The following is a 68,828-nucleotide window of genomic DNA, read 5'->3' on the forward strand; positions in this document are numbered from 1 at the left end:
ACCATTGGGGCACACCAGGCTGTTGGCATAATCAAGACAATCTCTGAGACAATCTGCTCCATTCTCTTTAACTCAGTATGAAGTAATGGGATAGGAATCCTGTAAAGTGAATGCACACTATATGGTTTAGTATTGTCTCTTACAGTTATTTGTACTGGATCTCCTTTCAAAAGTCCAGTATCACTATTCCATTGAGTTCTTCCTCCTTTCTCACTAGGCCCATCATGGCTGCGACACTGTGGCTGAGAAATTGTCTGTGGTTCTTTGTTCACAAACGTTCTGAATGCACAGCTTTTGTTTTTGTAAGTTGTTTCGGTGGTGAACTGGCCTATGCAGTTCAGAATACCTCTAGTTAGAGCTGTGTCAGGTGACTTCAGCTCTGAAAGGGATTGAAGGTGACTGTAAGTTCCTTATGAAATGACCGTGACATCAGGTCCTGAGTCAATTTTTAAAGTCAATAGTCTTGCCATGAATATTCAGTTTCACTCTCCAGGAAGCCTCTATGTCATCAACAGTAATAGACCCCAGAAAATCCAGTTCTTGATTGTGTGTAATGTGTCAACTTGCTGAATGATTTGGTGGGGCAAACAGCAGCAAAATATCCATATGGCATGCATTTATTACAGTGTGCGCCTTTGGCTGGACAGGCATCATCTCTTTGTATATGACTTTTTTCCACACCTTGTGCATGTAGGCTGGAATGTGTCCCTCTTCACCTGGGAGCTCTCTCTCCTTGCCTTAGGGGTTTTATTATAATGACTTTTAATGTTCACGGGTCTGTTTACAATTTCTAAGATAATTTCAAATTTTTCAAGTTTGTCAGATTGCTCTAGATTTTGTTATTTTACCATCTCCAACTACTTTGCTCTGTGTATAGCTATTGCTGGGGTTAAATCTCTCTGCAGGTGTAGCTGCTGTGAAAGGTTTTTTATCTGTTAACCTATTGATCAGTCTGTCTCTGATACTTATGTTTTGCATTCCCCAGATCACAGTTGTCAACCAATTATGCAAAGCTCATAGAAAACATTCAACGTTTTCCCCTGGTTCTTGAATTCTCTAGTGGGAACATACTCTTGCACAAATCACTTTTCTCTGAGGTACAAACTATGTATCAAACATAGCAAGATCTCTTGCATAGTCATCTTTGTGACTGTCTTCAGTGAAGTCAAAGGATTTATAGATATGTTCTGCCTGTTTCCCCATAGCATACATTTAAAAAGATACCTGTATAGCTCCAGTTCTTTTTTGGAGGACAGTGGCAATGCGAAATCTTGTTTCCAATCTGTCCATTCTGAAGGCTTGTCAAAGCTGAAGTTCTCTCAAGCATTTAAGAGTGGCATGTTGATGAGATCCTGCAAGCTTTGTTGCTTTGTTCCTTCCTTCTGTTTCTGTTCTTAGTTTACTTCTGATACCATGCCACGTACTTCTGTATCAGATATGGACTGGCTACAGAGCTTGCTTATACACACCAAATGTGTTCATCATAAAATCCTTTAATGCTCTGCCAGGTACATTTAGGATTAGCTTTAGATAGGTGTTTTACACACAGTGCCACCAAGTGGCTGACTAGTTTAATTCAGTTTAGCATTCCATTACACAGGATAACTATTGAGCCAAGAGGGGGTGAGGTAATATTTTCTTTTTTTGGACCAACTTCTGTTGGTGAGATGGACAAGCTTTTTAGCTTAGGCAGAGCTCTTCTTCAAGTGTGGAAGAGTTCTGTGTAAGCTCAAAAGCTTGTCTCTTTTGAGACAAGCTCCACCCATGCTCATCCAGCAGGAGGATCACTAGAGATTCTGTCTCTGCTCTTCCTTCCTTTCCCCAAAATAACTCCATCTCTAGCATCTCTATTAGAAAATCATCCACTTCTGATTTAAAAATTGCTAGTGATGGAGAATCCACCCAGGACCCTTAGTAAATTGTTCCCATGGTTAATTACCCTCATTTTAAAAAATGTGTGCCTTATTTCCAGTCTGAATTTGAGTAGCTTCAACTTCCAGCCATTGGATGGTGTTTATACCTTCCCCTGCTAGATTGAAGAGCACATAATCAAATATTTGTTCCTCATGTAGGTATTTACAGACATAATGAAGTCACCTCCTAACCTTCTCTTTGTTAAACTAAATAGATTGAGCTCCTTGAGTCTATCACAATAAGGCATGTTTTTCAACCCTTTAATCATTCTCATGTTGAATTTTTATTTTTAATTTGGACAGATAATATCAATGTTTGTTTTTAAGCATTTTTTCAGGGTTTTTTTAAAATCAATTTTACATTTTCATAGTTGTGGGAAATTATGGGGGGATCAGACAATGTGAGGGGGCAGAAATATTTATGTAATAACAGATACATGGAGATATAACAAGTTGAAGCTTTGCAACCTTTAAAACACAAACTACAAATGTCATGTGTAAAAATATTTACAAAGTAAATATCCTTAAATTAAATTCTAATAAGTTCTCAAGCAGCATTTTTCTTACTTTGCCTCTCTGTCAATGTTGATTATTATCAATGGAAATATTTTTTGTTGAATTGTGTGTGTACGGTGAAATAAACATTTACTGACATTCCTTCCAATTTTAACTATAAGGCATGTTTTCTAATGCTTTAATCATTCTCATGGCTCTTCTCTGAACTTTCTCCAATTTATCAATATTCTTCTTGAATATGTGAACAGAACTGGACATAGCATTCCAGAAACAGCTGCACCATTGCCAAATGCAAAGGAAAAATAACCTCTCTACTCCTACTCAAGATCCCAAAGTTGATGCATTTCAGGATCACGTTAGCCCCCGAGGCCACAGCATTGCCCTGGGAGCTTGTGTTGAGCTGATTATCCACCATGACCCCAAAATCTTTTTCAGAGTCAGAATAAAGTACCCCATCCTGTAAGTATGGCCTCCATTCCTTGTTCCTAAATTTATACATTTACATTTAGCCTTGTTAAAATACATATTGTTTGCTTGCACCCAGCTTACCATGCAATCCCGATTGCTCTGAATCAGTGATCTGTCCTCTTCATTATTTACCACTCCCCCAATGTTTGTGTTTAGTTAGGTTTTAAAACCTATCAGTAAGACAGTTTTAATCCATTTAAAGTGTGTCTTGTACTAATAATCTTTTTGTTCTAGCTTTTTAATCAAAATGCCATGCAAATGTCAAACGCCTTATAAAAGTCTAAATATAGAACATCAACCCTATTACCTTTATCAACCAAACTTGCAATCTCATCAAAAAATGAAATTAAGTTAGTTTGATAAGATGCATTTTTGATAAATCCATGTTTATTTGCATTAATTACATAATCTTCCTTTATTTTTTTAGTAATTGAGTCCCATATAAGCTATTGCATGGTCTTGCTCAGAATCAACCCAGGCAATCCCATTTATGCTTTTTAAAAAGCACAGGAGTAGAGAGTTTATTTTACCTCTATACTTTGCACTGGGATGGCCACTGCTGGAATACTGTGTCCACTTCTGGTACCCAAATTCAGAAGGATGTTGATAAATTGGAGAGGGTTCAGAGAAAAACTGAGACTTACAATTAAATTGTAACTGCAAAAGTTGGTAACACTGATTTTAGTCATTGAGCCATTTTCTTACATTTGAATTCATCACCACGGGTCAGATGACAGCTGGCCCTCCAGGATTATGCAAGCCAGTGAGTGAGTGGAAGAAGCTTACTCACCCTTGCATCCCTGTGCCAGGGCAGTCACAATCACATTTCTTGTGCTCTCTAAATGCAAGGGCCAAAGATATTTAATCACAGCTAGCACCACTAGACACCCTCAAGAGGGAAAGGCAGAGTCATGACTCCTTCCATTTCCTTCCTGCCTTGGCAGAGTGCAAGCAGCACGGTTGAGGATAGGCTATACCTTCAAAATGGAAGAGGAGGAGCTTGTTTTGAACATGCACACTATGATGGTGGTCTGCCTGCCTGCCTGCCTATGTGTTCCACTGTGTGTTGTGCTTTACCTGTAAACATGTTCCCTTTGAAGTCTGCTTCTTATAAAGGCACAAAAAAGCTGCAAGTTAAAATTAATTCACAATCTCACTATCTCCTCTCCTTCTTATGGCTACTGATTTCTTACGGCTTATCTACACAGAAATTCATTGGCATATCCATACCAGTATGTATGTTTTTAAAAATCCCGCTAGGCACCTATATGCATCTTTAGGGGCCTAGATACCTTTGAAAATCTGGTCCCTAACTTCATATTTAGGCACCTATATTCAAGTTGCCCAGTTTTCATAGCTGTTGAACAGTAGGAGCTATGAGTTTTCAACATCTCTGAAAATCAGACCACTTATTTAGGTACTTAAATTAATGCACCCAGGTTATATCTACTTTATACACACACACATGCTCATTAGGGAGCACGCTTTTAACTGTTTAGAGTATACCTACTGTACCATATCATTATGTTATGTAAGGCCACTTCACCAGCCTGCCCACAAACAAAGTCTATAATGATTATATGGATTTCTTCTGCCTTGCACAACCATGGCATACTGAATGAAATGGTAGAGCATATTAAAAGTGAAAACAAATTACAGCAATATTGTTAAAGTCACACTAAGCTTTTACTGCTATGATTAAACTCTCCTTGGAACATGTCTGCTCCTAAATATTTATGGGATTTATTCTCCCCAGGAGTGCACAACATGTGAATGTCCTCCCACATTAGCTCTTGGGGATGTGATGTCCTCCCACATTAGCTCTTAGGGAAGCACTCTGCCATCTCAATGAGATGTTGCTGAAGTGTGGCAGGAGTTACCCTTGCTGCACATGTTTAAAACTAAGATCTCTACAGAGTCCTTTCTCTGATTCACTCTGACAGACAAGTTCGGTTGCTTGTAGGTGGTGGGTCTTTAGTTTCTATAAGAATGCTATCCTGGGGTTGACCAAACCATCCATGGTATAATAGATTCAATTAACTTAGATTAGAGTTATCAAAAAGAAGCAGGTATAGCACTGACTGAAGGATCCATCTTTAAAGCCTAGCCCCGAAGGTTTTTATACAAATTATGAAAGAAGAAGGAATTGAGCTTTTGTCATGAAGGCTTTTGTAAACTGGTAGAAATAAAAGGGCAGATAATGAAAAATTGCATTGACCAGCAGTTACAGGATAAAAGTTGAGGAAGGGGAAAAGGCACTGAAATTTGATTACCATTATTAGTTAAGGATATGAAATGACTATGCTGTTGTTTGACCTGTAGATGACATAAGGAATTGAAGTAAGAGCAATTTGACAGTTGCCCTTCCCATCAGGTACCTTCAGCTAGAATGTAAACACAGAGTTCCCGCATGACTACTCTTATTAATATTTACAAACTAGGTAAGTGTTAGGACTTTGTTTTCTCTTTGGGTTTCACATTTACATTTCTAAGGAATCTGCCTATCTGAAGGGGTAGCTGCCATTTTGTGAGACAGAATTAGTGCCGCAAATTGCACAGAAGACACTCACTAGTCTCTCTCAGGGAGATACTACTAGAAACTGTTTTGTTGGGGGTTTTTTTTTGGGGGGGGGGTGGAGAGGGGGGTTCGTTTTGTTTGTTTTGCTTTTACTCCAGTGTTCTGCTGATTTACACGAGCTGAGGTTCTGGCTTAAAGTACATGGTTATTCCTTGTATTGAAAAAACATCCACCCACACAGTTAAAAACTCTCAACCAGGCTCTCCTCGTCTCAGTTTTGCAACATCCTCTTCCCTCACCTTGACAAATGCAAGCTTGCTCTGCTCATATCTATTCAGAATGCTGCTGCAAAGGTCATTTTCCTACCCTGTCGCTTTGACCTCTGAGTCCTTCCACTGGCTCCCCCTTCTCTATTGCATCAAACATAGGTTACTTGTCTTCAGTTTAAAGGTTCTTCATGGCCTCACCTCACCTTACCTATTCTCTCTCATTCACTGTTGAGATGTCCAATCAGCCCATGATGTCAGACTCCATCATCCACTTGTTAAATTTTCAAACAAGCACCTTTGTGCTTTCTCCCAGGCTGCTCCTTGCATGAGGTGGAGCTCCCCAAAAATGTCTGCAAAGGTATCTCATTATCCCCCTCCAAATCCCTCCAACAAAAACAAAAACTTGACAGCGGTTAGGTCGCTGGTGTGTCAATACCACATTCTATCATCATCGATGCTCTCTAATTATTTCCTGTCTGTATCCATCTGTTGCCTCTTTTCTAATACTTTGATTGTGATCTCCTGGGGAAGGGAATGTCTTTTTGTTAAATGTGCAAAATGTGCACCTCTCCAGTAGCGTAAGAGAAACACAAATTAAGGACATTGGGTACCGTGATATTGTACATTTAGATTTTATAGACCATATTGTGCCTATGTACGTCCACATTGGAAGTGATAGCGAGGTTTTTATTTTGTTTTGTTTTTTGTCCTAACAGGAGCTCTAAAATACATTGAACTAAAATGCTTGAGTGTATAGGACAGCACACCTGTTGCACAGTGCATCATGTGTCTAGTGTGGGAGAGGTGTAATTGCTATGTCCCTCCTTTCTCCCCTTTGGAGCTGTTAGCACCCTAAGACATGCTAGCAAGGAATCGTTCCTGTATTCAGGAAAGCATAGTGACTGAAACTGTACCGAGTCCTGGGGCAGAGGTATAATTGGGGGAGGCCTTCAACCTGTATAAATGTCAGGCACAATTGAGCCCTATGAAAAGATGTATCCCATGCTCACACCTGAGGTATTTGAGAATACAACTGTGTAATGTAATGTAAGTGTGCTGTTAGCAGAATTTGTCCCTTATTTTACAGTTTCCCGTTCCTCCCAGGTACAGGACAGACAGCTAAATTACAGTAATAATAAATAACTGTCCTAGCTAAAGGGTAACTATGCTTAACGCCCTCACTCATGGGAGTAAAGGCCTTGTACGTTATGCAGAAAATACTACCTCTCTCACCCTTCTACCTTTTTGGTTTTTCGAAGGTTGAAATTAAAAAGTAATGCTATCGCCCTCTTCTTCCAGGAGGTGTTTCACCAACATCACACTCCTAAAGTCAAGCTGCTGCCCTCAAACAAGTGTCAGATATCCACTTCACAAGTCAGTGTAATTTAATTATTTATTCTCTGTTTGTTGTTTTTATTATTGTCATCCTTGCAGGGAATGGCTTAGTGCTATGAGCTTCAGATTTGAAATAGCTTGACACTCTGGAACTACAGTTTCCACAAATAATGGCATTGTTGATTCAGTCCTTCACCCTTCATGTTAGATAAGCTGAATATCATGCATTTTACAGTTAAGTACTGGGATATACAGGAGAGGTGGCCGTGTATCTCCTGATATGGGCAGTGGCGTTGGAACCATTTTTATAGTGGGGGTGCTGAAAGCCAATGAACAGAACTGTATATGACGGAAACCACTTCAAGCCAGCGGGTGCTGCTGTACCCCCAGCATCCCGAATTCCAGCACCCCTGGAGATGGGTCACATTTGTGCTATTTCTAATTACGTTCAGCGGTGCCTTGGAGAACCAAATTAATTTCACATTCAGGACAAGGCTCTGGTGCAGCTTCTGCAGTCCCTGCACAGTTGCAATTTCTTATCCCTGTACAAAAAACAGTTGACTGCCCACAGTAAATTAAAAACAAAAAAAGTGTGTCAAGCCTTAAGGTCTACACACATCACAACTGCAAAATGCACAGTGATGCAAGTGACCCTCATTCCCAGTTATGTTTCCATACACAAAATACAAGGTCTCATTCTCCACCAACTTAGGCCAGTGTAAACCAAAAGTAAATCCATTTACATCCATTGGTCTTCACTGGTGTAAGTGAGAGGATAATTAGACCTTTCCAGAATAAATAAAATTTTTATTTTTAAATTTAAAAAAAAATAAGAAAGAACAAAAATAAAGTTTCATGAGCCAGCACAGGAGGCTAGATCCTTAGCTGGTGTAAACTGGAGTAGCTTCATTGAAGTCTATTGGAACTATAGTAACTTACACCCTTTGTACTGTCTCATGTCTTATTCAGTGGATCCACACTCATTTACACCAGTTAAGGTTCTGGTTCTGAGGTTATGTCCTCCGTAGCAAGCAAGAACAAGTTTGAGAATAAAATAGTTGCTGTCTTTGTAGAATTGTAAAATGTAGTATTTCCTTTGGCACTGGAATAGCTGTGAACTGACTTTACACAATGTGTCAATAGTCAATCAGCAGGGGAAGTTTGGGGACTTAGTGTCATTAATCAATACATGTTAATTATTTGGGGGGTGGTTAGGGATATACACAGCTTCATTAATTATCAGTTATAATTTTGGGGTGATTAGGCTAAGGAATTTATATCACTGAGTCATTAATGCTTTATTATGTGGGGACAACTCAGGGGAGCTTCTGGTGGGTTGTAGTCCGCTTTCCTTTACACCAGTTAGGGTGATCATAGTCCCGATATTAAATGCTTTGTTTTATATATGCAACTGTACCCTCCTGGAAAAAAAAGGGTTTTCCTATTTTTCACAATTGCTCTCTGATTACCCTAACATCAGTATAAAGCCTGCGTGACCCTAAGTCACTTCAGAGTTACAGGAGAGTAACATGGTGCTAAATCTGGCCGGGGTCCTTCCTAATGAACTGCTAACTAGTTGCGGGGTAGCTGGGATCAAGAATGACTTATTTGGGGCTAGCTGGCTGGCTGGCTTATAGTGTTCTCCTCACTGGGCTGTCTGAGTTATCTGCAGCAACATGGGCCCAGCCAGAGAAACTGGGGCCCCTCATGTTCGCCGGGGACCCCCCCTCTCCCATTTCACTTTATTTACACACAGGTTACAGATATTGGGGGTGCGGCTGAGCTTAGGGCCCTGGGGCAATTGCCCCCCCGCTTTGCTCCGCACTCCCATGGGGGGGAGGGGAGCAGAGACTCTCCCTAGGGAGGGATCTGAAGGATCAGGGGGAGCGATCTCCGCCGCCCTGCTCTCACAGTCCCCCGCTGATGTGCTCAGGGTCAGGCACCAGCCCGGCAGCGAGAGGGAGGGCGGCGGCGGTGGCTGGAGCAGAAGGGATGTGGCGTGTCGGGCTCTGCGTCAGCAGCGGCTGCCGGGTCCTGCAGCAGGACGCAGGCCGGCGTCAGAGGCCGCTGGGGGGTGGTGACACATTCTTCCTGCAGCAGCGGCAGCCTGGGAGCCGGCGCTGGAAGGAAGCGCGGGGGGCGGGCGCCGGGGGAACGTGCTGCTCTGCAAGCGCTCGGCGGGCGGGCGGAGCCGGGGAGGCACGGGGGAGGGGAGGTTGCCAGGGGGAAGAAGAGGGCAGCCTCACCCCGGCCTGACCCGAGTGAATCATGCCGCTTCCAGCTGCCTCCGAAAGGACAAAAGGCCACGGCCGGGCTCTTTGTTCGGCCGGTCTGCGAGCACGGCGCTGCAGGCGGGAGGGGTTGGGGGTCAGATGGCCGCGGGCACGTTCTGCGCTCTCCCGCCGCTTCCTGGCCCCGCGCTCCGGCTCCTCCGGGGCGCTGCCGCCTACCTCCAGCCCGGCTGGGTTTCCGCCCCGCCCCGGGCTGCCATTGTGCGCTCGCCTCCGTGGGGACGTGCGGGCTGCCGGGGTTCAGCGCTTCTGCCTCCCAGCCAGAGGAAAAGCCGGGCCGGCAGGTGGTAGCCGGCTGCCACGCCCGCTACAGAGCCTCGTGCTCTTTACGTGCTGACAGAGAAAGGAAAGGAAAGGGCACCCGCGTTTAATGACAGGCTTCGCTAACCACGCCTCTGCCTCGGGCAGAAATGCGGAGGCCGAGCAGCGTTTCCCAGTGAATGGAGCCTGGAGCCACACAAAGACAGGAAACGCACAGTGACTGTGTTGTTGTGATTACGTTACAAAGCCCCCAGCCTAGTCACACTTTGCACCCTAGGTGAGGTTTGTGAAAGGAAACGAAAATTTCCTTGAGCCGCACGTCCCTGCTAAACGTGCCGCTTGGCTTCTGGTGCTGGCTCTGCAAGTAACGTAACATAATGGGCATACTGCGTGGGACCAATGAGCCATCCAACCCAGTATCCTGTCTTCCAACAGCCGCCAGTGCCAGCTGCTTCAGAGGGAATGAACAGAAGAGTTAATCATCAAGTGATGCATCACCTGTCCCTGATTCCCAGCTTCTGGTAAACAGAGGCTAGGGACGCTTCAGAGCATGGTTTGCATCCTTGCTCATCCTGGCTAATAGCCATCGATGGACCTATCCTCCGTGAATTTTATCTAGTTTTTTTTTTAACTCTGTTGTAGTCTTCACCTTCACAACATATTGTGGCAAAGAGTTCCACAGGCTGACTGTGCGTTGTGTGAAGAAATACTTCCTTTTGTTTTAAACTTGCTGCCTATTAATTTCATTGTGTGACCCCCTAGTTCTTGTGTTATGAGAAGGAGTAAATAACATTTACTTTCTCCACACTATTCATGATTTTATAGACCTCTATCATATCCCTATTTAGTCATCTCTTTTCCACACTGAAGTCCCAGTTTTATTAATCTCTCCTCAGCTCTCCTGAAAGCTGTTCTGTACTCCTAATAGTTTTTATGCCCTTTTCTGTACCTTTTCCAATTCCAATATATCTGGGGAGACCAGATTGCGCACAGTATTCAAGATGTGGGTCTACCACGGATTTATATATAGGCAATATGATATTTTTTGTCTTATTATCTATCCCCTTCCTAATGATTCCCAACATTCTGTTAGCTTTTTTGACTGCCGCTGCACATTGAGTCGATGTTTTCAGAGAAGTATCCACAATGAGTCCAAGATCTCTTTCTTGGATGGTAACAGCCAATTTAGATCATTTTATGTGTATAGTTGGGATTATGTTTTCCAGTGTGCATTACTTTGCATTTATCAACATTGAATTTCATCTGCCATTTTGATGCCCAGTAACCAAGTTTTCTGAGATCCCTTTGTAATTCTTCGCAGTCTGCTTTGGACTTAACTATCTTGCGTAGTTTTGTATCATCTGCAAATTTTGCCACCTCACTGTTTATCCCTTTTCTAGATCATTTATGAATATGTTGAACAGTACTGACCAGTACAGACCCCTAGGGGACACCACTATTTACCTCTCTCCATTCTGAAAACTGACCATTTATTCTTACCCTTTGTTTCCTATCTTTTAACCAGTTACTGATCCAGGAGAGGACCTTCCCTCTTATCCCATAACTACTTACTTTGCTTAAGAGCCTTTGGTGAGGGACCTTGTCCAAGTACACATCCATTGGATCACCCTTGTCCACATGCTTGTTGACCCCTTTAAAGAATTCTAGTAGATTGGTGAGGCATGATTTTCCTTTACTGGTACTGAAGTTAGACTAACCAGCCTGTAAATACCGGAATCATCTCTGGAACCTTTTTTTAAAAATTGGCATCATATTAGCTATCCTCCAGTCATCTGGTACAGAAACTGATTTAAAATGATAGGTTACATACCACAGTTAGTAGTTCTGCAGTTTCACATTTGAGTTTCTTAAGAACTCTTGGATGAATACCATCTGGTCCTGGTGACTTATTACTGCTTAATTTATCAATTTGTATCAAAACCTCCTCTAATGACACCTCAGTGTGGGACAGTCCCTCAGATATGTCACCTAAAAAGAATGGCTCAGGTTTAGGAATCTCCCTCACATCCTCAGCTGTGAAGACCGATGCAAATAGTTCATTTAGTTTCTCTGCAATAGCCTTATCTTCCTTGAGTGCTCCTTTAGCATTTTGATCATCCAGTGGCCCCACTAGTTATTTAGCAGGCTTCCTGCTTCTGATGTAGTTAAAAAAAATTTGCTGTTATTTTTTCCGTCTGGTTGCGAAAGGGGTACAAATAATTTATTAGTAATATATGGTAAGATCCTCTAGTTTACAGCATTTTTACATGGCTGAAAGAGGAATGGTTTTGACATGCTTAGATTAAACAAAACATCTAAGGTGTTAGATTTTTCAAATGGATCATCAAACTTTTCCTAACCTATAAAGCGTTTCAATGATGTCTCGGACTGAAAAAGGGAAGGCTTCTGGTTGCTATTATAAACTGTTTGCTCTCACCGTTTTCACTTTCATATCATATTTCTGTGTTACCCAAGCATTTAATCCCTCTGTTTTTCCTTACTCTCAATTTACAGTTATTCTTCAGGCACATTACAAAAGAAGGTTTTTATTACAAATGAGTGAAATAGCATGAAATATATAATCGTGTAGGAAATTCAGTTAGGCTCAAATTCTGGGCATCGGCACCCAGAAGAGTCTAGAAATGTGTACTGTTCTCCTGCTCAGGGCACTGTGGGAGTCATTTCTACTGAAGACCTGAGGCTCTAGCTACAAAGTGACTCTGTAGCTGCAATGTGGGCCCTCTCTGGGGTGGGGAGGATGGGCAGATCTAGTTAGGAAGCAGTTATCCTGTCCCCTCGTATTGGCACACAAAGGACCCCTATGGAACTGAGCTCTGTGTTGTATGTGCGGACCACACACCCTGCATTCCACCTGAAATCTTGGCTCCTCCTTAAGCACCTGAACCACAAAAGTTCTGCTGCTAGGAAATCCTCCATCACCTCAGTGTCACAAACTGGATTTCCCTTTTTAATCTGACTTGAACCTCTCCTTTAAAAATAGTTAACTGGGCATCACTTAAAATAAACTGACTATTCACACATTTATTTGAAGCTGATAAAATAAAGGGCTGAATACAGATACAGGTTTTTTGGGAGGAGGGCATATTTTTATAAAAAATTAAAGGCCTTTTTAAATCCTGGAGAACTGGGTGAAGCTTACCAGAGCAATGAATGGATCCACCCCTTGAGATGAGGAAGAGACCACAGAATCTAGAATTTTAGTGATTATGGAGGACAACAATGGAGGCTGGAATCCTCCCTCCATAGAATAAGTAAAGGATAAAGCAACAGTAAGTACAGTTACAGCAAAAGCACTGCTCCACTAATCTGCCTCAACTCTGAATTGGAGAGATCACATCTATGGGTAAGAACATAAGAACGGCCATACTGAATCAGATCAGTGGTCCACCTAGCCCAGTATCCTGTCTCCCAACAGCTGTCAATGCCAAGTGCTTTATAGGGAATGAACACAAGGTAATTATCAAGTGATCCTCTCCTGTCATTCACTCCCAGCTTCTGGCAGGCAGAGACTATGGAGACCCAGAGCATGGGGTTGGATCCTTAACCATCTTGGCTAATAGCTGTTGATGAAACTATCCTCTATGCATTTATCTAATTCATTTTTTAACCCATTTGTAGTTTTGACCTTCACAATGTCCCTGGCAACAAGTTCCACAGGTTGACTATATGTTGTATGAAGAAGCGAGAAAGTATTTTACTTTCCATATCCATTCAGTGTTTGTTCCCTGTGGTGAACTGCCAAGTTTGCCAGTTAGTGGTAGTTTTCTACTATGTATTTACAGGCTCAGGGCCTCAGTTTGCATATAAATTCCTTGGGACAGAGAAATGGTCAATCTATTCACCATTTGTTAAATTATAAAAATGTAGCATGTTATTGAAGGTGGATCTCTGTTAGATTAACTATCTCTAAACCTCTCCTGTTTGTCCTCCATTTTCCCTGTTATTTTCCCTTTTATGTTGTATAGCTCTCTGTACAGTGAGCCTAGATTCAAACTGGGGACCCCAAGTGTTACTGTTATATTACTAATAATAAATCATGATAATCCCATTACAATCCATTGTAACTATAATCACAATGATAATTCACCAGGATGAATTAAAAGCTATAATTATATTATATATTATTTTATGCTAAACTTCAAATCCACAGCACATATATGAAAATAAGCAGAAACAATATTTATAACAACAAAGCGGACACATTCATCTCCATGAGACTATATCAACCAACTAAGTGCCAATGGCCCTTAACTCTAGATTATCTAAAGTATTCATCATAATAATCCATAGACCCATTTGTCTGACAGATGACATTTAGATTGTCTTGAAGAGGGTGTATAGGTAACCTGGATAAAGTAGTGAATGCTGTCCTTTCCCACTTTCCTTTTGTCTGGCATTATACGAGAATTTCCTGGTGGTCTCAGAAAGAATTTAAGTAATGAGAGATTCCAATATTCCACCTCATCTATATTCCATGGATTTAGAAATCCAAGATCCTCCATAATAAATCCTATCATCAGCATCCTTTCTGAATTGACACAATGCAGTGATGTCCAAAACCTAACAAACAATCGCTGTCAGCTGCAAAGCACATGAAAGAGGACTGGATTATCTGATTTCCTAGATAATTATCTACTATGCCAGTTTGTGATGTGCTTCTCTGACTGTCTTTGGTGCTTCCTTGCTGCCTTCTCTTTCTGCTTCTGTTCTGTGGTGTTTCTGCTCTCACTCTCTCTCTCTCACACACACACACACACTCCACTCAAAACAATACTCCATCTCCGATATTACATCCCAGTGAAAGCTCTCTGCTCATTCCTTTTTCTGACTGGCCTTGCATGTGGCCTGTGTTTTGGGCAGTGGCTCTTATTGTTTCAGCTATCTTATTCCATAAAGAAGCCTAACTGTTTCTTACATTTATCCTGAATAAAGGATGGCTGTTTCCCTGGCTTCAAAAGGGTTTCACCCAACCCCCACAGTATCAGGTCTTTCACTTACAAATGATGTAAAAGTTAGTGGCTGTTTTGTTCTTTGGTTCTTCTTCATCCCTCTTGTAACAATGGAGTTAAATAATATAAAAACGTTTAACCAGGCACCCATTTACTAAGCATTGATCCTGTAACTTTTACATATACTTCCTATGGAAGACAATGGGGATTGTGTACACAGCAACTTCAGGATCAGGCCCTTACTAATAAATTATTACCATTGCATGTTATTTAGACACATCTAAAGCAATAAATTTAAGGATGAACAGTTACCATGACAGGCAATGTTATTGTATAATACTATGGAAAGTATTGCACCATATGGAAATTATAGTGTCTTCAAAAGGCATAAAATATCACCTTCATCTTATTACTACTAGCATATTTCATTGTGTGTAGTGTTGAAAATCATGGTTCTGTTGTTAATGAAAGTGCAAAAATCAGCATGTGATAAATTAATTCCAAATGTAGATTTCTTCTAAGAATTTGTTTTTATGTTTTCTTTTATTGCCACATCTTGCCGATCCCACAACATAGGACAGCAGATGACTTAGTTCAAATGGTTCTTCATTGTTTTTAATATTTTTACTATCCCAAAGGGGTTTTTATTTGTAAATTTAATAATTTCCAGATTTTTGAACTATCTGTCTGTGCAGTGGTTTGAAAAATCTATTGGCTATTAAACATACTTTTCTCTCAAAGATGGCTTAGGAGTGTGGGAAGATGGGGCTTTGGATTGGATTATTGAAGTTGCTGTTCAGTTTTCTTAATGACTATTTTCACTTTTTGTTTATATCTACTTGGGAATTACTAAATAATTTCCTTTTTTTTTAAAAAAAAAGGGTACATTTTGCTGAATTCCTTGCCTTCAGTCATCTGGGACATAATGGGCTAAGTTCAGAGATGAGTGTGTGTTTAAGTCTAAAGAGAGTATGAAGTTTGAGTAACTTAGACTTTCTTCTGACCCGCTCTCTCTCTCTCACACACACTAACTTAGACTCACTTTGACTCCCTTAGTTAGCACTGCTTTCTTAGGACCAAATTCTGCCACCATTATACTGAATAGCATTTGACTGCACAAGTGGTCCCACTACATGCAGAGTAAGGTGCTATTCAGTATGAGTAGGAGGACTGAAAAAATGCTCTTACTTAGGAGTCAGTCCTACAAAGACTTAATACGGAGTATACTAGCATATAAAGCTAATGGTTTTACTCATGGTAGTAAGCGTTTGTAGGACCATGGCCTTAGATGCAGGTAAGGCTTGTCTATGTTAGAAATCTTTTACCACTGTAACTCAATTGATTTAAAATCAATCTAGTCTAACAAATAATATAGGCACACTTAAACGAATATAAATGATACTTAATTGATTTAACTTAATGGAGTAAATTAAAGCAACCCAGTAATGTTAAGGTGGAAAATTATCCAAAGGAGTGGACTAGGTGACAGTCCGATGTGCCAGTCTTTTGATACAAGATATTAGGTAGACTAGGAATAAAATACATTGTTGCAAATGTAGACCATGGAAGTAGGGGGCCATGTTTTTGGTTCTGGTTTTGCTTATTCAGGACAGAAAAATATTGATAGCCTAGAAGCATTTTTTTTAAAAAAGTTCAAAGGACTTTTTAATCAAAGGGAAAGTTAAGATGAGAGTTATACTTTTTAACTGGATCATTGGGGGGGGAGCTATTAATTATAGCTTCTACCTGGCAGAACCACAGCCCCACTCAGAGACGTATGAGAGTGAATGGGTCCACGATAACTAAACAGAAGTCAGTTGCAGATGCTAGTGAGGCTGCTGTATTATCAATGAGACTGCATGGATTTACTTTTTTTTTTTTTTGTGCGCTAAACAAGAAGAGGAGTGAGGGGGTCACATTTGTTTAACATAAAAATGATGCCAGGTTGCATCAATTTTTCAAAATTTCTGGGGAGTCTTCCAGAACAACTTCCTCCTGTATTAGATTCTGGATTCAAAACCAATTAAACTGCTTCTCTTTCCTCCCCTTATTCCTGAATCAGTTGCAGTATTAATGCTAGCCTATATTAATAATAATTTTCATTTTTCACTCAAGGATGTCAAACATGAATTAATTCTCTCATAGCCCAGCAAGGTTTTATTCTTCCATTTTACAGATGGGTAAGCTGAGATATATTGGGCTGGATTCTCCTCACAGCAGTTTTACACGCATGAAACACCATTGATCTTAATGGAATTACTCCTGATTCCCAGTGGTGTAAATGAGAAGCAAATAAAGCCCAGTGAGTCATTAACATAGCCTGAACCAGATCCAGGATTCCTGACTATTATCTTTGCTAGATAACTCTCCTTTGTAGCTTTTCTTGTGGAAGATTTTTTTTGATGCAGACCCCACTAATAACTAAGCTGCTTCCCACTTTCTCTCCATACATGCTCCTCTTCAAAAATTTTCAATAACTGATGCTACAGAACCCATATTTTCAAAATTCCTTTACACCACTATTTATTATTTATATCACAGATTGTCCCTTATAATAATAATGTGTGGGCCCCAGTGCCATGTCCACTGAAGTCAGTAGTACATTTCTCATTTTCAAAGGGCCCAATATTAGGCTTAAGTATTGTTATACATTATCACTTCATATTATAAAATACAAGGTCAAATCCGGAGCTTTGCCATGGACATCAGTGGGAACAGAATTTGATTTGGTCCTTTCTGTACTGATTGTACCCATATATTAAATATATATATATTTCTTGCACCATGTATGAATCAATCAAGTGAATGTATGAATCAAGTTTGTGGCATATATCCAAAAGCTAAGATTTACATCACCCCAGTGGATTGCATGGATAGGTTACATTTTGTGCAAAGAAAACTATGCTGAAATTTGGAATCAGTTTATTTATAATTTGTTTTGAAATATCAAAAGAATTTGCTGGCTAAAATTCTGGGCTTTCTAGTTTTGTTTTTTGAGAAACAGGATAACAGCAAGAAGCATTAGACAGCATGGATAGCAAACATGTGCCATCCAATATGTCACACGTGTTTCTGTTTTTCTCCTTCTAGGTATGTCTTCTAATGCAGGAGCATGTGGCTGTACTTCGCAGAAAAAATATTTTGTGCTGATTTCCTGAAATAATCCTCCTGTCAATCTGTAGTTTGTGTGTTAAGTTTAAGGGCTCTGTCCTGCATTTCCCTCAACTCCCAATGCCAAATCCATGCACTTAGATTGGCCCAAACTAAGAGACCGAGCCACAGGCCCCTAAAGTCAGTTCAAAGACTTCAATTGACTTCGGTTGGTTTGGGATCAAACCCATTCAGAGCAGTGTTCATTGCATTGTGATGATCTTTTGGCACCTAAATATACGCCAATGTTTTTGAGATGTTTATTGTTTCTAACAAAGATAGAGCTTGAGTCCTACTTTGCTTTTGTTACAGGTGTTCTGGGTGAAAAGGGTGAAATGTCCATTGTAATTACCTGTTGGTAGTCAACAAAGACAACACATTAAGTGAATCTGTTGCGAATACAGTAAATCAGGACATTTTAATTTATATTTATTTTATATGTATAAATAACTGAAAATAATAATTTACACATGCAGTGCACATACAGTGAAAAGGTGGGAGCCCATGAATGGTCTCAAAAAGGGGATGACATAATCAAAATGATAGGCCAGGAAGATTATTTTAGCAATAACTTTTTCTGCATGCTAAATGGCAGAAAGACTGAAACAAAAACTTGAATTGATGCTTCAAGAAGTTATGTTAATTCTTTTTCCTCTCCCCCGCTTTATGGTTTCCAATTTATTTTGATATAGAGAAATTTTAAGTATCTGTTCACATTATTTTTAGTATTACTTTAACCAAAAATTGGCCCTTGGTTGATATTTTGTATTACCAATATGTAAGTGGCAGGGTGGATAAAAATCTATGATTTTTTTAAAATAAAAAATTAGATTTTTTTCATTTAAATTGGATTGTTTTAATTTAAAGGAAATACAAATTTATTTATAACAACTGTTTAAAATTAAAGTTGAAATTGACAACCTATGTTAAGGCTTACACTGATTATAATCTATTAAAATCATTTACATTAAATCCCAAAATAAAATTAAGCAGTACATGTTTGCTGCCAAGTTTTAAAGAAAGTCCAATCAAAAGTCACTGGCAAAACATCTGTAACCAAGTTTGTCGAAGTGCTAATCCAACTTTTGACAGCAGTAGCCTGGGAGAATATTTTCTTCATTTCCATTTATTCAACTTGTTCAATTCAGTGACTAGTTCATTCAAAGTTAAGAAACTGACTAGGAGTAGAAAAAGCAGAAAAGCTTATTTCCTTTTCCAAACTATAAATAAAAACTAGGTTTGGGAGGATGATTTCTACTAGTTCTAAAATCTTGAAGGACATGGAAACAATCATTTCAATTAGCTAATTAACTACAGAGAATACTTCTTTTGCTTAATGAAACAGTTAGTTTTAAATGCAAAACATGTTTTGATAACCTGTTTTCTTATATATATAGCATGTTTAAGGGATTTTATTTAATTTAAAAAATATAAATGCTGTTCTGTGTACTTTTAATTAGATTTGAATTTACATCCAAAAAAATCTTGAAACAAATCACAAGTAAAAAATTAATCATTATTTTAATAAATAAGAAGTGCATCATTCACCATTTTCTAACATAATAAAAAATGTAAAAATTAAGAATCTGAATATAAGTTAATATAGGTTAAGAATAATATAAGTTAAAAATCTGAATATAAGTTAATATAAATTAAGCTATATAATTATTTAAATAAATGTGTATAGAAATAGTTCATCCTCTTAGTTTGCAAAGAGAAGCACCAAATTTAATGTAAAGGCTATATTTAATTACAAATCAATATGTTTTAATGGTTACCAACTAATGATAATCAGTCTTTCTTTATGAAAATAACTAAAAAGTACAAATGCAAAACACAATTAAAATTGGTGATTTAAAGCAAGGCTTCTTGCTTGATTATTTTAATTATGATTAAAATTGGTGTTTTTAATTGCTTTGATTTAAATCAATCCACTCTGATTAGTGGAAATAATTTCTGTGTTCAGATTGTAAACCTGTAAACATGACTTTATTATTTGAAAATACTATGTTACTATGGAGTAATGCTACTAGCCAACTCCTAGGCAGTAGTTAGTTTTCAAGAAACATTTTATTGGTTGTGTCTGTGTCATTTTATCTAGCCACCCATCTACCTTCCCTTTCTCATCTTTCCGTCTATTTCTCTACCTTTCCATATTTCTAAAGCATATATGGCCATAATATCTAAGATGTCTAAGTATCTCTGAGGATCTGGGCCTAAGTGCTTAGGATAATATAAACACATTTTGTGTTGACCTTAATGGAAAGAAAGAATTATAAATACATAAAAATGGAGATGGATGAGAGTGAAGGAATTATAAATTAAACCAGGGGTGGCCACCCAGTCAGAGACGAAGAGCCCAAACATAGCTATAGATACCGCAAAGAGCCACATTTACCTTACCCTCCTCCGAAAATTCGTGCTGATCCATCAATTTCGGCGGCAGCTTGTCAATTTCACTTTTCAGTTTCCTGTCCTCTCTTACCCTCCAGGGAAAGTTTGCGCTGATCCCTCAATTTTGGAGGCAGCTGGTCAATTTCACATTTGAAAGTAAAAACTTTTTGGCGCCCTATACAATGCGCGGAGCCGCATTTGTATGATCAAAGAGCCGCATGCGGCTCACGAGCCGCGAGTTGGCCACCCCTGAATTTAACCATTAAAACTCTTACAAAATTCAGAATGCTGTGTATAAATCTATATCTAGATTTCATCCATCTCTGCAAATTGCCCGAGAAATGTTTCCTCCTTTTCACTCCAAATATACAATTTTCCCCAAACTTATGCCAGCTCAAAGTCTAAGATAAGTAATATGTCATCTGCAGTGGTGTTGTAGCCTGGTTGTTCCCAGGATATAAGACAGACAAGGTGGGTGAGGAAGATAAATAATAGTCAGTTCGGGGCCAGTAACAGATCTTCTAAAATTATAAAATGTTACAATTTTAGATTACATTATCAGATAACCCTGCAAATATAAAAATGGAAATTTTATACTACCAAAATGGAGAAATTCCCAGGTTCTCACCATGATGCACTCTTACCACATACTTTTAGCTCTGGATCACTCTGTGATAACATTAAAATTTAAAACATTTAAAATTGTAATCTTTTTCATAGACATATATTTATAGAGAGGTTTTAAAAGAGATGATTATGACTCACTCTAATCTATGTCCAGTTGGACTTATGGTAACTAAGGCACCTAACTTTGAAGAAAGATGAAAAAAATTCCAATTATTTTTTAAAAAAACTCTAAAACATTTGAAAAACATTTTCCTGTGATATGTATGTGATATATATTGAATGCATGATGGGCTGGGGGAGTCATATAAAAGAGGAATGCTATCATCTTACACTCATGTTGATAAATACTTTGTACACTGGTGTGTGTATATATATCCTTTATAGATCTCTGTGTGTGTGGACATATACAGATATACACACAGACATACATGAAGTTTCCATGACCCAGCAATTTGCAGAATGTTCTAAATGGACAGTCAGTGGCATTTCTGGAGAGCGTCAGTGCTCCTTACACCTGTTGTATTAACTAGAATGTCTTTTTTTTTTTTTTTTTTTTTTTTTTTTTGGCAATCTGGAGTCAATTCTCTTTCTTCCTCGCCTCCCTCTTGGGATATAAAAACAGAATCTGATCCTTTCTCCTGCTATTCATGAACAGAAGTTCATGTGTGTCAGTAAAGGTAGCTCTGAGCACATCTATGCACTCTCTTAGCAGCAGCATTTCTCCTGTTGTTATTTCTTGAGACACCTGAATCTTTGAAGATTACACAATAGAAAGATTGCTGGGGGAGTGGGGGTGAATATGGAGGCCTTCTAGTCAACAGTCAATCTTTGCTGCTCCTGAAAAATCTTGAGAGTTCGCTTCCCTGCGCCCCACTCACAATCTCTTTCAGTTCTGTTCAGTAAGACTTTATTGACATGAAAAACTATACAAGTATTGTGAAAGCATAAAAGAGACCGCCTCCTTCAAGCGTCTAGCACAATCCACTCAGGATAGAGCTACACACGCTGAATGCTGGAGTTCAGCACATTCTATTTTCAGTTTTTTAACTAGGCATATCTATGAGCTAGTCTCCCCATTTTGATTGCAGTAACTGAAAGGATCACTCAGGCTATGGCTACACTAGGGAAATGACAGCAACGCAGCTGCGCCGCTGTAAGCTTTCTGTGCAGCCGCTCGAAGCCCATGGGAGACAGCTCTCCCATCAACTTAACTAATCCACCCCAATGAGCAGTGGCAGCTATGTCAGCAGAAGTTCTCCCACTGACATTGGGCTGTCCATATCAGCGCTTAAATCACCATAAATTATGTCAGTCAGTGGCGTTGCAAATTCACACCACTAAGCAACATAACGTATGTTGACTTAAGCTATAGTGCAGCCATAGCTTTAATAAATAGAAGTGTTGGAAAGATCACCCTGTAATACTGCCGTTGTATGTTTCCTTCATATGAGCCTTTGTTGTCAAAGTAGGGCCCAACTCTACAAAACCAATGCCTGTGAATAAAGTTACATTTCGATGGATTACTCGTGTGAAGAACTTTACTTACATGAGTGGATGTTTGCAGATCACACTCTTAGTCTAGATAAGCATTCCTCACAATCACATATCCTGCCTTTGTTATTTCCCCCCCATTCTTCTAACATTTTTGCCCATTTACAAGTATGACCCTCAGTTGTTGTGTCATGTTGAATTTAGATTCTATGATCTCTAGAGCAGGGACATCTTTTACTTGCGTTTGTGAGGAGTTCGGCATATTTTTGAGCCTTCACAAGAGAAGTAAGGGTAGCGTGTTTGTTGCTTATGTAGGCCAAGCTAGCAGGTGGTGGGAGCTCTCTATCCCTGACTCCCTAGCAATTTTGAAGGTTATTGCCATTAAACCTAAATTTGCTACAGACAGACAGAGAAATGCCATCAAGTTGAGTTTTAGGCCTCACATCTGTCCACCAGTTATCTACAAAGAATCTTGTAAATTAATACTTGAGACATTTTGGCCAAAATTTTCAAAAGTATCCATTAATTTTGGGTACCCAAACTGAAATTCCTAGTGCCTAATTTTCTGAGGTTCAGAGTACCTACAGCTCCCATTGATTTCATTTGGAGCTGTGGGCACTCATTATATTTTGAAAAATAAGACCCTACAAGTGAAGCGCTGGCCCTGATGGACGTCAATAGTGAAACTCCCATTGACCTCAATGCGGGCCCAGTTTTCACCCCGGGTCTCTAAAGCTTGGAACCCAAAACCAGAAGCACCCCACACAGTGGACTTTTAAAAAAATTTGGGTCTTTGTGCACCGCTCGAGAATGACTGAATTTTAATACTACAAACGTTATTGAAGGTTAAATTTCAATGAAGAAGAGTTGCTGTAGAGCTGGAAAAGAGTAATTGCAAAGTTCTGCATGATTTTAAATGGTTTTATGCACAATCACATTTTTTTAAATTCAATTTTATGTGGCATAATTAGTTGCAATATACTGGAACTGCACAAAAAATTGTGGTCTATATTGTCCCAACTAGCCCTATTGTGATCCTACAGTAGAATGTGGAGGAGTAACAGATGCCTCCCTGTGCAGCCACATGAGAGCTACCTAGATCAAGGCCCCAGTTGCCATGCAGAATGCAGACCCTGGCAACCACTTCTGTCAGCAAGCAAGTAGGTGGGGAGGAGGTGAAACGAGTGGGTTCACCCAGAGCACCAGTTAGAAGAGGTGGCTGGGGGCAACGGATGAAATAAGATGTATCTTTTTTAGGGCTGCAATAAATTACTTAGCCCTCCCAGAGCAAAAATGATCTGTGGATATAAAACAGATATCCGCAGATCTGCAGCGCTCTATCTTGAGGCACAATTCTTGTCTGGTGCTCTTCCTGGGGTGGTGCAGCTCTGCACCCTCACCTTCCTGATTAAGGGCTGACTATAAAGGCTCAGTGTAGTTCTGTGTAACTATGGAGTACTGTAGTTTGTGTTGTTTTCCCTCATTCCATCTCTCTTCCCCCTTTTTTCTTTCTGTCTGTGAACATCAAAACAATCAAACAAGGAAATTAAATGCAAAAGTTACATTAATGCAATAAGGTTCAAATTTAAACAAAGGAAAAGGAATGTAAATTTAATAGTTTTTATAGTTTTTTAAAACTTGCCACATTGCATGTTTTGCCCTTGGGCTTGTCTATACACAATTTAACTAAGAACTGGTCTACCCTTAAAAGTTTTACTTGTATGATTATGTCAACTAGGGGAGCGATTTTTTTGTCGCCATAATTGTACCAGTAAAAGTCCCAATGTAGACACAGTTATACCAGAATATAGATGCCTTATACCAGTATATCTTATTTTGGTCCCAAACCGGAATAATCTATACTGGTACAAACACGTTAATACCAGTGTAACTATGTCCACACTGGAGTGGGGATGGGGCTATACTTTCTAGTGTAGATAAGCGTTACATTGTTTTAAAAACTGAATGAGTTAAATTGGTGCAACCTCCTTGTACAGATTTTCTTACATTGATCTAAGAGGGCATAGTTTCTAAACCGATTTTGTTAAATCAGTTCAATTTTTGTGTGTAGGCAAGATCTATGATTTTAATGGAAGCTAGATTGACCTTAATGTGTACAGGTGGTATTGCTGATTGCTGGTTACAGCCAAATTCTGTGCTGATTCAAATCCAAACAATCTCATTTATTGCAATGGGATTGCACTGGGTGCAGAATGATACCCTCAAATGGCTAGTTTAATGGATGCTGGTCCAAATTCAGCCTGGTGTAAGTGGGTGCAACTACATAACATTGGATCTATACTCACAACAGAGCTAAATCTGACCTGTATATGCCACATAGGTGGAATCTTAACTTTTGCATTTTTTCTAATGTTTTTGTTCAAATGTAGAACCTTCAAGTTGCATTAGCCTAGGTTTTATTGTTTGACTGACATAGAAGCTAATTTCACCAAAAGTAGTTTTTAAAAAAATTCTTTAAATATTTGTATTTTGTGGCATTGCAAATATTTCCTAATGCTAAAAGTGAAATAAAAGGTGTACACAGGGATTGCAAATCATTGTAATTGGCGGGGGGGGGGGGTGTAATGGATTGACAGTAGGGATTACATTGCAGGTTGATGGAAATGTGAAGTTCAAGATACTTCCAGACAGCTGGGTGTGTACTTTGAGCACACTTTATGTGTGTTTTTGTGGTGGGGGAAGGAAATTGCTATTTTATATTTATTTTGTTTGGTGTCTCCTTTGTCTTTTTTTGCTTCGATTTTGAAACCAGTGCACTGTAAAAGTTGTCCTTGTCTGAAAATGATGCTTTTTATGCATATTTGATCTCCTGTGCTACCCTGCTGTGCTGTTGCTGGAACAGAAAAGAGGAAAGTTTAATCCTTTTGGAGCAAATCTTTGAGCAATGTTGTGAGTCCTCCTGATGCTAACCGTAAAATGATCCCAAAGCTTTTCAAACCTCACCACCTATAAAAGTGTGGGGGTGGAGAAAGGTAACAGAAAGCTTTCCTGCGATAGTCTCCAAACAAAATGCATTCACTTTAGAGCAGTTCATCAATCCTGTCTTTGTAAATGGCCTCAATCAAGTCTGTTCAGTTCTTGACTCAATCCTGGGCAACCGGCGACCTCTATTGGTGAATTTATAGAATGAGCAGGAGGACAAAGAAGTCTACAAGTCATCGTGGGATCACAGTGCTCTATCCCAGCAATAGCACAGTAGGGTAGCACAGTAGAGTACGCCTGTGGAGATTAAATGTACTCTTTCCGGTACACTTTAAATTCATTTTCCAAATTAAATCTCGACTAAAATACTCATGCATATTCTTTAGGGTACAGAAGCAGACCTAGTTTAAAGTTGTTAAAAGGGCCATCTTCAGGACTATATCAGAGAAGTATTGGTACCGAATAAAGAACGGGAAAATAACTAGAAAGTTGACCTTAAATTGTTTGAAAGCATTTGCTTTTAAATGCATAGTGTTCTGAATGAAGAATCTATGTAGGGTGACAATATATTAGGTAATAAAGTAAACCCTTCACTCTCTGATCTGGATTTAGACAAACATAGGGCAGAATGACTGAGAGAGGAACCTCAGTGCTAAGAAATGGTTGGAAACAGATTAGTATTCTGGTTCATTTCGTTTCCATGATAGGAAACAGTCTGTTAGACAGTATTTTGGAAGCATTATTAATTTTCACTCCTGAGGGGGAAATGTATGAGTGAAAGGCCATGCATGTGTATATAAACCAATTAGGATCTGTTTAAGTGGCTGTAGCATGTAACATGCTTTAGATACACTATACAGAAACACTGGCTATGCTAATTTAAATGTTTTTGATCAAGGTTATAATCAAACACAAAGGAAGGTTAAAAAATTGACTCAGAACAGAGGTTGCGATTGCACTGATACAAGACAGTTTAAATTCACTGTGCAACATCCAGTTTTTCATTGCATAGCTAATTCCTTTTACAATTTTGAAAAGCGTTTTGTCTTGGCAAGGAGGTAAAGTCTTAAGAGCACAGAAAGCACTTTTAAAAAAGATACTTAGGAGGAAACATTCATACATCAGCTGCATGGAGAGTACTGTGTTCCAGTGCCAGAGAGAGAGAGAGAGAAATATATTCCAGGCAATTTTCTCAAAAAGTTGCAACTGTCATGTGAGATGGAAGCTGGTTCCAAAGTATGTCCTAAACCTGACAGGGTCTGTTAACAGGCACGCCTCCCAGGTTGTCTTGAGCTGTCAGTCAGCTCCAGTGTGGACAGGATTGTAGACAGGAATCCAAAAAAGGGCACTCTCATTTAACTTTGCTCGTGTCTCCTCTCGCAATGCCCAGGGGGTGGGGGAATGAGAACACTTTTCTTTGAAACACAAGGCATATGGTGTAGCCTCTCTCCCCCCAAAGGCGCCCTGATGCATCTTCTCACAGAGTGGTTCCAAGACGGGCACTTCAACTCAAATCACAACCAGCGGGTCCCCCTCCCCTCCTTACTGTACTTTCTGAACCGAAATCTGGATTTCGATGGTCACTCCCCTTCTCCTGGAGTGCCAGAGTTGTTCATTATTCATAGTCCGGGGCGTGTCCTAAGCAGGAGTTGTATATAGGCAAGAAGTTCAGCGGAATGAGAGAACAGATGGGAGCCCAGAGTTACAGAGAGTAGAAGCAAATAGCAGGCAACAAAGAGAATAAAAAGCAGGAAACTTTGCTCTCTTAATTTATATTTCTCCTTCATCTCCCCCTCTTCTCTCCTCTCTGTCTGTGATCATCTCGGGACGTTTCCTCCTAGCCAGACCTTTTTGCTCGCTTTGGGGTTTTTTTTTTTTTTTTTTAAATTTTCTTTTCAAATTTGTGTCTGCGGCAAGAAATCGGTGTCAAAGCCCAGCAGTGAGCTAGGTGCCTTTTTTTCTTTCTTTTTTTTTTTTTTAAAGGGGAGGCAGCAACCAGCTGTCTTGGGCGCTAGCTGATCTTCCTACTGCAGGGAGGGGGGCTGTGGAGGGTCCCGGCTGCAGCTCGTCTCCCCGCGAGTAAAAGGGGCTTAGGAGGGGGGCGTGAACGGTGGGGGCTCTGAGCCCTGTGCTCCGTCCCCAGCCCTCTCCTGGTCTCTCCTCTCTGCTGCGTTGGGGGGCGAGTGACTGTGACTCCCCCCCCCCCCTCCGGTAGTCGGGTGCCGGCTCTGTCCCTCTCCTGCTCGTCCCCTCTGCAGCCCCCCTGGCGCTTGTTGCTATGGTGTCGCGGCTCTGCGCGCTGTGGGCAGTGGCGGCGCTGCTGGCGCTGCTGAGCCGGCGGGCGCTGGCGGTGGGGCCGGTGGTGCGGTGCGAGCCCTGCGACTCGCGGGCGCTGGAGCAGTGCAAGCCGCTGGCGCCCGACTGCTCCGAGCTGGTGCGGGAGCCGGGCTGCGGCTGCTGCTTGACCTGCGCCCTGCAGGAGGGGCGCCCGTGCGGGGTCTACAGCGAGCGCTGCGGAGCCGGCCTCAGCTGCCAGCCGCGCCCAGGGGAGCTCAGACCCTTGCAGGCGCTGCTGGAGGGCAGGGGGCTTTGCACCAACGTGACCGGCGGCAGCAAGCTGCGGACCTTCCTGTTGCAAGGACCACATGTTCCAGGTAAGGAGACCAAGCTCCAGCCGTTGTGTGTGTGTGTGTGTGTGGTTTAGTGCAAAAATTATTACCTCTCCACAGAAAATTGATGCTAAATTGACTTGATGCAAAGTTTAGTTTGCACACACACACATAACCCACTCCCTTGCTGCAAAAATGTTTCTGTTAGATGCCACCCAGTGATTGCGGCCAACTCCTAGCGGACGATTCTTAAACAAAACTCCAGTCTTTAGTGCATCCACTGTTAAGCCTGAGATGGCCAAGTTTGCTGAGCTAGTGGTCCGATCTAGGGCTGTGTGTCAAGTTTGGGATCATTTGGATGAGAGTTTTACAAAGAAAAGGAAGGTTCTTTGTTTTAATCTCTGCTGTTGCGAAATCTTTCCTTGCAAAAGATCTGAGGAAGCTTTTAAAAAAAAAAAAAATGAGAGCGTCACTCCCCCTCTCAACGGGGTGACTGACTAGGCAGCTCTGCCAGGCTGAGATATTAAAAAATGGGTGATTTATTTGTACAGTTCCTAGAAAGAAAGGAGGAGAGTACACAAAAGGGACAAATATTTTCCCAGGCTGGAAAATTATTAACTATTTAAAACAAAGCATCAGAGACTGGTGGTTTTAAAAGGGGTGAATACTATTTGCAAATAAACGATGGATAAAAACAAAACTTTCCCATACTCTCTTGCAAGTGGAACCAGTTACAGTTTTAAGAGGGTGGGAAGATTGGAGCAACTTCTGTAAGCATGCACATTTTGCAAGGTTCAGAAACAGGGAATTCAGATCAAGAAAAGCACAATTAATTTCTGCACAAATTTCGTTAGAGAGTTTACTAACCAATATTGAGTATGTAACAACGACTTTAGTTTTTCACTGTTCTTTTTAAAGCAGCCTGGAGTTTTTTTTTCTGGGTTGCAGACACTCTTTGGCTGGCCTCTCCATAGCTGTGTGAAGGGAAGTGGCTTCCAGTGTGCTCTTAACTGGCTGCTGCTGCTGCAGAAGCACAAGATGCCTTATTATTATTATTATTTATGTGCGGCTCTCAAGCAATGACAGTTTGAAAGAGGGAGACTTCAAAATACGCTGAGTGAAATTTTAAACCTCATTGAAATACATGACACATTCTTCATCGTAAGAGCTTGATGCTGTTAACTCTGCCTTAAAAGGAATCTGAATGAAGACCGTATCCCTTGAAATGGGTGAAACTCGGCAGAGTCTAATTATCAGTTATAATTATTATTTTGTAGGCAGATGGATCTATAATTTCATTTTTGTTCTGGATCATTTACCAATGGTCAGCCCTAAATAGTTAAAAGGCTAAAGCCCTATTCCTGCACTCCTTACTCAGACATAAATCCTGTTGAAGTCAGCGGGAACTTTGCCCCTGTGTATAAAGTGAAAAGTAGGTCTCTTCCTGGGAATAAAAGATGAGTGCTTAGTTTTCAAGAGGGAAGAAATCTGCTGAACCAATGCCATGTGTAGTGCCTGCCTCTTTAAGGGACTACTAGAGTTTCAACCCTAAATCCAAGTTTCCAATACAGATTCTAGCATACAACAAACTCTTAGAATTGGTTCAGATCTTTTCCCACATATGTATATATGTAGAATACCATGTAAAATTGTTTCTGTCATTGTTAAGTTACAGCAAGTGCTAAAAAAAGTTTTATATAGATTTATATTTTTAAATGTCAGTTTAATGCCAAATTTAGAAGGCCATTAACTTTTAGTGTAAGCTAAATATTTTTGGCATTAAAACAATTCAGACATTTTAAGGGACCTTTTTTAATATTATTAAGTAGAGAAAAAAGGCAAATCTTCCTGTGCAGTAGCTTTTTCATGATGATTTTGAGCATGTTATGAATGGGTATGTAACTAACATGACAGCAGCTCTTTAGAACAAACTGATGCAATACAGTATGTTTTGGCATTATAAAAAATATTGTAGTAATAGTCTTAAATCTGATTTGAGAACTGCTTAAGAACAGGTTGACATGATTAATTATATGAACTATGAAGTGGCCATTGTAGTCTGTTGATTATATAATGCGTATTAAAAATATTTTCAAAATCTATATATACATAGTGAACAAACTGGAATGGCTGCAAAATACTAATTGGGGAAATAATTTAGATTTAGGAGATATAGATTATTATGTTCTATTGTATCAATTCCTCCAAACTTCATTGAGAATGAGAAAAAAATTCTACTGTAAAAAAAAAAAAGAAATTAAACCACAAAAAATATGTTCAAATACCGCTGAGAGTCTGAGTTAAACCCACAAAAGCCAGGAAATTCAGAGTTAAGATTTAAACTTCCTTAATCCATTTGCGCTGGGAGTTGGATTTTCCTGGTCAATTATGTCTATTGCCAGCAGTGGCTACACCAAAACCACTGGTTCAAGATGTTAAACTCTGATCCCTCCTTCTTTTCCCTGTGCTTATGTATTGCTGGGGCCTTAGGGCCATATGTGCTAAAATTGTTGGACTCAAGTTAACTGTTAGGAAGGGCTTTCAGTCTTAATACTGAATGTCTTAGCTTTTATGGTTTTTAGTGAGTCTCTTAGCACTATTTTAATATGGATTCTGTGCTTTAACTTTAGTATAGCATTGAAGCAACGGTATTAGTAATATGTGCCCTGCACATTAGTTTCATTGTATGTTCCCAATGTGATTTCCTTTCCTTTTATTAAAAAGTTCAGATGGCTAGCAGCTAGAATGCTGAAATGCAGCAAGCAGTGTGAGTTAGGTGATAGAGCGATATAAAATATCACAGAGGATATGCAGCTCTTTATACTGGAAGTGTCCTCCTGTATAGTAATAGTATAGTATAGTATAGCATATGGAAACATTGTGTCTGCAAAATTCTGAGGCACTTTATTTCTTTTTTACTTCTACGGAAAGAAGATGGAGAAAAAATATTCTAAACTCTTCTGGCTCATAGTGAAAAGCCAATAAGCAGGATGTTTGTTTTTTGATGGCGATGTTGTGTTCATAAGCTGAAATTATTTCATATGTGAATAGAATCAATTTGGAAAATTCTCTATCAACTAACAAGTAAAAATTCACTCACTAGATTTTTGCAGTATGTGGGATAAAATTAAAAAATAACTGTATTAATGCCCATTAAAATCAACATGCTGTATTGCTTCTATTTAGTAATACCTCTGCTAATTCCCTTTCTGGAGAAGATAAAAAGAAGAGACACTTATCTTACAGAGTAGTAATCATCATAACACATTACAGGAATTCATTATCTCTACTTAGTGATAATTACATCAGTTCTAGAACAGAAATAAATTATTTGAATTTTTTGTATGTCTTGCATTGGTTACAGTTGATAGATTTCTGACTCAGGTCCAAAGTCTGGAAATGATCAAGTCCTGGTGCAGACCTGCCCCCTTCTGGTGGGAAAAAACTTCAACTCAAGGGAAGCAGTTGGCTGTATATTCAGCTTAGATAGCAGTGGTTTCAAAAATATTTGAAATCAAGCTGATGTAAATGAAAATTTTTCATACAGTTAAGTAGAAAAGATGTATAATTTGTAGCAACCAGCAATGACAGTGGAATGTTAGAGTTAAAAGGGTTACTAGGAGTTCATGAGATTTTTCAGTCATGAGAACATTAGAATTCTTTCTGTTCAGGGAATAGAGACATTGCTGCTTAGAGGACACCAAGTCACTTCAGGCTTTGTATATTTTTTAATAAAAAAGAAAAGACAAATTAGAAACTTTTAAAATAAGCTATTGTGCTCCTAGATTTAACTGAATAATTAACTTTGTTTCTTTATTGAATTTATTTTATTTGAAGGAAATTCCAGTGATTCAGAAGAAGACCAGAATGCCAGTAGCATAGAGAATCAGGCAATCCCTAACTCTCACAGGGTGTCAGATTCCAAATCACATCCACACCACACCAAAATAGATATAATCAGGAAAGAACAAGCCAAAAATACTCAGCGCTACAAAGTGGATTATGATTCACAAAGTACAGATACACTGAATTTCTCTTCTGAATCCAAACAAGAGACTGAATATGTAAGTATTTTTATAATTAGAAAAGATAAATACATTCTCTTGCTTTTTTGGGGGGAAGGAAGGGGTATGCTGCATTTGACAAGATAAATAGAAAACCAGATGGTGGTAATTGTTGTAGCCGTTTAAGGAGTTCTGACTGTGTGACCAGTAAAACTATTGGAGATGCAAATACAGAGGGTCAGCAGGCCAGACAGACCACATTTGGAAAACACAGAGGCCTAGTGTTTGTTTTTACTCTGATTATCAATAATAATCCTTGGTCAGTAAAAAGCCTTAATCTCACCTATAGTATCACCATGGGTGTGAACAGATACAGACTAGGACTACTAACACCTTGATTAAATTTGATTACCCACTGGCAAGAAAGGAGGGGTAATGTAAAAAAGAGAAAGGCCTTATATTCAACCCAAAGGTCTGAGTCTGTGCTCCGGGAAGCAAATTATGGAAAGTGCTCTATCATGGGACTGAAAACCAGCTTTTGACTGATTATCAGATGTGTCTAGTGCACATAAATCCGTGTCTAGATTTGTAGTGTTTGCTCTGTCACACTGAAAATGTCTGCAGGTCATGACACATAAATATAAGAGCTGCCACTGTTTCTTATTCCTTATTTACAATACATGGGCTGAATTTGCAAGGCAGCCTGGGTACAGGGAATGTGAGCAGGTAAAACTCTGATTCATGTACTGCTCTTGGCAGACAACCTGGTTATTCTCATACTAGTGCCAACAGGCATACAGAATGTTGCTTGGGTATACTTTGGCACGGTGTCAAAACATTCCTGGGTGATGCAGACATATCTTTCCTTCTGTAAAAGGAAGGTTTCAAAACCTACAAAAGGTAGCGAGTTCTAGGTAAAGAGTAGATGGCAGCTATGATAAATGAGCAAGGTTGCTTTTCCTCCATGTTCAATGTATCACTGAAGTCAGAGAAATCAGACTTTCCAGTTAAAGCACATTAGTGTCTGAGGTGTTCAGAATGTCCGTCTTCCAAAAAGAAAAAAAATCTGTTTATAGCAGAATTATCATTTTAGGTAGTTGTGAAGGATGATGGGGTACTGATCTAGAACTAGCGTTTCTATAGTATGGCTATACTGTAGCAAGCTTCCTAGTCTAGATAGTTGGACTTGTGCTAGCAGGATCCAAGCTAGCATGCTCTAAATTGAAGTATGGATGTTTGTGGTCGTTTCTGTTCACCCTATTTTCATGGAGCTTTTTCTGCTTAGTGCTTTTTAATGTCTAAAGATTTACTATTTTTAAGAATATAGGCTACAGGGTTTGAGCGAAAGGATTTCATTTGTGCTTTCTAAAACATGATCATTGACAGGGTCCCTGCCGTAGAGAAATGGAGGACACATTAAATCACCTAAAGATCCAGAATGTCTTGAGTCCAAGAGGATTCCATATTCCAAATTGTGACAAGAAGGGATTCTACAAGAAAAAGCAAGTGAGTAATATTTCTTGATCATTTCAATAAGTGTGTTTCAGCTTTTTCCACATCTTCCACATTCTATTAATACAAAGTCAAGTTTAACATTATTAGTAGTGTTCATATGCAGTACATAGCACTTTACTGAAACATTAGTTTAATAACAGTTTTAGCATCTGGTGACATAACACCAAACCATGTCATGTGTGAATAGTGTTTTTATTTGCTGTCGTTCCTGACAACAGATTAATATGAGAAACTTCATACCCAATCACACATGGGTTGGCCAGAGTCCTGGATTATCAGTGCCCAACAGTTTATAAAAAGCATTGCCTCTCTGTAATAACCTACAGAGCTAAATGTTGGAGTCACCATATGACTGTAATAGATCAATGCTTTGAATTGTAAATAGCTGCTTAAGAGTTCCTAGAAGAACCGGGTTAGGTCATATTACAAAAAACAACTTGAGAAAGCCATATATCTGTCCTTTATGCACTGCAGAGATCATTTCCAAAATCTATGTCGTGTTATAGTGACAGTGATACATTCAGCATTTACTCTGCAATAATGATGGTCTCTCAGTCACTTGGGTTTTCCGTATGCATTTGGTTATGAGGTTCTGACCTTCCTTGACAAATGCAGACACCACCACAACTATTCATGCCTTTGTTATCTCCATATTGAACTATTACAATGTGCTCTTACGACCGCCCATGAAGTACTCTCAGGAAACTTTTGCTAGTGGAGAATATATCAGCCCCTCTGCTTAGTGTTTTTCCATGTCAGAACACATAATTCCAATGTTTAGTAGATTGCAGTGGCTCTGAATTAGTGTAGCTTTTAATTATCAGGAGTTCTCAAGCTTTTCCAGAGGCTGGATCACAACTTTAAAGAGAGTTGGTTTTGTGGACCGCCTTCCTCCTCCCTTTTTCACGATTACTCAGGCCCACTTCTCCCTCCACATCCCTATGGTAACTATGGTAAGCAGTGGCTTACATCAGAAAATAATATTAAGAAAGCAGTCCATGTATTTTTAGCTGTCTTCTAATGTTGTTTATCAGTTGGAAATGAGGAGAGTGAAGTGAGCAGCCAACCCGACGTGGCTACTACTAATCCATGGACTTCACTTTAAGACCTGCTGCTCTCTATTTCTTGGATCATGGATTTCTTAAAGCATGTCTACACTGCAAAAAAAAGGTGTGTTCTTAATTTGGGTTAGCTAACCTGCATTAGCTAACTTGGGTTAAAGTAGCAGTGAAGACACAGCCACTCGGCTTTTAACTCGGGCGGGAAGCTAAAGTCCAACCTCAGGCTGCCTTATAGACTTTAACTCAAGTGGCTATGACATCACATCTCTTTTAACCCAGGTTAGCTAACCTGAGTTAAGAACACACCTTTTGTTTCAGCATAGATGTACCCTTAGAGACAACCTTTCCTCTTATGTAACGTTTCGACAACTGAGATCAGCAACCTCTGTGGATTTGATCATGGGCACTCGCAGTGGGGGCTCCTGGCTCTAGAATTCCCTTCTTCCATTGGTCTGACAGTGCCAATGTTTGTTGACCTTTAGGGAATGCTGCAAAGCTCATCTATTCACTCTAGCTTTTCCTGAGCAGCTGGTGATTTTCCCAAGCAGGGCAAGTTTCTTTTTTTGGGCTGGAGGTCTCATTTAAGCTGGCGTCAGTTCTCGTTCCGGGATATTTTAACTTGATGTAAATTAGGTTAGGGCCATATGCAGGCTGCAGTTCTCAGTCGGCATTCATTCAAAATGCCATTGAATTCAATGAGAGTTATTCAATGAACTGAGGACAGCACTGACCCTCTGAGTGTTTGTTCCTATAACATAGAAGTATTTAGCTTATTTAAAGCAGTAGATATTCTAACAGAGTTCCGAGAGAGATATTTTTTGTTACATACTACAGTCCTTGTGCGGCTTTAGCTGTTAAGGAAGTCCAAAGAATATGATCTGCTTTATCCACTTGCAGAACTTGTGTGCAGTGCTTTGTCAACTTGCAGCACTTAGATTGTGCGCTCCTTCTGAAATGGACTGTCTTTCTTCAGTGTTAAGAAAGCGCTTAGCATAGAGTGGGTACTACTGTAAATAAACAAGAAATAATAAGATCCACTGGCACCAAAATTTTAATATGCATTTTTGAGCATTGGTAATTCTACCCTGGAGGCACCTGGGCAATTCCCTATTCAGAAAAATGATATTAAAATAAATCTACCTTGATGTCAATTCTAGTCATCATTCAAAGCTACTCATTTAATAGAAGAAGATGAAGACCCCATGCCAGGGGAGCTGCTTCTGCACTCTAAACTGTATAGTGCATGTTCTACCAGAGGCTTTAAAACTGCATCTGCTGAGCTTCAGAGTAATTTCCTGCACTACATTTAATGGCCCATCAGGGTGGCGCCTGTGGCAAAGGATTGAGGGGTAGTTACAAATATGCCCAGTCCTGCCAGGTGCTGTATCATATGCCTGTAAGTCCCGCTGGTTTCAATAGGGAAGCTTAGCACCTTGCAGAATCAAGCCCTCAATGAGCACAGGTGGAATCAGAACGAATAAGTATCCTATCTCAGTGTTGATCTAGTGCTGACACTATAACTGCATCATTAGGACTGCTGAAAAAGGTGGGTTGAGAGACTATAATCATTGCTACTTTCACTGGGAGGTCAGTAATGCGATGTCCTGTGGCCAGTTGATGACATTGGTATGTTAGTGAATTAGCAAGAAGCATGAGAAGCACCAACACTTAACAGGAGCAACACGTGAAGGCTGTCATGTTTATTAGGAAACTGACCAGAAAATCATGGGGTTCATGGACCCTACAAACCACAACAATTGCCTTGGTATGCTCTGCAGCTCAATGCTGTGCACCAGTGTGGTTTCAGAGCAATCACACTAAACTCCTTGATACTCAACTCAGACCTGGTCTACACTGGCTGCGGATTTTGGCAGCAGTCAACGGGAGATACGCAAGCTATGTACAGTAACTTTCGTATCTCCCATCGACTTCCTAACGTCTGCTTACCGCGGCGTCTCCACTGCACTGTGCCAACAGGAAATGCCCTCCCATCAACACAGTGCTACGCTTCTTGTCGGGGTGGATTTATACAGAGTCGACTTCGATTGAGCGAGTCTTCACTGCCACTCAGTCAAACCCGCAAAATTGACCCTGCACTGCCGGCGATGTCGCCGGCAGTGTAGACATAGCCTCAATAACACCATTCGCATAGTGTCAGGGATGTCATTGACCCTGCTGAGAAACCACCGGGTTTTGATTTATGTCAGAAAGACTGGTGCAGATTGAATCGCATCATGTATCTCATGAGAGATGTGGACAAACCCTCTTTAAATGAAAAATGAGGCAAACACCTGTATGCAACTGTGATCACCATCATGGAGCAGTTATTTCACTGGGGGCCTGAAAGACAGTCACCAGCTCACTGCTGCAGCAATGTGCTGGCTATCAAATCTAGGTATAAATTGGTGATCATTGCTATCTACACAAGATGTCTGAAAGAAGAAAAAGATTAGTACTGCTATCAAATCTTGATGCAGGCCTTAACTTTAGGGTTCAAGGGTAGATTCAGCAGCTCACAGAAATGCAAGATAAAATGCAAAATAATATATTTACAGTATCTATCTAAAATGAAGTACCAGAATAGGAAAAAGCATTGGTATGAGAATTAAATACATACATGGTACATTGCACTCACTGTCCTATGGATGATGTAGTGATTGTCCTGTTGATTTGCAGCATCTGAAATCTAAGTCGGATACTTTAGGAACTAATCTGATTAACATAAAGCTAGGTTATTGTATGAATTTCCTGCATTGCTACTATTAACATCAGTCGGCATTTGTAATTCAATAGTGTTCACATTATGACAGAAGAATTCAGTGTGATATACTAGGAAATAGTAAATCATCCTAAATCTCTTAAATCATTCACTGTCCTATGAATTAGGCATTTTTAATCATGGAAATATTGTCTGCTTTCTGGTACCTCTAAAGTAGTTGGATATGCAACTCAGTGCACTATGGTGGATACAGCATCTCCAAAGAATGCTGCCCTGGGAAGGTTAGCAAAAATTAGATGTTTGCATATTTTACAAAAGTAGTTCATTCTTTACCAGCTTAGCTAACATATCAGAAGCTGTGTGGTGTACTGCTTAGAACAGTAATTTGGAATCAAAACTCCTCCTGTGTTTCTCGTGACTATGCCACTGACATGGACCCTGATCCCACAAGCTGCTCCACACAGGCAAACAAGCATTCATATCTAAATGGCTCCCCATTGAATCCAATGAGTTTCAATCCTGCGGTTTGCTCTGTATGAGCAGACGCTTAGGTCCATGCAGATCCCCATTGAATTTCAAATTGCAGGATTATGCCTTTTTGCCTCAGCTTAATGTCATATTAGTATCCACCTCATAAGGTGTTGTGAGTATCAAATAAAATGTTAATAAACATTTTGAGATCTTAAGACAATAAAGGCCCTTTATGAGTTCAAATTATATGTTTGTAGAGAGATATAGATACAGATACAGTCCAGTAGTACAATGTATTTCAACACAGTGCCAGGCAATGCAGAGCAGAATTAAAAAAAACAATATGGTTATAAAGGAGCAACATTTATTTACAGATAAGTTATAGGTTTGGGATGAATCTGGTGAAGTATCATCATCTAAAAGAGCCATATAAAATCTTTCATAAGGAAGTTTTCCTCATCCTGTTAACATAAACCACCTCTCTTCCTCACTCTTCAGGAACACGTTGAATGCAGTTGTTCTTCATGATTTGATTTGTAGTTATCTAGTAATTGACTTTCCAGACACCCTCGGGGGTAGTTTTAATGAGTGAGAAGTGTGCTATAAAGGAATTTTATCTATTCAGATACATCATGTAAAGCAATTTAAATTTTGTTTTTTATATTTAATTATTTTTAAATCAAGGGCACAGGGAAATTATCAAATAAATGTGGTTGCCAATAAGCACTTAGCCTCTTTCAGATTGTACATGTGATGTACAACCTGAAGTCAAATAGGAGAGTCAGTGCTTGGTACTGGAATCTACATGAACAGTTCTGAAAGGATTCTCTCCTGTCCATTATCAATGAATATTTGTTATTTACTCAACATTTCTTTCCTCACCCTTCTTGGTAAACACCAGTTTAAAAGTAAACTGGCAGGCTGGTTTAGTGGTTGTTCTAGAGTAGAGGGATCAGAGTTTGAGTCCATAGTTTAATTTTTGCTCCTAAGACCTCAGAACCTGGAAACATGGTATTAGAGTCATTGTATTCATGCCCATGGAAAGGGCGCGTTATCTCATTCTTCAGTAAACCTTCTAACAAACTCAGGAGTGACACTGATGGACTCTAAAGACATCTGTATTCAATCCTCAAGTAAATTGTATAAAAGGGAGGAAGAGATAAAAAGGGGAGGGATTCCTACAGACTGTGACAGGACCCCTATGTTTTTGTATCCAGCACCAGATCTATTAGATATTGATCCCTACTTGCTTGTGCCAAAGTCATTTATGTAAGGTTGTACTATAGTACTGTGATATATGGGTAGAGTTTCATGGTGCAGGTGGCTATCTGTCTCAAGCTAGCAAACAATTTTTGTTAGAATTAAGATTCTCTAATATTCTCTATGAATTATCCCAAATCCATATAAATGGCCAGATCTTCATTAGGTATGAATTGACAAAGCTCCTCTTAAGCCCAGAGGCCAAAATAACTTTTGGTGTCAATTAGAGTTTTCTGTTCCAAGTTATGCCAGTTGCAGTCCCATAGGGACCACTGTTCTGTCCAGGAGTTAAGTGGAGCCCCTTAAGCTTTGCCATGCCCCTTCTGCAGTCCTCTGTAGAGGGGCCAGAGCACGTGGTATGGGGCTGGCATCTGGCCCATCTGACAGAGGAAATCCTCAGCTGCTCCGTTATGGCATCATTCCAGCTGTTTTGCATGTCTGCAGCAGCACAAAGAATCTGGCCCCACTGGTATACAAAACACACAGGTATACAAAACAAAGCATAAGACACATCTTTTTGATGTGCACTATCCATCATTTCAGCTGATTGATGTAGGGCAAGAGAATGCAAAATATAGGAGTTTTAGGGTAAAAATGTCCCTCTTGGGCCAGATCAAATCATTGTGGGAATTATGTCTGCCCCTTGCCCCTTTGCTGGGCAGTCAGTGCAAATCCTTGCTTTGAACTTGAGAGATCTGATAAAACTTTTCTATGTTGCTTTGGAGACAAAGCATTATTTTTGCTGCTTATCTCCAATCCACACAGCACATCTGGGAGTTATGCCCAAAACAAGCTAAGTAAGAGGATATGCACTCCATTGACTGTAGCTTCTAGCTGTATTTAATTCTGAAAATCAGTGATAAGATTGTAAAAAATAAAAAGACATAAATAATTAGAGTGATATTTTTTAAACTGATAATTTGGTTTGCATCTGTATGACTTTGACAGTAATCAAAGTCAGTTCCTTTGAACCATTGAGAATTGTGCAGCATGCTTCAGACAGTATCTCTAAAAGCAAGATGTGGCAGTTATTATTAGAGGTGTAATCCAATGGACTGAATACCAGGCTGGGGGTTAGGAAATCCTCAGTTTAATTCTTGACTGTGTGGCCTTTGGAAAATCACTTAAGAATTTCTGCCTTAGTTTCCTTATCTATGAAATTGTTATAGTAAAAGAGATGTTGACAGTGGATTAAAATATCTTGATGCCAAACAGCTTTAAGGATTAAACATTACCAGTTCAGTTAGTGCCTGATCCAGTGCCTATTACAATTAATGGAAACATTTGCATAGATTTCAGTGGGCATTGGATCAGGCCACTAATGGATACAGATAAAAGGATAAAGGATCAAATCCATGTTGGGTTCTTGTTTAAGGACAACTGACTGAATGGCTAACGTGTAATTCAACTAAAGATAATCAGATAATTAGGCTAATTAATAGTGCAGCTCTTTTCTTGATTGGCCAGTGATGATTTTCCTTTTCAGAAAATAAGTGTGAATTTACTTTGGACCTGAACTTGCAAACATTCTTTTGACACAACTGCCATTTAAGTGATTAGGATTGTTGCATGCATTGCGGCTGCAAAACAAGTCTTGAGGTTTTGAAGGAGAGAAAGCTTTCAGCTTGTTATTTCAGCATGTGACATAATCTTTAGTCCTTCTGCCCAAAGATATAAAAGAATAATAGATTTAGATAATCACCTTCTGGCCTCAGAATCAGTGAATCTAAATGTGTTTGTTTTTAGTTAGAGTGAGTCCTTTTAATTAATGTATAGTAATTAACATGGTTAAAGCAAACATTTCCTTAGGGAGAGATGTCTGTCCAACACAATATCCAGCTTTCTGAGCCCTGCAAACCTTGAAAGGCTGTGAGTGATGTTTGCTTCATGGCAGGATGATGGAATCCAAAGAAAGTTTCCCAGCTATGGAAACCCCAAAGAGAACTGTTCCCCCACAAGTCCATGGTGGGGAATTGCGGAGCTGGCTTGTGGTAGGGATAAAGAAGTAAATGAGCTCCCCACTTTCCACAGTCCTCAACTAGCAGGACTGTATGTGCTGCACTGTCTGGCCTTGGATGGGAAAATGAATGGCTCTTGGCTCAGGGGCCAATCAGCTAGGTTATAAGGATGAAATTCACTCCTATGCAGATGCCTGTGCACCATTTAAGTCTTACTTTAACCTTGTTTTGCGGACTTAATTAGAGCCTGCATAGGCCTTCTGCAGGCTCTTTGAACGTGGATAAATCTCACCCTCAGTGAATAAAATACATTAGCTGGAAGTGTGCATCAGGACACCTGCCTGCGATGGAGGATGTGTTCTTTTGCTCCCTTTCACAGTGGTAACAGGGTGTAGTGGGGTCTTGAGGCTACGTGGCTTCTCTGTTCTTGTTGCTGTTGTCATATAGCAGGAGCCTGGTAAATTTGTGCCACAGACTCTTCAAAAGTCTTCACTGACTAAATGGCAGTCATTTTAGCTCTGATGAACATGTCTCTGCAGTCGGGCATTCAGTGACTCTGCAACCATAAAATCTCGAAAGTCCAGCTGATGTAGATGGTGACTTCCCCCTGAGAAGGAGGTTGACTGGCGAATGCCTAATATGACATTCCATGACTATTAGAGGGGTGCTTCCCCTTATAACAGAAAAAAACCTTCACAGTTACAGAATGTAATATGCAATATGTGATGATCAGGAACTATGTACACTACCTTAGACTCTTTTTTTAACTCTTGGGGTCTTTAAAAGAATCTCCTTAGTGTGCATGGTAAAATAAAACTCACTTGGTTTTCCATCTTTCGTGTACTAAATTATTATTTCTAGGGAAAGCTTTAGCTTATATATATAGCAAAAGCACACACACACTATGTATTATAATTTCAGGTTGTCTTGTACAGTCAACAAGCCCTGCTAGGCAAGTGTTTTGCTAGAGATTATTTAGGTTATGGATTAATATGCAGGCAACCTTATTTATAGGAAAATATATATGTAAAGTTCTAATATACCTAGCAGTTGTTGAAGTGATAACTCTGTTGCAGGGGATTATATATCTGTTAATAAATGTCAACTACAGTACTGAAATTCCTCTGGCAAACAGATGCAAGCTGAGGTGTTATTGCTGCAAGCGCAGTCTTTGCCAAATATGTGCTCCTGTAGTATGGTCAAATTAATCTGTTGAGTTTCTTTCCCAAATCAGGGACCTAATCCTACAACCCTTACTGTTGCAAGCAGTGTCATTGAAGTTGGTTTTGCTCAGTAGTGGACAACTGTGCTTTATAATATCATGTAGAGTGATTCTAAGTGCTTCTAAGAATAGTTTTATTATGTGATGATAATAGTTTGTGCTAGTAATCAGAATTCCATGTACTCGCAGCACCAGCAGTGCTGGGTTGGCCACATTATATTTCTGAAGCTATCAAAGAGATTAGAATTAACTTGAATCCCTGTTGTACTGAAAAAAAAATTGTGCTAACTGAATCTTATGTTTTGTTTCAGTGCCGCCCATCCAAAGGCCGAAAGAGAGGCTATTGCTGGTGTGTGGATAAATATGGACAGCCACTTCCTGGATATGATGGGAAAGGAAAAGATGTCCACTGCTACAACTTGGAAAGCAAATGAGGAATAGGTGCCATCTCCTGTGGAATCTGCGTGTGGCAGTTGGACCCATCAGAGATCTTGGAGGGACTGGGGAAAAAAGCATGGACTGCATTGGACTTGGAGTTACGAGTTCTGCCTCCTACTGATACTGGGGGATTCATCGACTCTATGCACTCTGCAGCTGCACCCTGTCACTGACACACTTCCCGCTTTCTATAGAACATATAGGGAGCTCTGAATTCCCAAGTAAATCTGCACTATTTATCCCCAGAAAGAAAAAAGGCACTTCAGAATGGATTCAGGGAGTCTCCACTGACTTTTTAAAATAACGGCCTGTGACCAGTTTGATCCCGGAAGATACTGTGTTTTATTTTAAAGAATTTATAGATTGTAAGCTTGTAAAAATATTAAAAAACAAAACAAAAAAAACAACCCAAGGATTTAAAGTTTAAGCTTTTTTTTATACAGGTCTGACGGGAAACTTATCTTCACGGGTAAAATGTTTTATAAAAATTTCAAAGAACTTTTTAAAGAAACGTGTTTCTAAAATAAAGACATGGCTATTTTTTTCTGTAAAGTATATTATGAATATTCTGTTAGTCTGTATTTAATATAATTGTTTTTTAATAAACGTTATTTAAATGTAACATGTGAATACCAAATGTTATACATTTATTTTGCTACTGAATCCAGGCAAGTCAAAAAACAAAGAGGATTGTAAATAGAATGGCATATATCTTTACTTAATCTGGATGAGGCAAAGTATATTTCCTGAGTGAAGAAAAAGTTTCCTAAAGAAGCTGAGTTTCCCTATTTGAAGTAGCTAAAACCATCAAAATAACTATTTTAATTCATCGCTCTCTTGGGGTTTTTTAGAGCATACTTCACTATAGTACTTAGGTGTTAGGTGAGAAATTAATAGTTGCGGTGAAATTGACCATAAACAACTCTTCTCTCCAACTTGCTTCAGGTACTCTAACACAATTTTTTTCTTCTTCCCCCTTTTTAAAACTGTTAACACTAGATTAATTTTCTGTTCTTGGATATTCTTTCTTCCTTTTGTGACACTTCTTTTAAAAACAAGCTTATATGCATTTTTAATTGTCTTACTACAAAAACCTAACTAACGACCATATTCTACCTTCATTCTACATGAGGAAATCCTATTAAAGTCAGTGCCAAAAGTGTACAGCAAAGCGGTTATAGACCTACATTTTAAGGCTCTCAGGGCTCAACTCTTCCATCACATGGTTATAACTGCCACTGACTTCATTGGGAGTTGTCTGCTTGCCTCTAAGAACAGAAGAGTAGCCATCCGGTTTTAAAAAATATCTGTCATGCATTCATTTAGGTTTTCAATCTGAAGAGAAATTATGTTCTTAATTTGTGGTTCTTTCAAGTATCTGGCATATGGTATCAATTGAAGTTGGATTCCCATTAAAATTAATGGGAAGGTCTACATGAAAATCAATGGTGGAATGTGGCCTATGGAATTTAGTATCTTTTCCTTTTTGAAGAAGATTTGAAAATTAATACCATTTTCTTACAAACTGCATATATAAGTGAGTGGTGTAACTTTAAAAAAAATCACCATTAATTGCATGTCTTATGAATATTGAGCCAGGAAATTAGAGTCAGGAATGAGATGATTTTTGTGGCTGCGGTCACTACCCTTGTATTTGGCTTGGGTTAACGGAGCAGCCTTACTTGTGTCCCATGCAGTTTCTTAATTTGTAATCTAACAAAAGGATCTTGTAGCATCATTAAAACTGAAATCCTAACCCGGGAGAAGATCTGTGAAGTAAACACAGTGTATATTTAACAATATTCAATAATAATAATAATTAATAAAAATTCACTCATTCATGAACTGCTGGAAATGTAAGCTACTATCTTACCAGAGAAAGATGGATGCCTTCCAAGCAACATTCTTCTTGCATGCAAGAAATGTTTAAAAAAACTTAACAGCCTGTGGCAACATTTCTGGTTAGCTTTTAAGGCCTTGAAAATTTATTCTTTGTCCCTTGACAGCAATGAAAAATATCTAAATATAGGCAAAATGGGATGGTTGATTAAGGTTCTTTAATGACACAAAGCCCTTTAATGGACCATTGATTGTTTACAAAAATGCAAAATCATTGAGAGCTCAAACAAAACAAGTTCCTTAATTAATTTAAGCAGATTGGGTGTCCTATACATTATTTTTAAAATATGATCTATTGATTAACTTGCATTCTTGTGCAATGTTAATGAATCTAGTCTTTTTGTGACATACAAAGCACATATCCTTAGCAGTAAAATAGGGTTTATGACTATGTACCAGTCAACTTTTCAACTTTATAAAAAAAGAGGTTAATGTAGCTAAAAATAGCAAATAACATGTTTCTCTTGTGTGTGTGTGTGTGTGTGTGTGTGTGTGTATATATATATATACACCATTTCCTTGATGAGTAGTTGACTGCTATATATTTCACAGGACCATGGTATACTTACTCTAATACCAGACACTGCAGTTTGTGTATACAAGTTTCCCAGCAGACAACATTCTTGGTGTGAAACACAAAGTAACCTTATTGCTATCACAAAAACACTCATTAAAATGATGAACTGTGCTTTTTTCATGTTACTATTTCTATTAAGACAAGGGTTCAATTCAACAAACAAGTTACATGGGCATTCAATGATTTTCCCATGGAATGTTGCATGGGAGTTGGACTGTATAATGAGTGCCCAATTTAAACACAAAATATTTGTGGGTTATGTTTGAGCAGTAGAATGTGGGCAGAATCAGGCGAACATGCAAATATATATAGGTCAATCAATATCAGTTTAGGGAAAGATCGCCTTTCACCCCACCCACAGGTTAAAAACTAGTCCTGTTAATAGCTGTAATTAGTGGAGGACTTTATTCAGTAGAAATCTGTTGCAGTTGCTATGTTATTGATGGCAGAAATAGAACCGATGCATTAGATAAATTACTGCTGTTTTTTGTGCCTTCACTCTTCAGCTCAATATTTTACTAAGCGAACATTTAGTAGCTAACATTTTAATTAGCTTTTCTGAGAATTATAGACAATCCAGATGAAAACATTGTAAAATGATCAAGAAAAATATAATTATTGCTAACATTTTTTTTGCATTTTTTTTCCTGTAGTGCAGAGAAGTACAAAAGTTAATTTTAATGTCTGTATGGTGAATGATAGCTTTTCTGCAAGATAATGCTTCTCAAGATGTTACCTAAGTACCATATGTAGACAGTATTGAAGTGGTAAGTGTTTATTTTAACCGGAGTAATATATAGCTGCGTTATAAGTCCCCATAAATGACCAGAATGCAAGTTAAATCTGCCTGCAGGCAACTTTATTATCTTTCAAGCCATTTGAGAAAGTTTCCTTTTTTAATAAACATGCCGTGCTATAATCTTTTGAGCTCAGAATATCCTTTTCCACCATTTTGGCATGCACACCCTTCAGGGCATAATGTTAGCTATTTGTGACAGGGGAAAGGAGGCTTCAATGAAATGAATACCAAAACCACAGAATTAATTAGTTTTTAGTACAGTCTGAACTTTTTATGACTAAATTCCATCGAAACATTAACACAACATAATTCTTTATTGAACTGAATCCTAAAATTAAGTAATGGTTTTACAAATCTTTTGGGAAATCATTTTTTTGTATCTCTATTCACTCTTTAAAACGGGGTGTCCGTTGGATGGCTCCACAGATTTTATGTAGTAGCCGTACAAATTATAGTTAAAGTATGAAAAGTGCTGAGCAACTTTGCTGGATGCCAGAGCTTCATATTTAAAAAGACATGTTTATAAAGGTTACTAGTTTGTATGTGGGTAACGTTCATTTTAAAATTATTGATGGCTGGATTATTAATTTCTATCAGTAGGACATGTTTGCTTCCTATAAAATGAACCTTCTCCCCTCTTTGTTTATTTATAGATCAATAATTCTAAAGACCAAGGATGTTTGAATATTCCAGGGTGGCTGGGGTTTTTTTTGGGTGGGGGGGTGTTAATGTTTATGGTCACTACCTGTATTATAACTATGTTTGAAAGTGTGGGAAGTTCATTCTAGGTATTACTTGCTATTAGGAGGAGTATGTTTTTGCATGTTCATTGGGGATAAATATATCTTTTCAGTTGGAAGCCGTTTAGTCTATCAGCATGTGGTGTCTGGGTGACCATTGCTCCACTGCCTTAGCTCAGCAGAGAGAATATGATGTATCTTTCTACTAAAAGAAAACAGTCCTAGGTACAGTGGTAAGAAACAAATATGTTGAGAAGAACAAGATTTTTAAATCACTGCCTGTTTTTTGTGCTGTGTTAACTGCTGCTGTCCTGGAGATAATTCCACAGGAAGTTAAAAAAATCATAATCAAGCTGTGGTTTAGTCCTAGTCCTCCACTGAAGGGGTGATAGAGCTGTGAGGAGGTATGGTCTGAAACTCTGCAGAGCACAACTAAAAAAGCAAAAGATAATGCTCCAGATCCTAGGTTATTCTTGAAAAAGCCTGCCACTAATTTTACTTCTCTGGCTCTACAGTTATGGCTCTCCATCATTAAGAGCCTACTTGTCATTTGTAACTTTGTCCCACAGCTCTGCATCCCTTTCAGTGGGGATGGCACAGAGAAATTTTGCCGGGAGCATGTCACAGAGAATGGTGGCTCCCCAACGCCACACATGCAAAGCTCAGGAGTTCTGGCCCTGCAGCGCTGGAGCACTGAGGTTTCTGTGGTGAGAGTAGAAGGAGACCATGCATTTCCTGGAGCCCTGGAAGTGGGGAAAGGGGTTCCTTGCCCATGCTGCTCAGTTGTGCCACACAAAGGGCTGCAAAGGGAGCATGTGGCCCCTAAAATTAAAAAAAAAAAGTCTCCGTAACATCACATAGACCAATCCGTTCGCAGTAAAACTGAGAAAAACCAAATGAGACTGTGATCCTGCAAACACTTCTTTTTTATGCACATAACTAGTCATTAGTCCTGCTAAGGGTCCCAATCTCACTGAATGAGTGACATCTCAGTTGGGCTGGGAAATGTGGGCCAGGGTTGCCAAATAGAGGCAGCCTTGTCATGCATTTTCACAGCCCCGCTGAGCTGTCAGGCATCCAGCTAGGCTGCAGGAATGGCTTGCAATTGCTGCTGCTGGCCACCAAGGGCTGCTGTGGTACCTACTGAGCTGCGGTCCCCTCCACCTCTCGTCTTTCATTGGTAGAGCCAAATGGAGAAAGAGCAGGTAGGAGGAGCAGCAAAAGAGCAGCAAATGGCGGTGTCAGGAATAACAGGCGATGCACCCAACACTGGCCCCATGGTCACCCCGACATTCCCCCCCATCAGATACTTCCTCCTGCCTCCAGCAGTTGAAGCACCCATTCATGTATCCTAGCGCCACGCTCCCCAGTACAGTGGTTGGACCAGAGTGTGTTGATCATAAGCTGAAGGTGATGGTTATAATCAAACTATTCCAATATGCAAATTAATTCATTTGCATACAATGGCCTCCATAAAGCAGCACAATACTTGTCAGCTATGGGTCACACTGAAATGCTGGAGTACTTTTCCCATGGTAAGACCATGATTAGTCTTTCCTTAAACCTGTTTCCTACTGAACTAACTTGGGGGTAGCAGGTTGACATTTGGCAAGGAAACAATCCTCAGTGAGAAGACGCTTTGAGTGCTTCTATAAAAATTACAATGTACTGATTTGCATGTATTGGGGCAAACCTTGTGACTTCTATGCTGGTTACACACAGTCCACGCTGCATAGGGTTTTTTCCAATGTCAGTATAGTGTACAGATAAGAAAGGCGGCATGAGTGCCTAAAAGTTGTGGCATGAAAAGCCTAGTGTTGTAGCCATGTTGGGCCCAGGATATTTGAGATACAAGATGGGTAGGTGAATACCTTTCATTGGAACCACTTCTGTGAATGAGAGAGACAAGCTTTTGAGCTTATACAGTGCTCTTCTTCAGAAACATGCTCATGGTGTTACAGCTAAATACAAGGTAGAACAGTTTGTTTAGCATAAGTGGTTAACACATATTTCAAGAGACCAGTCAAGGTGATGTGACTTGTTACCATCCCACCAGTTATAGGGGGAAAAGGTGGCTTGGAGGGAGTGGGGGTTGTTAGTGGATTGGTGTAATAAACCATAAATCCACACCAAGAAAACTATCATCTACAGCCAGGCACTCTCATACCACAGAATCTGTGCTGAGGAGAAAATCCAGGATGTATTTCTTAACACGTTCAAAATCACCTTCACCAAACAAGGATGCTTCACCAGGGAAGGAGATTGCATCAGGGAACAGGACACCCAAATGCCCTGAGGAAATCTGCTTCAATACAGAAATGAAACCCCCGCCATCTGCACACCACTAGTTGTCACCTACCACCCCACACTGGAATCCATATGTGGCATCATTAAACAGTTACAACCAATACTCAATGGGCACCGCATTCTGAAACAAATCTTTCCTGAACTTCTTCTGGCCATCACCCAACCCCCCCCCAGCCTCTTCAATCTCATCATCAGAAACAAGCTCCGCACAGAGCAGGATCCACCAACTCAAAGTGGCACCATACCCTGCCAGAATGATAGATGCAAAATCTGCAGACATATTTCCACTGCTACAATAAACACCCCCCACAACATAACTTTCAAGATCCATGCATCCTACACATGCCTATCACAACACGTGGTGTATGTCAGCCAGTGCACTAAATTCCCCAGTAACAACTATGTGGGTGAAACTAGACAAGCACTATACTTATAAAGGAGACATGATAAAAGACAAAAATACCCTATCACCTGTGATTGAAGACTTTTCCTAAAATGATCGCTGTATATCTGACCTCATTCTCAAAGGAAATCTGCACACCTTCAGATGATGAGCCCAGAGTCTTACATTCATAACTTTTAGATACTAAAAATCATGGGCTGAATAGAGAGACTGGATTTATGGCTTATTACAACTAACTGTAACCCACTAATACCCGTCCCTAAGATGCCTTTTCCTCCCTTCCCCCCCATGAATGGATCAGTGTTAATGGGTTGTGTCCCTTTGCCTAGTCCCTTGAACTATGTGGTAACTTATTGTTCCGCCTTGTATTTAGCTGTGAGCTTGAGTATGTTTCCCAGACTTGAACAGGAGCTCTTTGTAGCCATGTCTACGCTACCACTTCTGCCAGCAAAACTTATGTCGTGCAATGGTATGAAAAAAACATGCTATGTTGGTGAGAGAGAGAGCGTCTCCCACCACCATAGCTACTGCCACTCATAAAGGTGGTTTTATTATGTCAATGGGCGAGCTCTCGGTTGCCTACATGACTTTAACACCATCCCGTCACTGCAAAATGACACAGCTGCTAGCAGATCTTTGTGCCTTGAACATCATTGATAAGAATATTGTGACTTGAATTGACTGGATTGCATAAGCCAAATAATAATAATAACCGCCCCATTGTGCTTATGCATGACAATATTAACTTTATTAACATGATCACATAACATTGTAGTAGGCTACCCCTCCCCCCCACCAGTGGACTTGCAGGTGGGTGTGGTTCGAGAGGGGCTGGGTGAACCACAGTGTTCTTTTGTGGGGGCATGACACAGTGTCCCCAGTTGCAGGGGAAGGCAGGTGCTATATGTTAGGGGTCTGGCTGCATTAAGGCTATTGTTCTTTTCGTTCAATGGTGAAGGCCCACCTCATTCCTTTGGCTATCCTCTCCTACCTTCCTTCAATATGTCACTGGTCCTTTGTCTCATTCACCACATAGGATGGCGAGTGTGTGGTGAATGAGGCAACTGTATAATTTTATCGCCATGGTTCAGGGAATGGAGCCCCACCCCCATGACTGGCTCACCATGCACAGCCACAGAGGATGCAAATGTTCGCTCAGCTACTACAATGTAAATCCCTGGTAAATGCAAATAGACTTTGTCCAAAAATAAGGCACCGATGTGCAGGCCTCCATTATTCACTGAGTAGCCCTGTATATGCTAGCCAGTTGCTGTCACTGCAGACATTCTATAGTGGCAACCAACTTGGTAAGCTGACTTGGGAGAGTTGGCCAAAGAGGAGTGGGTCCAGTTTTGTGGTTGCTGCCATTTGGGGGGTGCCCATCCTCTCCGGAGGGGAGGATGCTCAGGCTTCTTCTTTCCAACTGAATGAAAACTTCAAGACCGGCTGCTGGGCCATGGTACACTTCTTTTCCCAGCCACAACTCATTAGTCACCAATTCCTAGAGTATGACTGATTGTGAGACTTAGAATGCCATATGCAGTGGGGGCAGCTTCAGGAGTACAGATGAACTCCAAATTCATCATTCAGGTCAGAAATGGGACTCTCCACTAAAGGGTGGAAGCTTCATTATCCATGGGCATCTCGCCAGATGACTTTTCAGGAAGGAGCAGCCCTCAGCTATTTTTCTATGAGCTTCTATTTAGATGCTTGTACCACACCCATTACCGTGGTATGTGCGTGCCGCCAAGGATGCCTTAAGCAATGTGACTAGCATCTGTTACGTGTGGTTCCTTCTCCAGTCCATTCCCCAGGGGGAATGTTTTGTGTGTGTGTGTGTGTGTTTTAGGTTTGTTTGTCTGGTTTTGATGTGTTGTGAGTTTTTATTAGTGAAAGCCAGGTCCAAGGGGTGCGCTTGGCTCTTGGAAAGGAAAGTGGTGAGGTTTGAGGTAGTCGTTAGTTCTTGCTGGAGTCTTGGACCAGCCCCCGAGAGAAAGCTCCGTTCCCTGAACAAACAAACTTTGCAGAGGACACTTCCATTGTGGAAGAGAAGCAGAGCTGATGCTGTTGATCGGTCGGTACCTACACTTTGCTGCCCCTCTAAACGCTGCTACCAGACACTATACCAGCCTATACTCCTCTAGGTAAGTGATGCACAGATAACATTGCCTAAAGCTTAACAGAACCCAGTACTAGGAGGAGACTTGTTATATTGGACTTCGGGGCTTCAACAAGGATGGGGGAAATATCACCGTAGTGCTAAAACTGCTTTGGGGGTGGAACAGGGCTGAGAGGAGGTATGGCTGGAGCAAACGTTTGTGCCTGCGATTCCCTGCTGCTGCAAACCCTATAGGGGCTATGGCAGTGGAAGGCACAAATTAGGGCAGCCTCAGGGCCGGCCTAGACTCTTGCCTGACATGCAGCACCCTGTCCATCTCTGCCTCGACGCTGTCCTGGGGCAGCCATCAATCTGGGCCAAGTTAAACAGTGGTGCCCAGATGTTTCTCCTGGTAGCACCTCCAGCTTAAAAGTTGCATAATGCCTGAATCAGAGACTGATGAGCCTATTTTGGGAAGGAGGCCTGACTACAGACACACAGCTCTGCTGGCTGTGTTTTACCATTTAAAGGGACAATACATCTAAAAACTAGTCACTTTTAAGCACTGTGATTCATTATCCTTAGCAAGCTGCTTGAGGTATAAAAGGATCCCTCTGAACAGAAAACCAGGCTATCTTGAGACTACACATTAGATGCCACACCAGAAATAGTACAGCTCATTGTCCATGTGGTTGTGTCTTGGTTTAAGTGTATTTCCTTAAGACGTGATCAAACAGCTGTAACATATACTGAAATCCAACAAATACATCCAATCAATGAGCAGTTACTAGCTAATGCCTGGCAAATGCAAACTCTGTAAGGCAAAACAAATAAGATTTTCTGTGAAGCCAGCTTCCCCACCCCCATCCAACCTAAAGCCTTTGCCAAGAAATTGCAGGGGATTTTATGTTGAGCTGTATTTCCATTGGGCCTTGAGACAAGGTTATCCACTCCTCTCTAGCCTGTTTCCAAGTGGACGGCAGCTTCGCAGGGCTCCCCTTCCACTTGTGGTTAAAGTAGATTGAAACTGGAGGGAGAGATCTTACTGCACCAGCCACGCAGGGGAGGGGGAGAAGCTGTTGGGAAGAGTGCCTTTCTGTGCAGGCAGGGTTTTACTGCCGCTCCTGCAGGTCCTTGTGTTGTCTCTCAAACACACTCAGGCTGCTTCTCTGATGGTTTTGGTGGGGGAATGCATCCAGCTGTCCTATCTGGGCAGTTTTATAATCATTTTCCTTTCAGTTTGCTCAGGGCAAAGGTGCAAAGAAGAGATTGAAAAAGAAAGGAGGAGAGAAACTAAAACCCAACAAGAAAAATGGAGTGCTCTTGAGATAGAACTAAAGAAAAAGATAGGATGGGAGTGCAGGATACAGCTAACCTGGAAAAAAGTCCGCTGGGATGTGGCAAATACTCTGAGCTTCTTTCATTGTCTGGGCAATAACAAGTATAGGGGAGAAATAGAAGAATTAGCCACCCTCCCTTTCCTCTATAAGTGCTCTTTGGCTGAGGCACAAACCCCTATTGAGAATCCGTTGGCTTCCGGAGGGGTGGGAGTCTTAAGGAGTGGTTTTTCTTTCATATCCTACTCCCTCCTAAGTCTTGCTGCTGGCATGTGATGAGAGCAAACAGCACAAAGAACCTGTAACCTCTTTGCAAACTGATACCTCCCCCCAACCACACGGCCACCATGCTTGTTTGCTGAGAGCACACTGCCATTCCACTCCTGCTCTACTGAAAGGTTTACATTCTGATGCCACCGCTTAGAGTTACAGTACAGTATATCTCTGAAAGCAACAAGCCAACAGCTTCCAAAGGAAATTATTTAATAGTTCATCCTAAATAACACGACCACGTCAACATGTGAACAATTTACACCTGTTAAAGGTTGTACAATATATCCTGTTATTTTTACATTATAGCCAGTGCATATATTTGGAAAATACAAACTAATATTCTCCTGTCAGTGTTTCACTATATAATTTAGATGCAGTATTTCACTTAAAAATAACATTGATATTGAAACAGAGGTGCAAAAGCATCTTGATATACAAACAAAATGGGTTTTTAATAAGTTCCTAACCATGTTCTTTCCTAATAGCTTTTTATTTAAAATTCAGCTTTACCGTTGCAATCTATAAATACATAATAGAAAATGCAAGTTTTACATGCCATCCCCCCTCCCCCCATGTAATGTTATTCCAACTGAAGTTTAACTAGCAGTGCTCTTCCAGAATAGAAAAATGCATATCTTTAAGAGCAATAATATGTATTTACATATACAGTTATGAAGTGTTTGGGAATATAAATTAATAATAACACAGACACAAAAAATAAATTTACTGTGAAATAAATAGTTCAACAAGTTTACATACCATGGAATTGGTAGAGTACAAAAGCAGTTTGTTATAATATTATATTTATATATATATATATATAAAATATACAGATTATTGGACCCAATTCTGCAATCATTTAGACGTGTGTCACTTCAAGCATGTGACTGGACCCACTGAATTAATGGTACTCCTCATGGGAGGGAGCGCTAGAACAGCAGGTCTGCTCATATGCTTAACATTGGCACATATTTATGTGCCTTGGTGAATCGGACCTAAATGATTGCAGGTTCAGGCCCTGGAAAAGACTGTGTGTGAGCAAATGGAAATGCTGTCATGTGTTTGATCTTATTCTTGTGAGCTGAGATACTGTTGGCATTCAGGGTCGCCTTTCAGCTCAGGAGATCCAGGAATTCTTTTCCCACTCCTTGGATAGACACACCAACATCCAGCCGGCTCTCCACCCAGCGAAGTTTCACACTAGGATGATTGGAGGGGGAAAAAAAAATCACACTAGGAAATTACACATATAAGTGCTTGGAAATGGCAAGAACTAGAAATTAGGAAGCTGCAGTGCACAGGCTTTTTGTGTACCCCATTCTACCCTTACAGAACCTCTGACCCTCATGCATGGCTTAGATTTTAGAAGCCATATAGCAATTGGTCCTGTGACCCCAGCTGAACTACGCTCGATGCAATATTGCAGCCTACTGGTATTTAAAGCAGTTTGCAAAATTCTGCTTGCTGACTTCCCAACCGACAGTCGTAAATTTCTACTGGTGGATGGGGAGGAAAGGCAAAGTGTAGAAACTGAGGGTGAGAACATTGACTCAGGAGCCTGATTTGCCCTCCACTGAAATAAGTTGATTTCAGCAGGTTGCACTTAAGACAACCAGGTGTCACTCTGTGTTAGAATATACCGCAGAGCAAGCGGGAGGATTGAGGTGTGAAAGAAGGATGAAATCATGAATGCAAACAATGAAGACTGTGGATGTGGTATAAATTTAGAGGATAGCTAATAAATTTGGACCTGGATTGGTACATTTTCTTCATAGTTTTCCAAGGCTATATTAAATCATGACAGATCATCCAGAATTTGGAGATTCATGCTAGTCTGAGAGGCCACGAAAAGACAGTTATGTACTAAGTGAGTATGGATGGAGTTTAGCCTAAAGTCTGAATTTCCTTCCATGTCAGATTTAATCTGGACTTTTATTATCTGAGTATAGTGTTGTGATTCTTCTCAAAAGGGGAGGAACTTAACCCTTGTACATGTTCAGGGGTACAAGACTCCTGTGGACCTGGTGTAATAGCAAATTGTGTTGAACTTTAGCCAAAGTTTGTAGATTATTCTTAAGATCCATTCAAAATACATCTCATAATGGCTTCTTCAAAGTAACTATGCTGTCTATGAATCTTATCAGTAATACATTCCATATGCAATATATTCAGCTTTGTGTTGTGTTGTATTCTTAGAAGGATAATCTCATCTCAAAACATGGAGGGTAAAATCCTCGCCTGATATCTGTGGGGCCAGAATGTCACCCAGAGTGCATAGATTTCCTCACTTCTACATAGCCCTTTTTACACAATCACCATGATGACTACAAAGCATATTGTGAATGTAGATTAGCTAGGAATACCATAATGGATTAGGAGTGTGGAGAGGTTTAGGGAGGGCAGGGGGTTTACAGCACTTTGGAGAGGCACTGTACAGCATCTGTTCTATGTATAACAAGAGGACTTCAGGCTCCTTTCCTGCCAATCTGAGCATTAAGAGGGGGAAAAAAAAGCCAATTTGCTCCAAATCTGAAAACTCAGTATTCTTATTTTCACAATCAGTTCATATGGCCACTGAAAACTCTGAGTTGGGGGGTGGGTGATTCTAATGGAAAGTTGGCTGTAACTGACCACTAGTCACAACAGTGTGAGTGGGCAGTAAAAGGAAAAGTACCTGTTTGCTGTGGTAAAATCCATTCTTGTTGCAGTTTGGTAAATAGAATTTGTATATATCTTCTCCAGTTCTCTGTTGAGCTTTAGCTAATTTATCCAATGCTCTATAGAGTTCTTTCTGGCAGGGTCCCTGAAAGAATGTTTATGTACAATGTAAATGTTGACAAAAAAAATCTATACAAATCAGCATAAAGTCAACTAAGAGATGAAGCTCTAATTTGGGCCCAAATCTGAATGTGGACGTATTACCTGCAGTTTCCATTTGTGTTAGTAGGAGCCAAACTGTAATATCCAAGGGTGGGATTTAACCCTTTGTCTTTTAGTCAGAGGATTATTTTCTGACCTCCCAAAACATGAGGATTTATGTTCCTAAATTCCCATGCATTAAGATATTCCCCTTACTAAATAATCACACTGATGGTTAGACACTCCTGGCCATAAATCAGGATAGCCCGGTTGACTTCAAAGGACCTATCCCAGTTTACATAAGCTGAGGATCTGACCTTACATTTTCAGGCATGTACGTTTCCTGTGTTATTTTTAATGCATACAGAATAGAATTTTTCCAAAAACGAATACCATAATGTTTGTTGCCATCTGTATGTACCGTATTGACATCGCAGGAATAGATGGCAAATTCAATCAAATGGATCATTATTTGTGATACATGCACAAAACGTTTCATTTTCAATTAGTCTTACTTAAAAATCCTTTCCTGGTATTTATTTTTAAAAATAATTATAATACAATTAAACAATTAGACATGGTTGCCAACCAATCCTTAAAATGTATTGGACAACAATTTTACAGCAAAGGATCATGTCTAATCAGTAGTAAGAAACAACAAATCCAGAAAGTATAAAATCAAAAGTAATATACTCTCTGTCCTTCTCACTGTTTTTTAAAAAAAAGCATAACTACATGAACAAATAACTGAACTACAGCCAACATGTTTAATGTTGAACAATGGTAAATAGGAGTGCTCTTATCAAACTAATATTTTTATTTTAGCAAAACAAAAATAATCTTACTGTGTGATTCTGCAAATCTTTACACAGTGAAACCCTCATGTAAGCACTTGTGCCCAATTCAGGAAAGCACTTAAGAAAACAGAAAGCTTAACTTTAAGCTTTCAAGTCAACAGGTCTTAAACAGAATGCTTAAAGCTAAGCATGTGCTTAAATGCTGTCCTGAATACCAGTGGACTAAGCATGTGTTTCTGTGCCCCTTTGAACTGGGGCCTATACAATAAAGGACTGCTACTGCAAAGGTTGCAGTATTGGGTCCCTACCACATCTCTATCCAGTTTAGCTCCATCCATGTTATACAAATTCCGGATGACTCCTTCTAACTTCTGTTCTCTGATGCCCTCAAGTGGTGCTTTACATTACTTATATACACACCAGATTAGTTCTTAGTAGTCTGGCAGTGTCAAATGTAGAATATAATCATTACTATTGGCCTTCCTAAAAGTTTTATGTACACCTGTTTAATACTATTTTATTCTGATTGTAAATAGGCAAATATGTGTGGTTTTAGCTAGTGTCTCGATATCAGCGTCTTGAATTTCTGGGCATTGGAGAGCTATGACATAATCAGATATTCATCATGGGATAAAATTTACCCCATGTGCAAGGGCCTACATAGGACATAAGTGATACATAGACATTTTGCAGCTATTTCTAATCTGCCTATCACTTAAGCATCCAATCAAGACAGTCCAAAAGAAAAGGGCTATTGGCCAGTTACACAAAATAATGCAAAGCCAATGGAGCCGCTAGTTTCATATGAAACTTTCATTCTGAATTTTCTGAATTGTCAATTAACAGTTTACGAATAAAATGCTACTTGAAAGGCTTGTACGAGAACCTACCTGCTCCTTCCATTTCTTTAGTTCAGTGATTCTTTTTGCTTTCATGTTTTCATATGCGCTGATGGCATTCCAAGGCATAGATTTGTCCTGGCCAAACCCCAGTTGATAGTTAAACAGCTGATCCTGTGTTATTTCAGTACTTTCTGGCGGTGCATCCTCAGGTTCCATAGAGTCTAAATGAGAACACCACCACCATTATGGTAATAAAGTCATCTTCTGCATTTATTTGACCAAACCAATAAAGCAAGTCTAAGAAAAGTCAGTTAGTTCTAGTAGCTCTCAAACAAATTAAATTTTACCTGTGTAGCACAGCAATATAACAACAGCAAGTAATAAATTTGTGTCAGGACAAATATGAAAGTCAGCGGGTCGCTCGTAAGCCAATTATTTTTTTAGCATTTGGAATTCAAACCATAAATAAGCTGGATCCAAACTACTAGAAATGAATAATTTCACCCAACCGGGGTAGTCAGTGCAGGCTGCAAGCTAAACTTGAGGAGACTTAAATCAAAATTGTAATTAATATGGAACCTGCAGTAGCGTGGTTTTCAATCTTGGAACGGATTGCTCCAAACATGGACTCATAACATGTTTCAGTTAGTTCCAAGGCCTATCTAACACATGTCTATGTAGTAATTCATGCAGATAGGCCACAGATCTGGCCAACACACACTAGATCAAATAAACAGGGACTAGGCCGAACAACGAAGCACTCAGGCCCTGATTCAGCAAGGTACCTGTAAGAATGTGAACAGTTCCACTGAAATGTACAGAAGCTGTTGAAGTTAGGCACATGCTTAAGTATTTTGTTGGATCAGGGCCTTAAACAGTAAAAAAGAACTGAATAAATAGCAATTAGTATTTTTCCTGTGATATTTTTGGAAAACTGAGGGGGAAAAAAGAGTGTAAAATCACCTATTGGTCCTTTTTACCCGGAGAACTCACAAATGCTACATTTCAATCACAAAAGTTGCTGAAATTCTTCAATAATATTAAAATGCATCACACCTTCTAACACTTGAACCAGTGGCTCTCAACCTTTCCAGACTACTGTCCCCCTTTCAGGAGGCTGATTTGTCTTGCTTACAAAATCAGACATAAAAATACAGAAGAATCACAGCACACTAGTACTGAAAAATTGCTTGCATTCTCATTTTTAACCATATAATTATAAAATAAATCAATTGGAATATAAATATTGCACTTACATTTCAGGGTATAGTATATAGAGCAGTATAAAATGTCATTGTCTGTATGTAATTTTAGTTTTTACTGATGTCCCTAGTGCTTTTTATATAGCCTGTTGGAAAACTAGGCAAATATCTAGATGAGTTTATGTACCCCCTGGAAGACCTCTGTGTACCCCCCAGGGGTATGCGTTCCCAAGCTGAGGATCACTGATTTGAATAACTGTGACTGGTTTTGTTCTAACGCCAAAATCTTATATCCACTACCATCTAGGCCCATTGTTGTTATGGTTCAAATTAGATTTTCCATGAGCTTCTGACCTGGTCAATTATAACCATTTAATACTAAACAAATGAAAATCAATAGATTCCTCTGAAGCCCTTTCCAAGGAGGTTTAGCTGATTCTGACTCTTCCATTGCCTAGGTTTTGGTTTCTCCCTGGTCCTGCCTTCTCACCTTGATACTGCTATAAACTTGTCTGAACATTGTAAGGTGATGTGTCTCAGGGAGAGCAGCTCAAACTAGGGGGAAACTTTCCTAGAAAAAAATTGCCGATTCTTGCACCACCCCCATTTTGCATCTACATTTTTAACTTGCTAAATTTTCCAATCAGCTCAACCCTGGCTGACCATTGTCAGCACCCCTAGCTTATTCCACGTACAATGCCTCCGGTTCCCTTAGTATAATCAAGAGTACCTAAGATTTGAGTTCTGTATAGCACCTGGCATAAAGGCCTGGAGTACATGCAGGGAGATACAGTACTGATATACCTGCCGCCTCTGCCATCCGCATCGCTTCTGCATCTGCTGTTGGCAGGCATGCCCCTTGCCCACGGGTGAGGGCATACAGGGGTCTGAGCTCCCCTGGCCGCACCTGACAGCTGAGCCCCTGGCCACAGCGTGCTGTGTACACCCCGCAGGGCTCCCCCATCTGGAGGGCACAGGTCTGGCAGCAGCCACAGCCCGGCTGATGAGCCCTCTCTGGGCAAGTGGCAGCCACCGGCAGGCAAAGCGCGAGCATCTCCTCTGTGCAAGGGGCGCAGTGCAGCGGCTGGAGGGTCAGGGTGGCCCCAGAAATGAGACGTGGGCCGAGGAGCAGCATCCAGCAGCTGCAGATCAGATTCAGAGCTTTCCCACTGGTCATGGTGGTGAGGAGCCAGGCCCAAGTCTGTTGCCAGTGCTTCCAGCTGAAGAGGTGCAGGAGGCAGGTTAGACACAGGCAAGCCCAGCTCTGGTCCTTTATGTCCTGCTTTGCCTGCCTATTAATCTTTAACCCCAGGTTAGCTATTATCTGAGCAGGAGGGTTGGAGAAGCACCCTTTCATTGGTAGCTCGGGTCCCCTGCCTCCCTCACCCCCCCCCCCATTAATTTTTTCTCTTTAAAGATGCAATCATACTTTTTATTTTTTCCACTCTGCCCCAGCCTGCGAGGGACAGTTTGAAAAACAGGCGTGGGAGTGAGCACTGAGCAGAGGGGAAACGGATGATGGGCTGGTTTGCTTTTGTTTGTTTTTTTTCTCTTTTTCCTTTTGTTTTTCACCAGAGTCTCCTTTTCTTGACGTGCAATAAAGATTTAAATGTAAAAAGGAACGAGGGGGGGCGGGGAAAACCCTTTGACACAGAAGCAGCTGACCTAATAGTTCCACAGCCAGAAAGGCATAAAAAAAAAAACTCCTAACAACAATAAAAAAAATCCACAAAAAACCCTTGTTTAATTTTCGTCATGTGGCTGCAGGTTCTGAGGACACAGACATACCAAGCGAGAGGCCCCAAGGGCAATAAAACTATCAGGATCCGGTAACTACTGAACACATGCACGTAGGAGCTCATGTCATTAACCTGTTTGGAAGGATTGTTTAGCCAAGATTGGGCTGATTTCCCATGGATGTTCTCAGTTTCTGCTGCTCTTTCTTTGATGAAAGTTAAGGGGGGATCCCAGCCCTCATTCAGCACTTGCTGTTGTGGGAAAACAATGCTTGTCAAACAGATAGGGGAGAAATGTATCTTTCCTGCATCTCTCAGCCGCGTTGCCTCTCCATCTCCTCGCAAATCTCATCTGAAAACATTTGTTTTCTCCTTTGCATACAGGGGTTGTCACTAAAATAAAGGAAAAAGGAATCAACCTTTACAATACCATAGTAAAATAAATTTATCATGGCATTTACACTATGTCCTAGACTTGAAATACCAAATTCCTAAGTAAGGCCAGCTGCTGCAATGTGTTAAATGGTTTTGATTTTGTTTTTTAAACTGAAGTCCTCTCCTTCCTCTGCTACTGAAAACATTTTGGGAATATGCATGAAAGAAAGTGAAATGAAAATGCATTATACTGTGAATTGTTTTGTATTGTGTCCTTTGGTCTTGTCTTCAAGATAAAGACATCCCTCATTTACATCTGAAAGGCTACATTTTCAAAAGTGACTACTAACTTTAGGTTTTATCTATCTTTTACTATGTATGTAATCTGTTACTTTAGAACAGACCATAAGTACCAAAGAGATATTTTGATGGGGTATGATTTTCAGAAAATGCTGAGCACCGACCCTCTTAAAATCTGGTTCCTTCAAGGCGTTTTCATTGGGTACCCAAAAATCAAAGCCCCCCAAATCACTAGTCACTTGCAAAAGTTGTAAGCCAGAGAATCTCCACTGACTTTAAAAGCATTATTCTGGTTTTACATTGATGGAAACAGGAGCAGAATTTGGTCCAAAGCCATGGCAAAGGAGTTCCACGGTAAAAGCACAGCACTTTTGTAGGATGACCAGATGTCCCGATTTTGTAGGGACAGTCCCAATATTTGGGCCTTTGTCTTATATAGGCTTCTATTACCCCCCCTCCTCTGTCCCAATTTTTCACACTTGCTATCTGCTCACCCTACACTCTTGTCTTTTCCAAGTCTGATGCTTATTTTCTCATGATCTTATAAATGCTTCTCCACCTGCAAATCTTGTATAGAAAGAGGTGAAGGAGTCCCCAGGTTTTGCTGAGTAAGGAAAAATAAAATGTATGAAAATTCTCTTAAATAAAACTAGTGGCTGGAAATGATAAAGATCCAAAAATCATATATGTTATTGCTTTGTGATGGACTATTTTGTGTAGAACTGAGTATGACTACTGGTTGTTTAGCATCAGGAATCTCCTGTATGTATTTTAGTGATCTTAATTGCTATCCCAAATTTCTTGTTGTGAAAAAGGGACAGGGAGAGAGGGGAATCATTTACAATACAACAAGGTGCAACCCTTTCTAAAATGTTTTGTTTGTTTTTAACTATATTAAATGAATGGTTTAAAGGAACAAAATGCTAATGCACACATTAAGCTCCTAGTTTGAGCATTAGCGACAATAGGATTGTTCTGCCATATTCTGATTCAAATCTTAATTCTTCCAAAGTTTCTTAGTGTTGAGATCCTTGTTCTTTTTCTTTGATCCATTATGTAGATAAGAGATAGCTGCAAATACCTGAGCCAGATCAGAATTTTTTCTATTACTTGGGATTTATTCAGACTCACCTCTAATTATGAGCAAACAAAAGGATGAATTATAAAATATTCTGGGGATTTTTTTCCCTTGCTGGTGCCCATAAAGTTACATTCCTCCTTCTCCACTGTTTTTCATCTGCTGTAGTAATTTACACCTCTGCACAGCGAGGATAAAACTCTACTGAACTAGACATTGCGAGTGTTTAAATGACTGCACCGGGGTCAAGGCGGTGGGGAATCAGGCCCTATCTATCTATCTTTTACGATGTATGTAATCTACTTACTTTAGAACAGACCATAAGTACCTAAGACAGCTGTAATCAGTGACGCAGTGCTTGTGCAGCTGTTTATGTATGCTCTGTTTGATGTAATACTACAACTTCCCAACCCAACCCACATCCCTGACCTTGACATAGCTTTAAAGAACACAAACAGTGCAGATAAGCGGCATGGGATTAAAAAAAAAATGTTCACCACGTAAAATTGTGTTTACTGAAATTTGTTGACAGTAATTTTTAGGTGTTCTTACTAGAGTCATCTTATCTGAGCCACTCATCACAGAACAGCACATGAATCATAGTCTCTGTGTACGCTGATTACAAGTAGTCATTCACCAATCTCTCTCTGTCATTTCATTCAGTGACCTCATTTTGCATGTTAAAATAAATTGTTGGGATTTTAAAAAAAATATCTGATGAAGGTGATCCTTGAGGAATCATATCATTATAAGTGTTATGTGAGCCTTCACTCAATGCACAGGAATGTACAGATGATCATTGTTTTGTCCTATTCAGCAGAAATTCAGCTGTCTTGTAAAATAAGGTCCTGCTATTTCTGCTGGCCATTCCCTAGGCAGAGAAATTGTTGTAATTTCCCTCTAGGTGTGATATTGATCCTGAGTTCTAAGTTTAATATCCTAAACTGGTATTTGCACAATAGAGAGGAGCAAATAATTTATTCAATCAATTTACCCCCTTTTTCTCTTTGAGCAAACTGTTTGAGATTATGATTTTCTCAAATGAATTCATTATTTCAAATTATTGATCAAATAATTTCTATGAATAATTGTCGATCTGTAGATTGCTCCGCAAGCAGTTTTGTACAAATAGCTGAAATTACAGCTATTGTCAGTTAATTTTGCTTGGACACACAGGTCATATGGTGATGTTTCTGTCCTCAGCCTGGCTACGTGTAACTTAGAATTAGAGAAACTACTCAAGTTTATTAGCACTTGCTTAAAATTTGCTGTTTCCATTTACTTTCCAGCAAGTAAATTGGTTTGCTAGAATATTTGTGGGGTTTTTCAAATGCACTTAAGTGACTTAGAAGCACAAGCCATATTGAAAGTCAGCAAGACTTGTATTCCTAATTCACTTTGGCCCAGATGCTCAAAGGAATTTAGGCACCTAACTCCCATTAAAATCAATAGAAGATAGGTGCCTAAAGATCATAAAAAATCTGGCCCTTAGAGTCTTTTGAAAATCCCATGCACTGAACACAAAATGGGGCAAACACAGTTGAGGAAAATCCTGGGTTTTGAGAGAATTTTTTCTTTAGATAGTTCACCAACTTTAGAGCTCATAGTCCTTTTGCTGGGTATACACCTACCCAATAGCACTCCAGATTAATGTGCTTGTTTATAAGGTACCAGGGGTTCTCAGTCTAGAGGTTTTAGTCCTAAATGGGCTCATGAATAGTCAGAGTTACAGCCATCCTGCCTTTCCTGTATTGCTAGATGACAAAGAGATGCTGGCTAGATAGTAGGGGTGAAGGGAGGCAGCCTTAGTGTGGAAAGGCTTGAGAATCATGGTGCTATGCCCTCTTCATAAAGGCAAACATGAGTTCTGCCACAGCTGCATTATGCACAAAGTTCTCCTTTATTGGTTATTCCTAGGCCACACAACAATGGTCCAGCCTGCCCCTTTCCCACCTAATTAAGAAAGTGGCAGAGGTGTGTGTAAAAACAGAATAATTGCACATTTAAAGAGGAGATGTACAGTTTTGTTTTGGTTTTTTACGAGCATTTGCTTTTCACTTTGCGCAGGAACCCTCATGGAAGCTGAAGTTTACTGTCCAGTGTATCCTCTACTCAAAACTGAATTAACCACAATAATTTCCTACAAATTTACTATGTATTTATGCACCAATAAATAAATTCATTGAATAATTATGAAATCCCATGAGCCAAGTTATGGCTGCACAGTGCAGCTAGGGACAGGGCAGCAAAAGGGAGGGCAAGATGCAAGTCTTCCGCTCTGTTTTTGTCTCCCAAGCTTTTCCTGTGACTCTCACAAATGCAGGAAGGCTTTGCTTCAACCCTTAGTGACTTTGAACATTCTAGGGTGGGGCTTAAGATTCAAAGTGTGTTTATTTTTATTATTTATTTGTGCTCTGGTAGCATCTAGTGTCCCTACTCATGGATCAGGACTCCACTGTGCAAGAGGGTGTGAAACCCAATACAAAGAGACTATCCCTGTCCCAAAGAGCTTAAAAATCTGAATGTAAAATGACAGTTATGCCACCAGCTTGACAATTGATACATCCTTTAAGCATTCCCCCAGATTATCTGGGAATGTAACATTCTGCATCTGCTCTGAAACAGAATGATAATTGCCTCAGCCACTACCCCTGTTGCAGGCATTGATTTAAAATTGCAGAGAACAGAAACATGAATGATATCTCCTTTCAGTTACATAGCTCCATACATCAGCAGACCCCTACAACAGGAGTATTTTGTGTAGGAGGGCCAGTCTCAAAATGGGAACATACATTCAGACCCTTTTCTTAATGCTCTTTGCCTCAGTGATAACTGCCTTTTCTATCCTCCTCTGGCACAAAGAAACTCTTAACAATAAGAGTAGAGTTCATCTGTGCAGAAGAGAAAACTTTCTTTGGGGCTGGTCCGAAACTGCAGAATAAACTTCCCTCAGGAATTAAGGACCATCACAAACCTTCTGTTCCAAGTGCAAGGTGCATTATTTTGACCTTTCCTTCTCTAACGTAAACATATAGCAACAGGTATATTTAAACAAAGAAACACCTACCAAAACAAAACCACTGCACACACTTCTTCTCCTAGGAGAAGAGGCGGGAACAGGCAACACATGACAGATGTGGAGTCACAGTTCTCAGTGCACTACTGGAATTCATTCAGTGGTGAGGGTGATATAAACACCTATATAGCCTACAATAGAGTATATGTGTGAGTCACTGGGGAGACATGGTGCATTTAAAGGGGAAAGCATGATACATCTATTTCTTTTTATTTCTTAAACCAAAACTTCCAGGCTTTTACAAAACAAACACAGTTGTTCAAATTTATTCACAAAGAGTCACAAAAGGAGAGGTCCAGATCCTCAGATGTAATTAGGAGCGTAACTGTCATACACATCAACAGAAGCTGGTCCAATAAAAGTGATTATCTCACTCATCCAGTCTGGTTTGTATACATTGAATGCAAGTGTGGATGGTCTCATTCACCATAGAAGGCTGGGATTTTCAAAGGAGCCTAAGGGAGCTCCCATTGAAATTCAATAGGATTTGAATACCTAACTCCCTCAGGTCCCAGACCAATGTTTTTCTGAATGTTGCTAAACTCTGCCTCAGTGATAACTTTTGGTTATGTATTTGTTTCCTTTGAAGAGTTTTAAATGTGTTGCCTTTCAATGCCATCGGCCACGATGTTCTTGTTTTAGGAGAAATTGTAAATAGGAGTGCATGATTTACCTTCCGTACATGATGCTGTGTCCATCAGCATCGAAGCCTTGCTCTTAAGAAATCAACTCCAATGGATGGGCCACTGCATCTGGATGTCCAAGAACCACCTCCCTCACCAGGTTCTCTTCTCCCAGCTCTCCATTGGCCAATGATCAAAGGGCGGCCAAAGGAAACGGTACAAGGATACCCTCAAGCAAGGAGGTATCGACAACAACAACTGGGAGGAGAAAGTTGCTGATCGCTTGGCGTGGCACCAGCTGGTCTATCAAGGTGTGCGCGACTTCGAGGCCCAATAACTCGACACCAAGGCGGTACGGCGGCAGTGGAGGAAGGAGAAGGAGACCAACCCAGGGCTGCGAATCCCACTCCCCCATGCAACAACATGCCCCCACTGCTCAGAATTGGGCTCCTCAGTCATCTGAAGACCCACGAAGCCTGACAGATGTCATCCTCGACTCGTGAGACCAATGATGACATGTTTTGTTATTTTGTGCACTTCTAGTATGTCCCCCTCAGAGCCATCTCATTGGTAAACTAATCAGACCCTAATTTTCTCAGCTTCTTCTTGGACAGAAATCTATCTGTGCCTTTGATCACTTTTGTCACCTGTCTCTGGACACCTTTGAATGCAGCCACATCATTTTTTGTGATTGCAGAGATAGCAGCCACTATTACAATCCCAGAGCATAGGGACGAGAGAATTCCATTTCCTCTGGATCCCACGGAGATCCCTTGAACAAAGCCCATTTACTAAGGCTGTGCACAGGGGCCTAGAATTTTTGCATTATGTAGTTTCAGATTCACAGTCATCTATTTCATTAGATCAGTTTTATTAAAGTCAGAATCTGGCCCCTGATCTTCATTTAGCATAAGAGCTGTTGATTGTCAATTTAAAATTAATTGTTCTTGTTTACCACTTTAAGCTCTAACACCATGCCACATTTGTATGGAGTAGGGAAGCACTCAGAATTGCAGGGCTTAATTCAACCTATTACTATATCAAAATCACACTGGAGACTAGACTAAATGTCACACGAATATTTGCCTGACCTACAGTATAAATAATCTGAGCCATCAGGCACAGAGATCACATAGAGTTACTGGATAAAAAAAAAAGAATCAATATCATTAATGTATAATGAAACAAAACAGAAGGCCAAGATTAGATTGTTGAGCTACTTTGCTAAAGATGAAAGCAGAATGCCTTTTTTTACAAACAGGTCTTTGACTGCCTTGGGTAAATGATCGCTCTCTCCCTCTGTAACTGAACCATGGCATGTACCCCTTGTTACAGGGAAATAACAAGATTTTAGTGACCTAAAATCAATGACTTAGGGCCAGGTTTTCAAAGGTATTAAGTAGTGGCATACTGTGGGTCTACGGCGCCTGGGGGCCAATACTTTTATTTGTGTACCCCCCACCTTGCGTCAGTGGTAGTGGCAGCAGCACCTCATTGGGGGGGGGGGGGCGCTCTGAGGGGCCGTTTCATACTATCCCCTGCCCGCTGTGGGGGTGGTGGGAAGCAGGAGTGAGAGGGGCAGATACCCCCAGGCTGCCCAGCAGCTTGGGGGGGGGGGGTAATGGGCTCAGCCCCAGAGCCCCACCATTAGTTGGCTGCCTGGCCCCTGTGTGGTCAGGGTCCTTACGGCTCCCTAGTTGCACCCAGTGTGGGGCCAGAGGGGCCGGGAGGATGTTTGCTCCTCCCGCAGCGGGAGCCCTTGGCCACCAGCAGGACTGAGCTGGGGTCGGTGTGGCTGCGGCTGCTGGGGATATCAAAGCCTGGTGGCCCCTGGCTGCCTGTGATAGCCCGACTAGCATCCCCACAGGCCAGAGCCCGGGGACATGGCCCCCTCCTGCTCCTCCCCGTTCAGTACGCCACTGGTATTTAAGCACCTAATGATGAAGAAAGGCGCCTAGTGGGATTTTCAAAAGCAGCTTCAAAAGAGGGCTTTGTATGAATTATTTAAGTATTCATTGTGGTGGGATGCCAAGGTGAGAGCTCTAATCACTAGGCATTAGTGCCATTCTCTTGTTCTCTCTGGACCAATAACTATTTCATTTTGTATTGCATACAAATAGTAGTTAGGCTCCGAAATCCCTTTGTGGCTCTGCTGCTAGATGCTATACTGGCCCCTTGTGATCAGTTAGTGGTTGTTTTATGCCCTGAAGTGTGAGTTCATAAAAACAAACATTTTAAACCTATTTAACTGTCAATATTCTCATTCCATCATATAAATGGCTAATTTTTTTCTGAATCTTACCGATCCCTTGGGTTCAATGATATCTAAGGCACTGAATTCCATGCATAAATTAGGCACTGTACAAATAGTATTTTATCCGTTTTAAAATTGAGGTCTTTAAAAACATCTTTAATTTAATTGATTGTCTCCTTGTTCATGTAGTATAAGAAACCAGAGCGGCTGATTTATCTTTTTTTGAACCATTCATTATTTTCTTACACCTCTACCAGGTCCTCTCTAAACTAAGCAGGCTCAATCTTTTCATTTTCATGTTACAAGGAAATATTTTTCTTTCTTTTTGGTTGGTTTTGTTTATTTATTTATTTATTTAGATAACCTCTTCTTGAAACCCCTTTCATTCAACTATATCTTTTTTTTAGCCACTTGACCACAGCATTCCAGATCAGATCATATTACTGATTTCTGTAATGGCATCATAACATTTGTGGTATCATTTTCTATTCTATTTTCTTATGCAGCCTAACTTTTCCTTTGCTTTGCTTTTTTTGACCACCCTTCACAATGAGCTGAGGATTTCATTGAACTGCACTAAGTGTCACACAGGGCTTCTTTTTTGTTTGAGCAGTTACAGTTAACTTAGATCCCAATCATGTTTAGGAGTAGCTCGAATTACTCCTTCTATTGTGCTTTACCTCCAATTTGGCACCAGTTAAAATCTGCAGCCACCATATTGCCCATTTTTCTAGTTTTGTGAGACTCCTTCTCAAACATTTGCTACACACCAGTCTCCCTGCATAGTTACTTCTGAAGAACATTCTGTTTGACCTAATTGCCCAGGCCAATTTGATCATGCTGTTAATTG

At 40.1% G+C, this 68,828-nt stretch overlaps 2 protein-coding genes across 2 annotated transcripts; one reads left to right on the forward strand and one right to left on the reverse strand.

Moving 5' to 3' along the window:
• Positions 1-26,768: 26,768 nt before the first annotated feature.
• On the forward strand, positions 26,769-43,019 carry IGFBP3 (insulin like growth factor binding protein 3). The gene is made up of 4 exons (XM_067550430.1): positions 26,769-27,800; positions 31,593-31,819; positions 33,146-33,265; positions 42,277-43,019. The coding sequence occupies exons 1-4, from the start codon at positions 27,425-27,427 to the stop codon at positions 42,397-42,399; spliced, it is 846 nt and encodes a 281-aa protein (XP_067406531.1). The 5' UTR covers positions 26,769-27,424; the 3' UTR covers positions 42,400-43,019.
• A 10,010-nt stretch (positions 43,020-53,029) lies between these two features.
• Positions 53,030-59,759, reverse strand: IGFBP1 (insulin like growth factor binding protein 1). The gene is made up of 4 exons (XM_067550333.1): positions 59,341-59,759; positions 57,383-57,555; positions 55,511-55,639; positions 53,030-54,036 (listed from the first exon to the last, which is right to left on the reverse strand). Exons 1-4 carry the CDS (start codon positions 59,711-59,713, stop codon positions 53,905-53,907), a joined length of 807 nt encoding a protein of 268 aa, XP_067406434.1. The 5' UTR covers positions 59,714-59,759; the 3' UTR covers positions 53,030-53,904.
• Positions 59,760-68,828: the final 9,069 nt, after the last annotated feature.

This window comes from Emydura macquarii, unplaced genomic scaffold (assembly GCF_026122565.2).
Source record: "Emydura macquarii macquarii isolate MOO-44397 ecotype Brisbane River unplaced genomic scaffold, CSIRO-AGI_Emac_v2 contig_1263, whole genome shotgun sequence".
In the NCBI taxonomy this organism is placed as follows: Eukaryota; Metazoa; Chordata; order Testudines; family Chelidae; genus Emydura; species Emydura macquarii.

Excerpts from the sequence above, each read along its gene's own strand:
- IGFBP3 (XM_067550430.1), top strand. The coding sequence starts at position 27,425 with ATGGTGTCGCGGCTCTGCGCGCTGTGGGCAGTGGCGGCGCTGCTGGCG. Across the intron at positions 27,801-31,592 it reads GCAAGGACCACATGTTCCAG|GAAATTCCAGTGATTCAGAA; the intron begins GTAAGGAGACCA and ends TTTTATTTGAAG. Across the intron at positions 33,266-42,276 it reads GATTCTACAAGAAAAAGCAA|TGCCGCCCATCCAAAGGCCG; the intron begins GTGAGTAATATT and ends GTTTTGTTTCAG.
- IGFBP1 (XM_067550333.1), bottom strand. The coding sequence starts at position 59,713 with ATGACCAGTGGGAAAGCTCTGAATCTGATCTGCAGCTGCTGGATGCTG. Across the intron at positions 57,556-59,340 it reads GCGGATGGCAGAGGCGGCAG|ACTCTATGGAACCTGAGGAT; the intron begins GTATATCAGTAC and ends GTTCTCATTTAG. Across the intron at positions 54,037-55,510 it reads GATTTTACCACAGCAAACAG|TGTGAAACTTCGCTGGGTGG; the intron begins GTACTTTTCCTT and ends CAATCATCCTAG.